This window comes from Saccopteryx bilineata, unplaced genomic scaffold, assembly GCF_036850765.1.
Source record: "Saccopteryx bilineata isolate mSacBil1 unplaced genomic scaffold, mSacBil1_pri_phased_curated manual_scaffold_14, whole genome shotgun sequence".
NCBI classification, from domain to species: domain Eukaryota; kingdom Metazoa; phylum Chordata; class Mammalia; order Chiroptera; family Emballonuridae; genus Saccopteryx; species Saccopteryx bilineata.
Genome location: NW_027095440.1, coordinates 5627979 through 5700067, shown reverse-complemented (window position 1 = coordinate 5700067; position 72089 = coordinate 5627979). Strand labels below are relative to the sequence as shown.

Below are 72089 nucleotides of genomic sequence, written 5' to 3'. Positions count from 1 at the left end.
GCAGCATACAGTTGGATTTTCTTTTTTAATCCATTCTGCTACTCTGTGCCTTTTTTTTGGTGAGTTTAATCCATTTACATTTAGTGTAATTATTGATACTTGTGAGTTCCCTATTGCCATTTTATATCTTGCTTTCTGTTAGTTTTGTGTCTTGTTTGATCCTTCTCTTTCGTTTTTCTATCTTTTGTTTTTATTTGGTTGTATTCCATACATCTTTCCTCTATTGTTATCTTTTTTATCTCATGTACTTCTGTGGTGGTTTTTTCAATGGTGGTTACCTTTGAGTAATGAAAAGGGTCCCTACCCTGTTCATTGTAGCAAACTATTTTGTGAGTACTTTTGCACTCCATCGTCCTTTGCTACTGTTAATCTCCATCTTCTCCCCCTCTTTCTTTCTGTTGTTGTCACAGTTTAAATTTGGTTTTATTGTGTTCTTCTTGGAGCTTTTACTTGTGGCTCTGTTTTTTTTTTCTGTGTATCTGATTGGAGAACCCCTTTAGTAATTCCTGGAGTGGGGGTTTTCTGATGATAAATTCCCTCATCTTTTCTGTATCTGTGAATGTTTTTATTTCTCCTTCATATTTGAAGGATAGCTTCGATGGGTATAGTATTCATGGCTGAAAGTTTCTCTCTTTCAGGAATTTAAATATTGGGGTCCACTCTCTTCTGGCTTGTAGAGTTTCTGCTGAGAAATCTGATGATAATCTAATGGGCCTTCCTTTATATGTTGTATTCTTCTTTTCCCTGGCTGACTTGAGATTTTTTTCTTTGCTGTTGTTTTGTGTCAATTTCATTATGATATGCCTTGGAGTAGGTTTGTTGGGGTTAAGAAAACTCGGAGTTCTGTTTGCTTCTTGAACTTGAGGCTTTAGTTCTTTCCACAGGCTTAGGAAGTTCTCATCTATTATTTGTTTGAGTATGTTCTCCATTCCATTTTCTCTCTCTTCTCCCTCTGATATACCTATTATTCTTATGTTATTCTTTTTGATAGAGTCAGATAATTCTTGTAGGGCTATCTCATTTTTTTTAATTTTTGAGTCTCTTTCTTCTCTCTGTTGTGCCTCAAGTTGCTTCTCTTCTATTTCACTAATCCTCTCTTCTATCTGACCTGTTCTATTAGCTAAGCTTGTTTCTTCGTTTTTCAGCTCGTGAATTGAGTTTTTCATCTCTGTTTGATTTGTTTTTATAGTTTCAATTTCCTTGGACATATATTCTTTGTGTTCATTGAGTTGTTTTCTGAGCTCCCTAAATTGCCTTTCTGTGTTTTCTTGTATATCTCGGAGGATTTTTAGGATTTCTATCTTGAATTCTCTGTCATTTAGCTCCAAGGTTTCCAATATATTAAATTTTTTCTCCATAAATTTTTCCTCATCTAGCTGTGTTACCTCTCTTTCTTTTGTATCCATGATATTTGATTTTCTCTTCCTTAATGGCATCTGAGGGTGGTTTTGTTGATAGTATTAATGAGATTTAATAAAGAATAAAAAGTTAAAAAAATAATAAAAAATAAAAAATCGAAGAGTTGTTTTTTTTAAAAAAATAATAATTAAATAAAGAAAAATAAAATAAAATAAAAAATTTTAAAAAAAGGAATTTATTCCCCTTCTTTTTTTTCCTCTCCTCTCCTCTCCCCTCTTTCTTGAGAAAATATTTTGGTGGACTGTGAATTATAACAAACAATGCCTGTGATGGAGGGCCTGAATTGGGAAAAAGTAATAAAGGGGCAAAAAAAAAAAAAAAAAAAAGAGAAAAAAAAGAGCGTATGGACCCACAAAAAGCAAATAAGGAAAAAATTTTGGTCAAGAATAAAATGATTTGCTTTTAGGTGTTGGTTGTCTAAGAGTTATGATGAGAGGAATAATAGGAAAACGGAAAAAATGGGGGGACAAATTAAAAAATTACTATTGTATTTAGTGGAAAAGAACTAGATAATATGCAGAGCCAGGGATGGGAGCACTGCTAGTGAGTTAAAAAGGTGAAGTAAAAAACCCCCAAAATGCCACAAACATAAGTTTGACTCCCAGATAAGATAATTTGTTTGTTATTGAGGTTTGAATGAGAGGAGATGTAAAGGAGAAAGGAATAAACTAATATAGAGGGAGAAAAGAAAGAGAGAGAGAGAAAAGAAGAGGGAACCACTAAAAGAAGAATAAAGAAAGGAGAGAGAGATAGTTAAGGGTTTTGGAGTGCAACCCTCATATAGAGAAAGGAAGAGAAGAGAAAATATAATGGGAGATGTAACACTTATGGGTAGTGTAGTTCAAGGAGAGGAGAGAGTAAGACCGGTAGAGAGTTAATCAGCCAAATTGGAGGAGGAAAAAAAGTATCAAGAATGAAGATAAGAGAAACAAACAAACAAATATAATAAAATGAGATAGGTTATAAAGTCTGCAGATTATTCTTGATTTTGAGAGGTTATCTTCTTGCTTTTTCTTTTCTCTTTCTCTTACTGGTTGGTGACTCTGTACTCCGGGTTCTGCCCCTTTGGCACGCTCACGTAGAGGTTTGCAGTTGATAAGTCTCTATGGCAATGTCATGTATTGTGCTTTAGTCTCGTTGGCAGTCGAAGCTCATTAGCACTTATAGTCTCTGACAGTGAGAGAGTCCGTGTTCCTGGAGCCTTTCTCCTAGTCTTTCCTTCCTCAATTAGTAGCCTGATAATCCAGCTATGGGGTTGCTGCTGCCTCTGCCTGGATAGTAAGAGGCTCAAAGAGCTGGCAACTCCCCATTCTATTTCCACTCAGCACAGGGTTCTAGGTAAAGCTCAGTCAGTCAGAGCTGCTCGCATAATCAGGTGGGCTTTCCGCCCACTCAAAGACCTCTGGCTCTGCCACTCTTTCCGGTAACACAAGCAGGCGCCCACTTTCAGGGCGCTTGTAGGAAACTCTCACTCACTTCTGTGACCAGGATATCCGGCCAGCAGTCTCACGCTCTGAGTGAAACCCCCAACCGCATGGAAAAGTTGCAGCGTTGGAATTGAGTCTCGCTCTGTCCCCATGCGAGGCTTTTGCAAGGCGCTGGGGCGGCCTGAGATTCCGCTTTGGCCCACACAAAGGCCCCTGACTCTGTCCCTCTGTGTGATAACATGGGTACGCACTGCTGAGGCACTCGGAGGAATCGCTCACTTCTAATCTGTGTGCGCAAACCAGGATATGAGGCCGGCTGCGTTTCCCTCTGAGTGAAACACCCTCCAGCACGGAAAATCTCCACCATTGGAATTAGTTCTCACTCACTCCCGTGCGTGGCTTTTCCAGGGCACTGGGGCTGCCCAGAAACTTTGCCCTCTGCCCACAGAAAGTCCTCTGACCCTGCCTCTTTTTGGGGCAACACGGGCACCCACTCTCAGGGCCTAGGAAGAATTTCTCGCCCACTAACTGCACACCGACCAGGAGGCCGGGTAAAATGGCCGCTCCACTTGTCTTTCTTTGTTCAGGTTTGGCGCAACTGTTAGCTTGTATTGCCCGGGTTGCCACAGGATCAGATTTTCCTCGGCTTGGATCTTTGTGCCACAGCCTGGTTCGGCCATTTGTGTCACAGCCTGGATCTATTCACCCCCTTTGCCTGCCTCAGTTTCTATATTCACAGTTACCAGAGAAAGCCGCCCTGTTTAGGTTAGTGAGGAAGGCAGAGCATTTCTTACTCCCTATTTCCTTCGTGGTTTGGTTATATATTTAGCCAATTTTTCACTCAATCATACCTTTGGGTGTATTGCGAAGCATTCTGGAAGCTCCAAGTATAGGTTTTTCTGTTTCTGGTTGAAGATCTTGTTGAGTTTTGGGGGAGATTTATCGGTATCGCTTCCTACCCCACCATTACTCTGACGTCATCCAATATTAAATTCTTTATTAAGTACTTCTTGCATCGGGGCTAGAAACTAATAATATTTTATAAATATTATTGGGGCTATAATAGTGCATGTATGACAATTTTAATTTTAGAAGCATAACTTTCCAGAAAATTTTGTCAAGTGGAAAAAATATAGATACCTTTTGGTGGTAGTGTAGTAAATGTGTTATATACATTTAAATAAATATGAATTTTTATTATACGTTTACTCTATATCACATTGAATATATTTTAACACATATTTTAATATTAGTTTTTAATTGATCTTATTTTTATTATAGCCCATAGTAAAATGAGTGGTGCAAGCTAGAAAAAAACTCGTCAATATTTGGAGGAATATTTAAAATTCGGGTTCATACAGACTGTTCACAATGAGTGGATTCCTTTTTGTCTTTTTTGCCAGCAATGCTTGACCAACAAATCAATGAAATGAGGTCATCTTGAGGCACATTTGAAGGCAAAACATAGTGCTCATATTAATTCAGATTTGAGTTACTTTAAAATTTTAAAGAAAAAATTTAAAAAAAGAACAACATTAAAGTCTCTATTTACTGCTCCTACTTCAACTAATAATTGTGTTCTTGAGGCTAGTTATCAAATTTCTTTATTCATCGCTAAATCTGGAGAAAATCACACTACAGGAGAGAATTTAATAAAACCATCAATATCAGCATTTCTTTTTTTTTTTTGTATTTTTCTGAAGCTAGAAATGGGGAGAGACAGTCAGACAACTCCCGCATGCACCCGACTGGGATCCACCCGGCACACCCACCAGGGGCATTGCTCTTCCCACCAGGGTGCAATGCTCTGCCCTCCGGGGCATCGCTCTGCCATGACCAGAGCCACTCTAGTGCCTGGGGCAGAGGCCAAGCAGCCATCCCCAGCACCTGGGACATCTCTACTCCAATGGAGCCTTGGCTGTGGGAGGGGAAGAGAGAGACAGAGAGGAATGAGGGGGGGTGGACAAGCAAATGCACACTTCTCCTATGTGCCCTGGCCAGGAATCGAATGCAGGTCCCCTGCACACAAGGTTGACGCTCTACCGCTGAGCCAACTGGCCAGGGCCTCAGCATTTCTTAAAACAATTCTTAAAAAAGATGACAAAAATGTAAAAGCTATGGCACTCAGTAACAATTCTGTTAATAGAAGAATAGATGAAATGAGTGAGGATATTGAAAAACAACTTATTGAAAAGCTGAAAATAAGAAAATGCTCCTTGCAAGTGAATGAATCAACTTTGAGAGACAGTGAGGCAGTATTGATAACTTATGTAAGATATATTGATAAAGGACATTTTGCTGAAGAAATGTTGTTCTGTAAAAGATTAGAAAGCACCACTACCTCCAAAGATATATATATAATAAGCTAAAAAAACTACTTAGATGTCAATGATATACCAATGAAAAATATAACACCTTGTGCTGCAGATGGTGCTCTCAATATGATGGGCAAGAAAAATGGCTGCTTAAAATTGATGAAAGATGCAAATCCAGAAATTATTCTTGTGCATTGTATTATTCATAGGGAAAACTTGGTAGCTTAAAACATCTCGCCTGTTCTGAATGAAGTATTACATACAGTAATAAAGTATGTTAATGCTATTAAAGCTAGTGCCAAATGTGAGCGTCTTTTCAAGCTATTTTGTGAAGAACAAAATGAAGACCATGTGAGACTTTTATTTCATCCTGAAGTAAGATGGCTATCTAAAGGAAACTGTTTGAAAAGATTTATGGAACTGTTTGATACTCTTAGTGATTTTTTAAGTGACAAACCTGAAATGAAGTATCTGTTAACAATAGATGGTAAAGCATTTGTGAGTTATTTAGAAGATATCTTTGAAAAACTAAATATATTAAATAATCAACTTCAAGGAACAAATAAATCTCTTGTCGATGTAAAAGCAAAGATATTTGGTTTTATTACCAATATTGAGTTATGTCAGGAACATATTAACAACAAAAACTTCAAACAATTTCATCGGCTCCAAAAATGTGAAGTAACTGATACCGCTTTACTTGTTATTGTCAATCATTTGAATATTCTATCGGCTGATTTAAAATAAAGATTTTCTGATATAAAACAAATTGATTTCCCAACATGGATGATGCAGCCAATGTTAGTGGATTTGTCTGATATATCAAATATGCAGTATCAAGAAGAACTTGCAGAATTGCAAAATGATGAGTCAGTTAAAGCTTTACTTCATATCAAAGGAGCGATGGCATGGCTTTGTGAGAAAACATAAATCAAATACCCAAATTCAACCAAATGTGGAAGAAAACTTTTGCTACCATTTCCATCTTTATTTTTAGCTGAATGTGGATTTAGTGCTTTAAATGATTTACTGGTAAAAAAAAGAAATTGGTTGGATATAACACAACGTGGAGACTTGAGACTAAAGCTAACCAAACTGGAAGTTAATATGAAATCTCTGTGCAGCAAGCATCAAGTGCAAGGTTCACACTAAATTAACAAAAGAAATTAATATAGAAAAATGTGTATTAAAATTATTTGGAATTTAAGTTTCTGTTTTTCATTATATGTTTTGAAATTTTACTTACTGTGTTTTGGTAACAATTTTATAATTATTTCTTCCTAAAACCTATAATTTATGTTTATTAAGTGAACAAATCAACTTTTTAATGTTAAAAATTATGTATGTTACATAAAGGGGGCCATAAAAATTTTAGAAAGGTTAAGGTGGGGAATGGCACAAAAAAGGTAGGGAAACACTGGTATACACCCTCCAACTGTCTCTGTGAACAGTTCTTTTTTTTCTTCTTTTACAGAGACAGGGAGAGAGTCAGACAGAAGAATATATTGGGACAGACATACAGAAATGGAGAAATTTTTTTATTATTAGCCAGGTCACAAATCAATCATCAGTTTTTTGTTGTGACACCTTAGGTGTTCATTGACTGCTGTCTCATATGTGCCTTGAACAGGGGGCTACAGCTAATTGAGTGACTGCTTGCTCAAGCCAGCCACCTTGGGCTCGAGCTGAAGAGCTTTGCTCAAACGACCTGAATCGACTCTCAAGCTGGCACCCTGGGGATCTCAAACCTGGGTCCTTTGCAATCCAGTCAAATGCTCTAACCACTGCGCATTGGCTGCTCAAGCTGTGAACATTTTTTTCTTTAACTGTCTCTGGATTTTATTTACTATCCTGGTTCTTAGTATGGGAAGAAAAGCTGTGTATTTTAAGGTTTTATTGCCCTAAAATATATTCATCACTGCATTTTTTCATTGGTTTCCTTATGTAGTTTTTATTTCCATTTATTGTAAGATATTTTGAAACTTGAACTGTGATTTTGAGAAGGGGGTCATTTAGGAGTGAATTTCCTTACCTGAAAAAAAGGGGATTTTTAGTTAATTTCTTTTTTTTTTATTTTTTTTATTTATTCATTTTTTTTTAGAGAGGAGAGAGAGAGAGGGAGAGAGAGAAACAGAGAGAGAGAAGGGGGAAGAGCTGGAAGCATCAACTTCCATATGTGCCTTGACCAGGCAAGCCCAGCATTTCGAACCAGCGACCTCAGCATTTCCAGGTCGACGCTTTACCCACTGTGCCACCACAGATCAGGCCAGTTAATTTCTATTACTGTTTACTATATTAAGTGTAATGACACCAAGAAACATGATCTATATCAATTCTAGGGTAAGAGGTAGTTGAAAAGTGCTTGAAAGAACATACAGGATTATCTGTGACAAATGTTTCCCAAGTGTGCTTCTCTGCTGCCACCTCGTTTTCACCTTGTGAATAGCAGCTCAGAGCAGTTTACCTTGAAAAATACAGAGGTTGGGTGATGTGCGTAATCTATCCATGTTGAAACCAAGGCTATCTAAAAGAAACTTTTATAACTTGCAAATAGAAGGAATTTCTGGTTACTGCTTGCTATTACTTTAAATGATAACTGTAGTGAAAACAAGAGATATATTTGGTATCATTTCAATTCTCTGAATTTGGCTGGAACTTCCTCCACAATACATAAAATAATTCTTTCTGTTACATGTGCTTCTTTACTGAAACCTTGTGTACATTTTTGGAACCACGCCTCAGTTCAGGTTTAAAGGAATAGTTTGGTAGAGAACATTGTCTATAAATATTGATTTCAATTTGCCATTTCTGTAAAAATTTTATGTATCCTTAGTGGATTGTTTTCTTAAAATGTCTCGGTTCATCCCATTTTTCTTCTTTGTTTCCAGCCATGCTTTCATAGAGCATTTGAAAGTGCCCATCATATACCAGGCACTGTGCAGGGAACTCATGTCCCTGCACTCAATGTCTTCCCATTCCACTTTTTTAAATACTGTCATTTTATTTCCATTAATATAAAAGTACTTCGTGTATTGTAAAATAGGATGTGCTTTAATTTGAAAGGTATGTTGAATTTTAACAGCTTTTCTATTATAAAAAATGTATTCTTATTGCAGAAGTGCAAGAAAAATGATCTCAAATACAACAACAACAGATTTTTATACAGATATATCTACTGTTCATATTAGGACATTTTCTTTCCGAATTCTTTGTGTTCTTGTTATATTTCTCTTTGTGTATATACTCAGGTTCTCTGGGTGTGTATACATCTGTGTGCATAGATGTGCATTGCACATGAGCATATCTCTCTGGGTCCACAGTGTCTGTCATTTGTGGATATCTGTGTACATATGCAAATGAATATTTATTCATTCATTCAGGAAACACTTATTGTATTTCTATTATATGCCAGGCACTGTGCTTGACACTGGCAGCCTATAGTGAATGAGATAGACTTACTTTCTGTCTTTATGAATACGACACTGACCTTGGTTAGACAGAAAAATGTATATACATAAATAAAAGAATCATAAGTTGAAAGAAGCACTGTAATTGGTAGTGCAATATCTTTGGTGTCAGTTATGATTTATTATGGCAAGGTTCAGTATATCAGTTTCTTAGAAGACAGAGCTGAGACATATGGCTGGGTTTTTCAGCAATGTGTGTTCTCAGGTATAAAACTGAAAATATATAGAAGTTATGAATCAAAGACACTGGGGGTGTTCTGTGAGCAAAAGAACCTAGCTTGGCCCTGGATGTTTGGCTCAGTGATAGAGCCTCGTCCTAGCATGTGGAGGACCAGGGTTCTATTCCCAGCCAAGGCACACAGGAGAAGCACCCATCTGCTTCTCCACCCCTCCGCTGCACTTTACTCTCTGTCTCTCTCTTCCCCTCCCATCAGCCTAGGCTCCATTTTAGCAAAGATGGCAAGGGCGCTGGGGATGGCTCTGTGGCTTCCGCCTCAGGCGCTAGAGTGGCTATGGTCACAACATGGTGACACCCAGGATGGGCAGAGCATCGCCCCCTGGTGGGCAGAGCATCACCCCTGGTTGGCGTGCCGGATAGTTACGGTCGGGTGCATGCTGGAGTCTGTCTAACTGTCTCTTTCTGTTTCCAGCTTCAGAAAAATGAAAAAAAAGGAACCTAGCTTTTATGTTGTGAACAATGCTCAGATAAATTCTGATGTCCAAGATTAGGAGGTCTCTCAGTCTGGACTGCTGCCATGGCACAAGAGAAAGTGCATGTTAGGAAAGGGGTCACTTTCTGCTAAACAATTAGAAATAGTGTTTATGCCCCTGAAATTTAAGAGCAAAGAAATGTCTTCTCGTGTTGTTGCCACAGAAGACTAAATTATAATTTTATTTTTTAATTACCTCTGGTATTCTCTAGTCAATTTTTCCCCCAAAAGACAAAAACTTGCTCTCACCAGAGAGCTCAGTAGTTAAAACTTCACACCTATACGCTAATGACATAGGTTTGCTCCTGTGTCAAGGCACATACCGAAACAGATTGATTTTCTGACTATCAGTCTGTCTTTTTCACCCTCTATCCTGTCTCTCACATTAATAAATAAATAAAAGAAAAAAATGACAGTGGCTTTTTTGTTGTTGTTTTTCAGCTTAAATTGCATAGAAGAATGAATTCTGTTTTTCTAAATCTCACCCCAAGACGAAATCAATGGTAAGTTTGTAACGTACCATCTTTCCCCATGTATATGAAGCTTCCTTGTATAAGATGCATCTTAATTTGGGGGCACAAAGTTTGAGAAAATGATAACAAATGCGAATGAATGGGAAATGCTAGTAAAAAATTCTATAACCACTGTGTAAGAGGAACTCATATTTTTCAAAAATGATGAGTCTTACTCATGGGGAAATATGGTATACACCCTCCAAATGTCTCTGTGAACAGGTCTTTTTCCTTTTCTTTTTTTACAGACACAGGGAGAGAGTCAGAGAGATTGATATATAGGGACAGACAGACTTAAATTGAGAGATTTTTTGTTACGTGCCAGGTCACAGTTCTATCATCAGTTTTTCCTTGTGATACCTTACATGTTCATTGACTCCAGCTCATAAGTGCCTTCAACAGGGAGCTAAACCTGATCGAGTGACCGCTTGCTCGAGCCAGCGACCTTGGGCTCAAGCTTGTGAGCTTTGCTCAAACGACATGAGCCCACGCTCATGCTGGCGCCCTTGGGACCTGAACCTTTGGTCCTTTGCATTCCAGTGTAATGCTCTAACCACTGCGCCATTGCCTGCTCAAGCTGTGAACATTTTTTTCTTTTACTTTCTCTAGATTTTATTTAGTATCCTGGTTCTTAGTATGTGTGGAAAGACTGTGTATTTTAAGGATTTCTCGCCCTAAAATATATGCATCACTGCATTTTTCCATTGGTTTTTTTTTTGTAGCTTTTATTTCCATTAATTTTAAGGTATTTTGTAACTTGAACTTTATTATGAGAAGGGAGTCCTTTAGGAATGAATTTCCTTAACTTAAAAAAAGGGATTTTTAGTTAATTTCTATTACTGTTTACTATATGAAGTGTAATTACACCAAGAAACATGATTGACATCAATTCTAATGTTAAATGTAGTTAAAACTTGCTTGAAAGAACATACAGAATTATCTGTGGTAACTGTTTCCCAAGTGTGCTACTCTGCTGCCACCTCGTTTTCACCTTGTGAATAACAGCTCAGAGCAGTTTACCTTGAAAAATACATCAGTTCGGTGCAGTGCAATATCCATCAATGTTGAATCCAAGGCTATCTAGAAGAAACTTTTATAACTTGCAAATAGAAGGCATTTCTGGTTACTGCTTGCGACTACTTTCAACATTAATTGTAATGAAAACAAGAGATATACTTGGTATAATTTCAATCCTCTGAATTTGGCTGGAACTTGCTCCATAGCACATTCAATAATGGTCTCTGTTACATGTGCTTCTCTGCAGCCACCTCATGTCCATCTTGGGATTCAAGCCTCAGTTCAGGTTCAAAGAAATAATTTGGTAGGGAACATTGCCTATAAACATTAATTTCAATTTGCCGTTTCTGTAAAGTTTTTGTTATCCTTAGTAGATTGTTTTCTTAAAATCTCTCGGTTCATCCCCTTTTTTTTCTTTGTTTCCAGCCATGCTTTCATAAAGCCTTTGAAAGAGCCCATCATATAGCAGGCACTGTGCAGGGAATTCATGTCCCTGCAGTCGAAGACTTCCTATTCTACTCTTCTAACTTTTGTCTTTTTAATTCCTTTTATATAAAAATACTTCATGTATTGGAAAATTGGATGTGCTTTGATTTGACAGGTATGTTGAATTTTAACAGCTTTTCTATTATAAAAAATGTATTCTTATTGCAGAAGTGCAAGAAAAATGATCTCAAAAATGACAACAGGAGATTTTCATAGAGATATATCTACTGTTTATATTAGGACATTTTATTTCCGTATTCTTTGTGTACATATTATATTTTTCTTTGTATATATACTCAGGTTAACTGGGTGTGTGTACATCTGTGTGCTTAGATATGCATTGCACATGGGCATATCTCTCTGTGTCCACAGTGTCTGTCATTTGTGGATATCTGTGTACATATGCAAATGACTATTTATTCATTCATTCAGGAAACACTTATTGTATTTCTGTTATGTGCCAGCCACTCTGCTTGACACGGGATGCCTATAGTGAATGAGATAGACTTACTTTCTGTCTTTATGAATGTGACACTGTCCTGGGCTAGACAGAAAAATGTATATACATAAATAAAAGAATCGTAAGTTGAAAGAAGCAATGTAATTGGTAGGGCAATATCTTTGGTGTCAGTTATGATTTCTTATTGGGAGTTTCAGTATATCAGTTTCTCAGAAGGTAGAGCTGAGACATAAGTCTCAGTTTTTAAGCAATGCGTGTTCTCAGGTACAAAACTGAAAAAATATAGAAGTTATGAATCAAAGACCCTGGGGGATGTTCTGTGAGCAAAAGAACCTAGCTTGGCCCTGGCCAGTTGGCTCAGCGTTAGAACATCGTCCTAGTGTGTGGAGGACTCAGGTTCGATTCCCAGCCAAGGCACACAGGAGAAGCACCCATATGTTTCTCCACCCATCTGCTGTGCTTTCCTCTCTGTCTCTCTCTTCTTCTTCCATCAGCCAAGGCTCCATTTTAGCAATGATTACATGGGCACTGGGGATGCCTCTGTGGCCTCTGCGTCAGGTGCTAGAGGGGCTCTGGTTGCAACATGGCAATGCCCAGAATGGGCAGAGCATCGCCCCCTGGTGGGCAGAGTGTCACCTCTGGTTGGAGAGCTGGGTAATTCTGGTCAGGTGCATGCAGGAGTCTGTCTGACTATCTCTCCCTGTTTCCAGCTTCAGAAAAATGAAAAAAAAAAAAAGGAACCTAGCTTGTATTTTGTTAAAAATGTTCAGATAAATTCTTATGTCCAAAATTCAGAGGACTCTCAGTCTGGACTGCTGCCACAGCACAAGGGAAAGTGTATGTTATGAAAGGGGTCACTTTCTGCTAAACAATCAGATATTGTGTTTATGCCCCTGAATTATAACGGCAAAGAAAAGTCTTCTTGTGTTGTTGCCACAGAAGACTAAATTATTATTTTATTTTTTAATTACCTCTGGTATTCTCTAGTCAATTTTCCCCCAAAAGACAAAAACTTGCTCTCACCAGAGAGCTCAGTAGTTAAAACTTCACACCTATACGCTAATGACATAGGTTTGCTCCTGTGTCAAGGCACATACCGAAACAGATTGATTTTCTGACTATTGGTCTGTCTTTTTCACCCTCTATCCTGCCTCTCACATTAATAAATAAATAAAAGAAAAAATGACAGTGGCTTTTTTGTTGTTGTTTTTCAGCTTAAATTGCATAGAAGAATGAATTTTGTTTTTCTAAATCTCACCCCTCGAGGAAATCAATGGTAAGTTTGTAACGTACCCTATATCCCCATGTATAAGAAGCCTCCCTGTGTAAGACACACCTGAATTTGGGGGCACAAAGTTCGAGAAAATGATAACAAATGCGAATGAATGAAAAATGCAAGTAAAAAATTCTACAACCGCTGTATAAGAGGCACACAGTTTTCTAACCCCATATTTTTCAAAAATGATAAATCTTACTCATGGGGAAATATGGTATACACCCTCCAAATGTCTCTGTGAACAGGTCTTTTTCCTTTTTTTTTTACAGACACAGGGAGAGAGTCAGAGAGATTGATATATAGGGACAGACAGACAGAAATTGAGAGATTTTTTTATTAAGTGCCAGGTCACAGTTCAATTATCAGTTTTTCCTTGTGTCACCTTACATGTTCATTGACTTATTTCTCATATGTGCCTTCAAAAGGGGGCTAAAGCTGAATGAGTGACCACTTGATCAAGCCAGCGACCTTGAGTTCAAGCTGGTGAGCTTTGCTCAAAGGACATGGGTCGACGCTCATGCTGGCACCCTTGGAATCTAAACCTTGGGTCCTTTGCATTGCAGTGTAATGCCCTAACCACTGCATCATTGCCTGCTCAAGTTGGGAATATTTTTTTCTTTTACTTTCTCTAGATTGTATTTAGTATCCTGGTTCTTAGTATGTGTGGAAAGACTGTGTATTTTAAGGTTTTCTTGCCCTAAAATATATGCATCAGTGTATTTTTCCATTGGATTCCTTTTGTAGTTTTTATTTCCATTAATTTTAAGGTATTTTGTAACTTGAACTTTATTTAGAGAAGGGGGTTATTTAGGAGTAAATTTCCTTACCTTAAAAAAAAAGGGATTTTTATTTAATTTCTATTAATGTTTACTATATTAAGTGTAATTACACCAAGAAACATAATTGATATCAATTCTAAGGTTAGAGGTAGTTAAAACTTGCTTGAAAGAACATACAGAATTATCTGTGGTAACTGTTTCCCAAGTGTGTTTCTCTGCTGCCACCTTATTTTCACCTTGTGAATAACAGCTCAGAGTAGTTTACCTTGAATAACATATCAGTTCGGTGTTGTGAGATATCTATCAATGTTGAATCCAAGGCTATCTAGAAGAAACTTTTATAACTTACAAATAGAAGGCATTACTGGTTACTGCTTGTAACTACTTTCAACATTAACTGTAGTGAGAACAAGAGATATATTGGTATCATTTCAATCCTCTCAATTTGGGTAGAACTTGCTCCATAGCACATTCAATAATGGTCATTGTTACATGACCTTCTCTGTTGCCACCTCGTATCCATATTGGGAATCAAGCTTCAGTTCTGGTTCAAAGGAATAATTTGGTAGGGAACATTGTCTATAAACGTTGATTCTAAATTGCCGTTTCTGTAAAGTTTTTATGTATCCTTCATCGATTGTTTTCTTAAAATCTCTCAGTTCATCCCCTTTTTCTTCTATGTTTCTAACCATGCTTTCATAAAGCCTTTGAAAGTGCCCCTCATATACAAGGCACTGTGCAGGAAATTCATGTCCCTGCACTCAAAGTCATCCTATTCTACTCTTTTATCTTCTGTCACTTTAATTTTTTATATAAAACTACTTCATGTATTGTAGAATAGGATGTGCTTTAATTTGACAGGTATGTTGAATTTTAACAGCTTTTTTTTATTATAAAATATGTATTTTTATTGCAGAAGTGCAAGAAAAATGATCTCAAAAATGAAAACAAGATATTTTCATACAGATATATCTACTGTTCATATTAGGACATTTTCTTTCCTTATTCTTCGTATACCTATTATATTTCTCTTTGTGTATATACTGAGGTTCACTGGGTGTGTGTACATCTGTGTGCATAGATGTGCATTGCACATGAGCATATCTCTCTGTGTCCACAGTGTCTGTCATTTGTGGATATCTGTGTACATATGCAAATGACTATTTTTTCATTCATTCAGGAAACACTTATTGTATTTCTATTATGTGCCAGGCATTGTGCTCAACACTGCTTCCCTATAGTGAATGAGATAGACTTACTTTCTGTCAGTATGAATACTACACTGTCCTGGGGTAGACAGAAGAAAAAAGTATACATAAATAAATAATCCTAATGGAAACAAGCACTGTATTTGGTAGTGCAATATCTTTGGTGTCAATTAAATTTATTATGGTGAGGTTCAGTATTTCAGTTTCTCAGAAGGCAGAGCTGAGACCTGAGACTTGGTTATTCAGCAATGTGTTTTCTCAGGTATAAAGCCAAGAAAATATAGAAGTTATGAATTAAGCACCCTGGGATATGTTCTGTGAGCAAAAGAACCAGCTTGTATGTTGTGAACAATGCTCAGATAAATTCTGGTGTCCAAGATCAGAAAGTCTCTCAGTCTGGACTGCTGCTATGGCACACGGGAAAGTGCAAGATAGGAAAAAGGTCACTTTCTTCTAAACAACTAGAAATAGTGTTTATGCCCCTGAATTTCAAGAGCAAAGAAAAGTCTTCTTGTGTTGTCCCCACAGAAGACTAAATTATCATTTTATTTTTTAATTACCTCTGGTTTTCTCTAGTAAATTTTTCCCCAAAAGACAATGGCTTGCTCTCACCAGAGAGCTCAGTAGTTAAAGCATCACTCCTATGCACTAATATCATCAGTTTGCTCCTGGGTCACGGCACATACCGAAACAGATTGATGTCTCTGACTATCTGTCTGTCTTTTTCCCCCTGTATCCTGCCTCTAATATTAATAAATAAATAAAATATAAAATGACAGTGGCTTTTTTGTTGTTGTTTTTGCTGCTTAAAATGCATAGAAGTGTGAATTATGTTTTTTTCAATCTCACCCAAGAGAAAATCAATGGTAAGTTTGTAAAATACCATATTTCCCCATGTATAAGAAGTCTCCCTGTATAAGACACATCTTAATTTTGGGGCACAAAGTCAGAATATGATAACAAATGTGAATAAATGGGAAACACAAGTAAAAAAATACTACAACCACTGTATAAGAGGCAAGCAGTTTTCTAACCCCATATTTTTAAAAATGATGACTCTTACTCATGGGGAAATATGGTGTACACCCTCCAAATGTCTCTGTGAACTGTTCTTTTTTCTTTTCTTTTTTTAACAGAGACAAAGAGAGGGTCAGAGAGAGGGATATAAGGTGACAGACAGACAGAAATGGAGAGATTTTTTTATTATTTGCCAGGTCACAGATCAGTTATCATTTTCCATTGTGACACCTTACATGTTCATTGACTCCTGTCTCATGTGTGCCTTGAACAGGGGCTACAGCTGATCAAGTGACCGCTTGCTCGAGCCAGCGAGCTTGGGCTCAAGCTGGTGAGCTTTTCCAAATGACATGAGCTGACTCTCAAGCTGGCGCCTCTGGAAACTCAAACCTGGGTCCTTTGCATTCCAGTCAAATGCTCCTACCACACAGTCATCACCTGCTCAAGCTGTGAACATTTTTTTATTTTACTTTCTCTGAATTTTATTTAGTATCCTTGTTCTTAGTATGTGTGGACAGATGTGTATTTTAAGGTTTTCTTGCCCTAAAATATATTCATCACTGCATTTTTCATAGGTTTTCTTATATAGTTTTTATTTCCTTTAATTGTAAGATTTTGTAACTTGAACTGTGATTTTCAGAAGGGGGTTATTTAGGAGTGAATTTTCTTACCTTAAAAAGGGATTTTTAGTTAATTTCTATTACTGTTTACTATATTAAGTGTAATGACACCAAGAAACATGATTTATATCAATTCTAAGGTTAGAGGTAGTTGAAATTTTCTTGTAAGTACATACAGGATTATGTGTGTTAAATGTTTCCCAAGTGTGCTTCTCCACTACCACCTCATTTTCACCATGCAAATAACAGCTCAGAGCAATTTACCTTGCATAATACAGCAGTTGATTGTTGTTAGTTATCTCTCAATGTTGAATCCAAGGCTATCTAAAAGAAACTTTTATAACTTGCAAATAGAAGACATTTCTGTTTACTGCATGCTAGTACTTTCAACTTTAACTGTAGTGAAAACAAGAGATATATTTGGTATCATTTCTATCCTCTGAATGTGGCTGGAACTTGCTCCATAGCAGATAAAATAATGGTCTCTGTTACATGTGCTTTTCTGCTGCCACTTTGTCTGCATCCTAGGAATCAAACCTCATTACAGTTTCAAAGGAATAATTTGCCAGGCAACATTGTCTATAAACATTGATTCCAATTTGCCATTTCTGTAAAGATTTTATGTATGCTTAGTGGTTTGTTTTCTTAAAATCTCTCAGTTCATCCCCTTTTTCTTCTTTGTTTCCAGTCATGCTTTCATAAAGCCTTTGAAAGTGCCCATCATATACCAGGCACTGTGCGAGGATCTCATGTCCCTGCACTCAAAGACTTCCTATTCTACTCTTTTAACTTCTGTCTTTTTAATTCCCTTTATATAAAAGTACTTCGTGTATTGTAAAATAGGTTGTGCTTTGATTTGACAGGTATGCTGAATTTTAACAGCTTTTCTATTATAAAAAAATGTATTCTTATTGCAGAAGTGCAAGAAAAATGATCTCAAAAATGGCAACAAGAGATTTTCATACAGATATATCTACTGTTTATACTAGGACATTTTCTTTCCATATTCTTTGTGTACCTATTATATTTCTTTATGTGTATATACTCAGGTTCACTGGGTGTGTGTACATCTGTGTGCATAGATGTGCATTGCACATGAGCATATCTCTCTGTGTCCACAGTGTCTGTAATTTGAAGATATCTGTGTACATATGCAAATGACTATTTATTCATTCATTCAGGAAACACTTATTGTATTTCTATTATGTGCCAGGCACTTTGCTTGACAGTGGATGCCTATAGTGAATGAGATAGACTTCCATTTTGTCATTATGAATACTACACTGTTCTGGGGTAGACAGAAGAAAAAAGTATACATAAATAAACTAATCATAATTGAAACAAGCACTGTATTTGGTAGTGTAATATCTTTGGTGTCAATTCTGTTTTATTATGGCGAGGTTTAGTATATCAGTTTTTCAGAAGGCAGAGCTGAGACATGAGACTTGGTTATTCAGAAATGCGTGTTCTCAGGTATAAAGCCAAGAAAATATAGAAGTTATGAATCAAAAACCCTGGGAGGTATTCCGTGAGCAAAAGAACCTAGCTTGTATACTGTGACCAATTCTCAGATAAATTCTGATGTCCAAGTTGAGGAGGTCTCTCAATCCAAAATGCTGCCATGGCACACGGGAAAGAGCATGATAGGAAAGGGGTCATTTTCTGCTAAAGAAATAGAAATAGTGTTTATGGCACTGAATTTTAAGTCAAAGAAAAGTCTTCTAGTGTTTTTGCCAGAGGAGACTAAATTATCATTTTATTTTATAATTACCTCTGGTTTTCTCTAGTAAATTTTTCCTCCAAAAGACAAGAACTTGCTCTCGCCAGAGAGTTCAGTAGTTAAACCATTACACCTATGTGCTAATTTCATAGGTTTTATTCTCTGTCAAGGCACATACTGAAACAGATTGATGATTCTGACTATCTGTCTGTCTTATCCCCCTCTATCATGCCTGTAACATTAATAAATAAATAAAAGAAAAAACAACAGTGGCTTTTCTGTCTTTTTCTTTTTGGTGCTTAAATTGCATAGAAGAATGAATAATGTTTTTTTAAATCTCATGCAAGGGGAAATCAATGTTAAGTTTGTAATGAACCATATTTCCTCATGTATAAAAAGCCTCCCTGTATAAGACGCACCTTAATTTTGGGGCTCAAAGTTTGAGAAAATGATAACAAATGCGAATAAATGGGAAATGCAAGTAAAAAAATACTACAACCACTGTATAAGAGGCACACAGTTTTCTAACCCCATATTTTTCAAAAATGATCAGTCTTACTCATGAAGAAATATGGTATACACACTCCAAATGTCTCTGTGAATGGTTTCTTTTTCTTTTCTTTTTTTACAGAGACAGGGAGAGAGTCAGAGAGATGGATATATAAGGACAGACAGACATAATTGGAGAGATTTTTTTATTATTTGACAGATCACACATCAATCATCAGTTTTTTATTGTGACACCTTTTGTGTTCATTGACTCCTGTCTCATATGTGCCTTGAACAGTGGACTACAGCTGATCGAGTGACCGCTTGTTCAAGCCAGCGACCTTGGGCTCAAGCTGGTGAGCTTCGCTCAATCGACATGTGCCGACGCTCAAGCTGGCGCCCCTGGAATCTCAAACCTGGGTCCTTAGCATTTCAGTCAAATGCTCTAACTACTGGACCATCACCTGCTCAAGTTGTGAACATTTTTTTCTTTTATTTTCTCTGGATTTTATTTAGTATCCTGATTCTTAGTATGTGTAGAAAGACTGTATTTTAAGGTTTTCTTGCTCTAAAATATATTCATCTCTGCATTTTTTCCATAGGTTTTCTTATGTAGTTTTTATTTCCATTAATTTTAAGGTATTTGTAATTTGAACTGTGATTTTGAGAAGGGGGTCATTTAGGTGTGAATTTTCTTACCTTAAAAAAGGGCTTTTTAGTTAATTTATATTACTGTTTACAATATTAATTGTAATGACACCAAGAAATATGATTTATATCAATTCTGAGGTTAGAGGTTGTTGAAACTTGCTTGACAGAACATACAGGATTATGTGTGGTAAATGTTTCCCAAGTGTGATTCTCTGCTGCCACCTCATTATCACCATGTGTATAACAGCTCAGAGCAATTTACCTTGCAAAATAGAGCAGTTGTTTGTTGTGTGTTGTCTATCAATGTTGAATCAAAGGCAATTTAAAAGAAACTTATATAACTTGCAAATAGAAGGAATTTCTGTTTACTGCTTGCTACTACTTTCAACGTTAACTGTAGTGAAAACAAGAGATATATTTTGTATCATTTCAATCCTCTGAGTTTGGCTGGAACTTGCTCCATAGCACATAAATTAATGGTATCTGTAACATGTGCTTCTCTGCTGCCACATCATGTGTATCTTCGGAATCACACCTCAGTACAGATTCAAAGGAATAGTTTGGTAGAGAACATTATCTATAACCGGTGATTCCAATTTGCCTTTTCTGTAAAGTTTTTGTGTATCCTTAGTGGTTTATTCTCTTAAAACCTCTCAGTTCATCACATTTTTCTTCTTTGTTTCCAGCCATGCTTTCATAAAGCCTTTGAAAGTGCCCATCACATACCAGGCACTGTGCAGGGAACTCATGTCCCTGCACTCAAAGACTTCCTATTCTACTCTTTTAACTTCTGTCTTTTTAATTCCTTTTATATAAAACTACTTCGTGTATTATAAAATAGGACGTGCTTTGATTTGACAGTTATCTTGAATTTTAACAGCTTTTCTATTATAAAATATATTTTTTTATTGAAGAAGTGCAAGAAAAATGATCTCAAAAACAGCAACAACAGATTTTCCTGGAGATATATCTACTGTTCATATTAGGACATTTTCTTTCTGTATTCATTGTGTACCTATTATATTTCTCTTTGTGTATATACTTAGGTTCACTGGTTGTGTGTACATCTGTGTCCATAGATGTGCATTGCACATGAGCTTATCTCTCTGGGTCCACAGTGTCTGTCATTTTTGGATATCTGTGTATGTATGCAAATGATTATTTATTCATTAATTCAGGAAACACATATTGTATTTCTATTATGTGCCAGGCACTGTGCTCGACTTTGGATGCCTAAAGTGAATGAGATAGACTTACTTTCTCTCTTTATGAATACTACACTGATTTGGAGTAGACAGAAGAAAAAATATACATAAGTAAGATAATTGTAAGTTGAAACAGGCACTATGTTTGGTAGGGCAATATCTTTGGTGTCAGTTATGATTTCTTATTCGGAGGTTCAGTTTCTCAGAAGGCAGAGCTGAGACATGAGACTTGGTTATTCAGAAATGCGTGTTCTCAGGTATAAAGCCAAGAAAATATAGAAGTTATGAATCAAAAACCCTAGGAGGTGTTCTGTGAGCAAAAGAACCCAGCTTGTATGTTGTGACCAATTCTCAGATAAATTCTGATGTCCAAGTTGAGGAGGTCTCTCAGTCTTCAATGCTGCCATGGCTCATGGAAAAGTGCATGATAGAAAAGGGGTCACTTTCTGCAAAACAACTAGAAATAGTGTTTATGCCCCTGAATTTTAAGAGCAAAGAAAAGTCTTCTTGTGTTGTTGCCACATAAGACTATTTATCATTTTATTTTGTAATTACTTCCAGTTTTTTCTAGTAAAATTTTTCCCCAAAAGACAATGGCTTGCTCTCACCAGAGAGCTCAGTAGTTAAAGCATTACACCTGTACAGTAATATCATATGTTTGCTTCTGGGTCAAGGCACATACCGAAACAGATTGATGATTCTGACTATGTGTCTGTCTTTTCCCCCTTCTATCGTGCCTCTAACATTAATGAATAAATAAAAGATAAAATGACAGTGGCTTTTTTTTGTTGTTTTTGCAGCTTAAATTGCAAAGAAAAATGAATTATGTTTTTCTAAATCTCACCCAAGAGAAAATCAATGGTAAGTTTGTAAAATACCATATTTCCCCATGTATAAGAAGCCTCCCTGTATAATACCCACCTTAATTTTCAGGCACAAAGTTTGAGAATATGATAACAAATGCGAATAAATGGGAAATGCAAGTAAAAAATACTACAACCACTGTATAAGATGCACACAGTTTTATAAACCGATATTTTTCAAAAATCATAGGTGGGACATAAAAGTGAAATTAAGAGACATTGATAAGAGTGTGGTGGTTACGGGGGATAAGGGGAAAAGGGAGAGGGAAAGGGGGAGGAGGAGGGGCACAAAGAAAACTATATAGATGGTGACAGAGGACAATCTGACTTTGGGTGATGGGTATGCAACATAATTGAATGACAAGATAACCTGGACTTATTATTTTTGAATATATGTATCCTGATTTATTGATGTTATCCAATTAAAAAAATAAAATTATTTAAAAAAATAAAAAAAATATTGAGTCTTACTCATGGAAAAATATGGTGTACACCCTGCAAATGTCTCTGTGAACAGTTTGTTTTTTTCTTTTCTTTTTTTTACAGAGACAGGGAGAGAGTCAGAGAGAGGGATATATAGTGACAGACAGACAGAAATGGAGAGATTTTTTTATTATTTGCCAGGTCACAGATCAATCATCAGTTTTCATTGTGACACCTTATGTGTTCATTGAATCCTGTCTCATATGTGCCTTGAAGAGGGGGCTACAGCTGGTCGGGTGACCGCTTCCTCCAGCCAACAACCTTGGGCTCAAGCTGGTGAGCTTTGCTCAAATGACATGAGCCAACTCTCAAGCTGGCACCCCTGGAATCTCAAACCTGGATTTTTTGCATTCCAGTCAAATGCTCTAACCACTGCGACATTGCCTGCTCAGGGTCTGAACATATTTTTCTTTTACTTTCTCTGGATTTTATTTAGTATCCTGGTTCTTAGTATGGGTGGAAAGACTGTGTATTTTAAGGTTTTCTCGCCCTAAAATGTATTCATCACTACATTTTTCCATTGGTTTCCTTATGTAGTTTTTATTTCCATTAATTTTGAGGTATTTTGTAACTTGAACTTTATTTTGTGAAGGGGGTCATTTAGGAGTAAATTTCCTTACCTTAAAAAAAGGGATTTTTAGTTAATTTCTATTACTCTTTATTATATTAAGTGTAATGACACCAAGAAACATGATTTATATCAATTCTAAGGTTAGAGGTAGTTGAAACTTGCTTGAAAGAACATACAGGATTATCTGTGGTAACTGTTTCCCAAGTGTGCATCTCTGCTGCCACCTCGTTTTCACCTTGTGAATAACAGCTTAGAGCAGTTTACCTTGAATAATACATCAGGTCGGTTTTGTGTGATATCCATCAATGTTGAATCCAAGGCTATCTAGAAGAAACTTTTATAACTTGCAAATAGAAGGCATTTCTGCTTACTGCTTGTGACTACTTTCAACATTAACTGTAGTGAAAACAAGAGATATACTTGTTATCATTTCAGTTCTCTGAATTTGGCTGTAATTTGCTCCATAGCACATTTATAATGGTCTCTGTTACATGTGCTTCTCTGCTGCCACCTCGTGTCCATCTTGGGAATCACGCCTCAGTACAGGTTCAAAGGAATGATTTGGTAGAGAGCATTGTCTATAAACGTTGATTCCAATTTGCCGTTTCTGTAAAGTTTTTATGTAACCTTAGTGGATTGTTTTCTTAAAATCTTTCATTTCCTCCCCTTTTTCTTCTTTGATTCCAGTCATACTTCAATAAAGCCTTTGAAAGTGCCCATCATATACCAGGCACTCCACAGGGAATGCATGTCCCTGCACTCAAAGACTTCCTATTCTACTGTTTTAACTTCTGCTTTTTAATTCCTTTTTTATAAAACTACTTCGTGTATTGTAAAATTGGATGTGCTTTGATTTGACAGGTATGTTGAATTTTAACAGCTTTTTTTATTATAAAATATGTATTCTTATTGCAGAAGTGCAAGAAAAATGATCTCAAAAACAACAACAAAAGATTTTCATACAGATATATCTACTGTTCATATTAGAACATTTTCTTTCTGTATTCTTTGTGTACCTATTATATTTCTCTTTGTGAATATAATCATGTTCACTGGGTGTGTTTACATCTGTGTGCATAGATGTGCATTGCACATGAGCATATCTCTCAGGGTCCACAGTGTCTGTCATTTGAGGATATCTGTGTACATATGCAAATGACTATTTATTCATTCATTCAGGAAACACTTATTGTATTTCAATTATGTGCCAGGCACTGTGCTCAACACTGGATGTCTATAGTGAATTAGATAGACTTACTTTCTCTCATTATGAATACTACATTGTCCTGGGGTAGACAGAAGAAAAAAATATACATAAATAAAATAATCTTAATTGAAACAAGCACTGTATTTGCTAATGCAATATCTTTGGTGTCAGTTATAATTTATTATGGCGAGGTTCATTATATCAGTTTCTCTAAAGGCAGAGCGGAGACATGAGACTTGGTTATTCTGCAATGCGTGTTCTCAGGTATAATACTAAAAAAATATAGAATTTATGAATCAAGGACCCTGGGAGGTGTTCTCTGAGCAAAAGAACCTAGCTTGCATGTTGTGAACAATGCTCAGATATATTCTGATTTCCAAGATCAGAAGGTCTCTTCGTCTGGACTGCTGCCACGGTACATGGGAATTTGCATAATAGGAAAGGGGTGACTTTCTGCTAAGCACCTAGAAATTGTGTTTATGCCCTGAATTTCAAGAGCAAAGAATAGTCCTCTTGTGTTGTCCACACAGAAGACTAAATTATCATTTTATTTTTTAATTACCTCTGGTTTCCTCTAGTAAATTTTTTCCCCAAAAGACAATGGCTTGCTCTCACCAGAGAGCTCAGTATTTAAAGCATCATGCCCATATGCTAATGTCATAGGTTTGCTCCTGGGTCAAGGCACACACAGAAACAGATTGATGTTTCTGACTATGTGTCTGTCTTTTTCCCCCTTTATCGTGCCTCTAACATTAATAAATAAATAAAAGATAAAATTGACAATGGTTTTTTGTTGTTGTTTTTGCAGCTTAAATTGCATAAAAGAATGAATTATGTTTTTCTAAATCTCACCCAAAAGGAAATCAATGGTAAGTTTGTAAAGTACCATATTTCCCCATGTATAAGAAGCCTCCCTGAATAAGACGCACCTTAATTTTTGGGCACAAAGTTTGAGAATATGATAACAAATGCGAATAAACGGGAAATGCAAGTAAAAAAAATACTACAACCACTATATATGAGGCACTCAGTTTTAAACCCCCATATTTTTTAAAATTGATGAGTCTTACTCATACTGAAATATGGTATAAACCCTGTCAATGTCTCTTGCACAGGTCTTTTTTATTTATTTCTTTAACAGAGACAGGGAGAGAGAGAGATTGATATATAGGGACAGACTGACAGAAATGGAGAGATTTCTTTCATTATTTGCCAGGTCACGGATCAATCATCAGCTTTTCGTTGTGATACCTTACATGTTCATTGACTCCTGTCTCATATGTGCCTTGAACAGGGGCTACAGCTGATCGAGTGACCACTTGCTCGAGCCTGCGACCTTGGGTCAAGCTGGTGAGCTTTTCTCAAATGACATGAGCCGACGCTCAAGCTGGTGCCCTTTGGATCTCAAACCTGGGACCTTTGCATTCCAATCAGATGCTCAAACCACTGCACGGTCACCTGCTCAAGCTGTGAACATTTTTTTCTTTTAAATTTTCTGAATTTTATTTAGTATGCTGGTTCTTAGTATGTGTGGAAAGACTGTGTATTTTAAGGTTTTTTTGCTCTAAAATATATTCATCACTGAATTTTTTCATAGGTTTTCATATGTAGTTTTTATTTCTTTTAATTGTAAAGCATTTTGTAACTTGAACTGTGATTGTGAGAAGAGGGTCATTTGGGAGTGAATTTCCTTACGTTAAACACAGGGATTTTCAGTTAATTTCTATTACTGTTTCCTATATTAATTGTAATGACACCAAGAAACATGATTGATATCAATTCTAAGATTAGAGGTAGTTGAAACTTGCTTGAAAGAACATACAGGACTATCTGTGGTAAATGTATTCCAAGTGTGCTTCTCCACTACCACCTCATTTTGACCTTGTGAATAACAGCTCAGAGCAGTTTACCTTGCAAAATACAGCAGTTGTGTGTTGTGCATTATCTATCAATGTTGAATCCAAGTCTATCTTAAAGAAACTTTAATAACTTGCAAATAGAAGGCATTTCTGGTTACTGCTTGCTAGTACTTTCAAAGTTACCTGTAGTGAAAACAAGAGATATACTTTGTATCATTTCAATCCTCTGAATGTGGCTGGAACTTGCACTATAGCAGAGACAATAATGGTCTCTGTTATATGTGCTTCTCTGCTGCCAACTCGTGTGCATCTTCAGAATCACGCCTCAGTACAGGTTCAAAGGAATAATTTGGTAGAGGACATTGTCTATAAACGTTGATTCCAATTTGCCATTTCTGTAAAGTTTTTGTGTATCCTTAGTTGTTTGTTTTCTTAAAATGTCTCGGTTCATCCCCTTTTTCTTCTTTGTTTCCAGCCATGCTTTCATAAAGTCTTTCAAAGTGCCCATCATATACCAGGCACTGTGCAGGGAATTCATGTCCCTGCACTCAAAGACTTCCTATTCTACTCTTTTAAATACTGTCTATTTAATTCCTTTTATATAAAACTACTTCTTGTATTGTAAAATTGGATGTGCTTTGATTTGAAAGGTATGTTGAATTTTAACAGCTTTTCTATTATAAAAAATATATTCTTATTGCAGAAGTGCAAGAAAAATGATCTCAAAAACGACAGCAAGAGATTTTCATACAGATATATCTACTGTTCATATTAGGACATTTTCTTTTTGTATTCTTTGTGTACCTATTATATTTCTCTTTGTGTATATACTCAGGTTCACTGGGTGTGTGTACATCTGTGTGCATAGATGTGCATTGCACATGAGCATATCTCTCTGGGTCCACAGTGTCTGTCATTTGAAAATATCTGTGTATGTATGCAAATGACTATTTATTCATTCATTCAGGAAACATTTATTTTATTTCTATTATGTGCTAGGCACTGTGTTCAACACTGGATGCCTATAGTGAATGAGATAGACTTACTTTCTGTCATTATGAATACTACACAGTCCTGCAGAAGACAGAAGAAAAAAATACACATAAATAAAATAATCATAATTGAAATAGCACTGTATTTGGTAGTGCAACATCTTTGGTGTCAGTTCTAATTTATTATGGCGAGGTTCAGTATATCAGTTTCTCCCAAGGCAGAGCTGAGTCATGAGACTCTGTTTTTTAGCAATGCATGTTCTCAGGTATAAAACTGAGAAAATATAGAAGTTATGTATCAAAGACTCTGGGAGGAGTTCTGTGAGCAAAAGAGCCTAGCTTGTATGTTGTGACCAATGCTCAGATAAATTCTGATGTCCAAGTTGAGAAGGTCTCTCAGTCTGAACTGTTGCCACGGCACATGGGAAAGTGCATGATAGGAAAGGGGTCACTTTCTTCTAAACAAGTAGAAATAGTGTTATGCCACTGAATTTTAAGACAAAGAAAATTCTTCTGGTGTTGTCACCACAATAGACTGAATTATCATTTTACTTTTTAATTACCTCTGCTTTCCTCTAGTAAATTTTTTCCCTAAAAGACAGGGACTTGCTCTCACCAGCGAGCTCAGTGGTTAAAACATTACACTATGTGCTAATGTCATAGGTTTGCTTCTGTGTCAAGGCACATACTGAAACAGATTGATGATTCTGACTATCTGTCTGTCATTTCCCCCTTTATCGTGCCTCTAACATTAATAAATAAATAAAAGAAAAAATGACAGTGGCTTTTTTGTTTTTGTTTTTGCAGCTTAAATTGCATAGAAGAATGAATAATAATTTTTTAAATCTCACACAAGAGGAAATCAATGGTAAGTTTGTAAAGAACCATATTTCCCCATGTATAAGAAGTTCATCTGTATAAAATTCACCTTAATTTTGGGGCACAAAGTTTGAGAAAATGATAATAAATGTGAATAAATGGAAAATACAAGTAAAATATACTACAACCACTATATAAGAAGCACCCAGTTTTCTAACTCCACATTTTTCAAAACAGATGAGTCTTACTCATGGGAAAATATGGTATACACACTCCAAATGTCTCTGTGAACAGTTCTTTTTTCTTTTCTTTTTTTACATAGACAGGGAGAGAATCAGAGAGATTGATATAAAGGGAAAGACAGACAGAAATTGAGAGATATTTTTATTATGTGCCAGGTCACAGTTCAATCATCAGTTTTTCCTTGTGACACCTTATATATTCATTGACTCTTGTCTCATATGTGCCTTCAACAGGGGACTACAGCTGATTGACTGACCGCTTGCTCGAGCCATCGACCTTGAGCTCAAGCTGGTGAGCTTTGCTCAAACGACATGAGCCAACGCTCATGCTGGCGCCCTTGGGATCTAAACCTTGGGTCCCTTGCATTTCAGTGTAATGCTCTAACCACTGCATCATCGCCTGCTCAAGCTGTGAATATATTTTTCTTTTACTTTCTCTAGATTTTATTTAGTATCCTGGTTCTTAATATGTGTGGAAAGACTGTGTATTTCAAGGTTTTCTCACCTAAAACATATTCATCACAACATTTTTCCATTGGTTTTCTCATGTAGTTTTTATTTTCATTAATTTTAAGGTATCTCATAAGTTGAACTTTATTTAGAGAAGGGGGTTATTTAGGATGAATTTCCTTACCTTAAAAAATTGATTTTTAGTTAATTTCTCTTACTGTTTACTATATTAAGTGTAATGACACCAAGAAACATGATTTATATCAATTCTAAGGTTAGAGGTAGTTGAAACTTGCTTGAAAGAACATACAGGATTATCTGTGGTCAATGTTTCCCAAGTGTGCGTCTCTGCTGCCACCTCATTTTCACCTTGTGAATAACAGCTCAGAGCAGTTTACCTTGAATAATACATCAGGTCGGTTTTGTGTGATATCCATCAATGTTGAATCCAAGGCTATCTAGAAGAAACTTTTATAACTTGCAAATAGAAGGCATTTCTGCTTACTGCTTGTGACTACTTTCAACATTAACTGTAGTGAAAACAAGAGATATACTTGTTATTATTTCAATTTTCTGAATTTGGCTGGAACTTGCTCCATAGCACATTAAATAATGGTCTTTGTTACATGTGCTTCTCTGCTGCCACCTTGTATCCATCTTGAAAATCACACCTCAGTTCTGGTTCAAAGGATTAGTTTGGTAGAGAACATTCTCTACAAACATTAATTCCAATTTGTCTTTTCTGTAAAGTGTTTATGTATACTTAGTGGTTTGTTTTCTTAAAATATCTCAGTTCATCCCCTTTTTCTTCTTTGTTTCGAGCCATGCTTTCATAAAGCCTTTGAAAGTGCCCATCATATACGAGGCACTGTGCAGGGAACTCATGTCCCTACACTCAATGACTTCCTATTCTACTCTTTTAAATTCTGTCTTTTGAAATCCTTCTATATAAAACTACTTCGTGTATTGTAAAATAGGTTGTGCTTTGATTTGACAGGTATGTTGAATTTTAACAGCTTTTCTATTATAAAAAATATATTCTTATTGCAGAAGTGCAAGAAAAATGATCTCAAAAATGACAGCAAGAGATTTTCATACAGATATATCTACTGTTCATATTAGGACATATTCTTTTCATATTTTTTGTGTACCTATTATATTTCTCTTTGTGTATATACTCAGGTTCACTGGGTGTGTGTACATCTGTGTGCATAAATGTGCATTGCACATGAGCATATCTCTCTGGGTCCACAGTGTCTGTCATTTGTGGATGTCTGTGTACGTATGCGAATGACTATTTATTCATTCATTCAGGATACCCTTATTTTATTTCCATTATGTGCCAGAAACTGTGTTCAAAACTGGATGCCTATAGTGAATGAGATAGACTTACTTTCTGTAATTATGAATACTACACAGACCTGCAGAAGACAGAAGAAAAAAATAAACATAAATAAAATAATCGTAATTGAAAAAGCACTGTATTTGGTAGTGCAACATCTTTGGTGTCAGTTCTGATTTATTATGGCGAGGTTCAGTATATCAGTTTCTCAGAAGGCAGAGCTGAAACATGAGACTTGGTTACTCAGCAATATGTGTTCTCAGGTATAAAACTGAGAAAATATAGAAGTTATGAATCAAGGACCCTGGGAGATGTTCTGTGAGCAAAAGAACCTAGCTGTATGTTGTGAACAATGCTCAGATAAATTCTGGTGTCCAAGGTCAGAAGGTCTCTCAGTCTGGACTGCTGTCATGGCACACGGGAAAGTGCATGATAGGAAAGGGTTCACTTTCTGCTAAACAACTAGAAATAGTGTTAATGCCCCTGAGTTTTAAGAGAAAAGTATTCTTGTGTTGTCGCCACAGAAGACTAAATTATCATTTTATTTTTAAATTACCTCTGGCTTTCTCTAGTAAATTTTTTGCCCATAAGACAATGGCTTGCTCTCACCAGAGAGCTCAGTATTTAAAGCATTACACCTATATGCTAATGTCATTGGTTTCCTCCTGTGTCAAGGCACATACCAAAACAGATTGATGATTCTGACTATGTGTCTGTCTTTTTCCCCCCTATCGTGCCTTAAACATTAATAAATAAATAGAAGAAAAAATGACAGTGGCTTTTTTGTTGTTGTTTTTGCACCTAAAATTGCATAGAAGAATGAATTGTGTTTTTTTAAATCTCTTTCAAGAGGAAATCAATGGTAAGTTTTTAAAGTACCATATTTCCCCATGTATAAGAAGCCTCCCTGTATAAGACGCACATTAATTTTGGGGCACAAAGTCTGTGAATATGATAACAAATGTGAATAAATGGGAAATGAAGTAAAAATTACTACAACCACTGTGGAAGAGGCATGCAGTTTTCTAACCCCATATTTTTCAAAAATGATGAGTCTTACTCATGGGGAAATATGGTATACACCCTACAAATGTCTCTGTGAACAGTTCTTTTTTCTTTTTTTTTTTTTTTACATAGACAGGGAGAGAGTCAGAGAGAGAAATATATAGGGACAGACAGACAGAAATGGAGAGATTTTTTTATTATTTGCCAGGTCACAGATCAATCATCAGTTTTTCATTGTGATACCTTACGTGTTCATTGACTCCTGTCTCATATGTGCCTTGACCAGGGGGCTACAGCTGATCGAGTGACCGCTTGCTCGAGCCAGCGACCTTGGTCTCAAGCTGGTGAGCTTTGCTCAAACGACATAATTCCACACTCAAGGTGGTGAACTTAGGTTCTCAAACCTGGGTCCTTTGCATTCCAGTCAAATGCTCTAACCACTGCACCATCACCTGCTCAAGCTGTGAAAATTTTTTTCTTTTACATTCTCTGGATTTTATTTTCTATCTTGATTTTTAGTATGTGTGGAAAGACTGTGGATTTTAAGGTATTCTTGCCCTATAATATATTCATCACTGCATTTTTCCATAGCTCTCCTTATGTAGTTTTTATTTCTATTAATTGTAAGGTATTTTGTAACTTGAACTGTGATTTTGAGAAGGGGGTCATTTAGGAGTAAATTTCCTTACCTTAAATAAAAGGGATTTTTAGTTAATTTCTATTACTGTTTACTATATTAAGTGTAATGACACCAAAAAACATGATTTATATCAATTCTAAGGTTAGAGGTAATTGAAACTTGCTTGAAAGAACATACAGGATTATCTGTGGTAAATGTTTCCCAAGTGTGCTTCTCTGCTGCCACCTCATTTTCACCTTGTGAATAACAGCTCAGAGCAGTTTACGTTCAAATATACAGCAGTTGGGTGTTGTGCATTATCTATCAATGTTGAATCCAAGACTCTCTAAAAGAAACTTTTATAACTTGCAAAAGAAGAAATTTCTGGTTACTGCTTGCTACTACTTTCAACGTTAACTGTAGTGAAAACAAGATATGTACTTGGTATCATTTCAATCCTCTGAATTTGGCTGGAACTTGCTCCATAGCACATACAATAATTGTCTCTGTTACATGTGCTTCTCTGCTGCCAACTCGTGTGCATCTTTGGAATCATGCCTCAGTACAGGTTCAAAGGAATAATTTGGTAGAGAACATTGTCTATAAATGTTGATTCCAATTTGCAATTTCTGTAAAGTTTTTGTGTATCCTTAGTGGTTTGTTTTCTTAAAATCTCTCGGTTCATCCACTTTTTCTTGTTTGTTTCCAGCCTTGTTTTCATAAAGCCATTGAAAATGTCCATCATATACCAGGCACTGTGTAGGGAACTCATGTCCCTGCACTCAATGACTTCCCATTCTACTCTTTTAATTTCTGTCATTTTATATCCTTTTATATAAAACTACTTTGTGTATTGTAAAATAGGATGTGCTTTGATTTGACACGTATGTTGAATTTTAACAGACTTTCTATTTAAAAAATGTATTCTTGTTGCTGATATACTCCATCTGTCTAGAAACCTGCCTAGAAATTCCAGATTATTGCTGTGCCAGTGTTCTTACAAATCCTATAGCTACCATTAGTTCTAGAAGGTCACAGACGTGGATGGATATTTGAAAATGTTATTTAAAGAATTATAGGCAGTGTTCATTTCTAATTCTCCTGGAATGGATATATTGTAACTTGTTTTTTGCTGGTTTTCCTTAAGTATGTTCCTTTAATAATTATTAATTTTTCAGTTTCATATGAACATTGTTTTCTTATATGTCTGTGATAGGGATGCTCCATGTATATGTTGATGTGGATTGTGTCTTTTCTTCTTTTCTATTTGTAGTTCTTCTCAAGGGCAGGAATTATGCAAGGTAATAGATCGAATCGAGTTGTCTGTCCTTTGCCTTTGGGAAGTTGGTGGTCTCCTTGAACATATTGTCAGATGTTGGATATGTGACTATTTTCTGTTTTTTTTCCGGGGTCCTTCTCCATCTGTCAGAATGTCTGTGTGGGATGTCAGTAAGGCATTGAGGTCAACTGCCTCTGTCTAACATGGGAGTAGTTGTTGTGTGAGTAGAGTTGACCGCTTTGGGAAGTGTGACTTTTGACTCTCCAGTGTTCTGTGTAGTGGAGGTGTGGATGATTCACATTCCAGGCTGGTGCAGTTGCTAAAATAGTACTTTGAAATAGTATTTACTGTGACTACCTCATGCTCCTCTGGCTCTTCACTCTCTAACCCATAAAATATTTTCAATAACCACTCTTCTTCATTTCTGTGTTGCTCCTTTTTCTTGTGTCATTACATGTAACACCAGCTTTTTCTCTCAGGTTAGAGAGTAAGGGAGAGAGGAGACACAGGGCTGGGTCTGGGTCTAGGGCTGGGGCTGGGGTTAGGGGCAAGGGTTAGGGGTTAGGGCAGGGGTCCCCAAACTTTTTACACAGGGAGCCAGTTCTCTGTCCCTCAGACTGTTGGAGGGCCGGACTATAAAAAAAAACTATAAACAAATCCCTATGCACACTGCACATATTTTATTTTAAAGTAAGAATACAAAACGGTAACAAATACAATATTTAAAATAAAGAACAAGTAAATTTAAATCAACAAACTGACCAGTATTTCAATGGGAACTATGGGCCTGCTTTTGGCTAATGAGATGGTCAATATGCTCCTCTCACTGACCACCAATGAAAGGGGTGCCCCTTCCGGAAGTGCAGCGGGGGCTGGATGAATGGCCTCACGGGGCCGTATGCGGCTCGTGGGCCATAGTTTGGGGACCCCTGGGTTAGGGTTAGGGTGTCAGATTAGGGTTAGGGTTAGGGTTAAGTTGTCAGGTTAGGGTTAGGATTAGGGTCAAGGTCAGGGTCAGGGTGTCAGGTTAGAGTTAGCTTCTTAACCACTTTGTAATGTGTAGTGTAGTGACAATAAGTGTACTCACATTGCTGTGAATCAACCACTATCCCTCCCTCTTCAGAACTCCATCTTCCCACATGGAAACTCAGCGCCCACAAAACATGAATGCCCATTTCCCCTCTCTTGGCCCCCAGCACCCACAAGCCTATGCTCTGTTTCTGTGAATGTGGCCACCCCGGTCACCTCCCAGAACTGCAGCCACACAGGACGTTTCCTTGTCATCATTTCCTCGAGGTTCCTCCGTGTGTCAGAATGTCCTTCCCTCTTGAGGTTGAATGACACTCCCCTGTGTATGTGGACTACTCATCTGTATATTTTGTCCACTCATCTGTCGATGGACACTTGGTTTGTGTCCACCATTGGCCACTGTGAGTAACACTGCTATGCACATGGGTGTCCAAATATCTGTCCGAGTCCCCACCTTTTTACTTCTTTTGGGTATAAAAGCTATTTTTTTGTATTTTTCTGAAGCTGGGAACAGGGAAAGTCAGACAGACTCCCGCATGTGCCCAACCGGGATCCATCCGTCATGCCCACCATGGGGCAATGTTCTGCCCCTCTGGGGCATCGCTATGTTGCGACCAGCATCATTCTAGCGCCTGCAGCAGAGGCCACAGAGCCATCCCCAGTGCCCGGGCCATCTTTGCTCCAATGGAGCCTTGGCTGCAGGAGGGGAAGAGAGAGACAGAGAGGAAGGAGAGGGGGAGGGATGGAGAAGCAGATTTGCACTTCTCCTGTGTGCCCTGGCCGAAAATTGAACCCAGGACTTCCACACGCCAGGCTGACACTCTACCACTGAGCCAACCAGCCGGGGCTAAATAATGCAGCTTTGAACACCCATGTAACATGTTATGTGAACATATGTCTATCACTCTCTTAGGTGTGTACCTAGGAGTAGAATTGCTGAGCTATATGGTGTTTCTCTGTTTGACTCTTTGAGAATATTCTATAAAAATGTTTTCCACAGTGGCCAGAACTGTTTGCATTCCTACCAGCAATAATTGTGGATGTTACCTTCACAATATCCCCATCAACACTTGTTCTGTTCCCATTTTTTGTTACTGTAGCCATCCTCCTGGGTATGAAGCCCTATGTCTCTGTGGCTGTGGTCTGCATTTCCCGATGACTAATGATGTGGAATGTCTCTCCTTGTGTTTATTAGACATAAGTCTTCTTTGGAGAAACATCTATTCAAGCCTTTGGCCCATTTTAACATTGGCTTGTTTGTTCATATTTAATTTTAAAAGTTCTTTAAATAATCTGGACACTAGGTCATTATCAGAAAAGTGATTTGCACATTATTTTCTCTCATTCTGTGGGTTTAATGGAAGGGGTACTGTCTAGAGTGGCCCCAGACTAAGCCCTGAACAGGCTGGTGTCCATTGTGTCCCATGTCCATCCTGGGTGCGGTTGGAAGCTGGATCTTTGGCTGGTTGAGATAGGAATGGAATAAACACCTTCTGGTAGTTTCTAGCTCTGACCTGTGACTTGTCAGAATCCGGGGCCTGGGATGCAGTCTTTAGCATTGTTGGGGAGGACACACATTCCTGCAGCAGTTTCTGAGGTGGGGTCATTTGTGCAGACTTCACTTTGCAGAGAGCTGATTATCCTGAGGTTGTCTCTGCAGTGACAGAGTAGACAGGTGGCTTCCCCTGTGGATACTACAGGCCCTCTGTGTTTGTGATGAGGACAGCTCCTCTCGTTAAGTTGCATGCTCAGCACCTCCGGGCATTAGGGCTTCCCCCTGAACACAGATGGAGCCTGCTTGGTCTGGCAGATTTAGGGGTGGGGAGTGAAGAAAGAGTGAGAGCTGTCTTGGATCCAGTCTGCAGTGTCAATCGGGGAAGGTGACACTGGATGACCAGGATGACTCCTGCTCCAGGGAGCTGGACTTGGAGGGAGGAAGCCTGGTAGCCCTGCCCTGCCATTGGGTCAGTGCTGAGGGCTGACTGATCCCACTGTCAGGGTGCTTCAGTGCTGGGGTGGCTCAGAAAACACACACACACACACACGCATGTGTGCGCACACACACACTGCCTCCAGAAAGAGCTGCCTGGTCCCACTTCCCAATTCTCTGTGCAGCACTGAGCCCCACTGGGCCAGGGGCTGCAAGCCTGTGGTTCATTCCACCTCCCTCGGGTCTTGGCAGCTTAATTGCTTTTGAAAAGAAAAGCCAGCTCTGTGCCAACAGTGAGCTGAGTAAAATACTTTAAAATCTCAGATAAGACCTGGGGTTTATTATGTAATTAAAGCAGCTGAATGATTTGCTAGTTCAAATCCTACTCATCTCTATCAGACTAAACTTGGTTTATGTCATCAATTTTAAAACTTTAAAAGAACAAAAAAACTGAATGGTCCATGGGTCATCTTTTTTTTTTCTTAGAGGGAGAGAGAAGAGAGAAGAGAAACATCAATTCTTCATTGTGGCACCTTAGTTGTTCATTGACTGTGTTCTCATATGTGCCTAGACTGGGGAGCTCCAGCAGAGCAAGTATCCCCTTGCTGAAGCCAATGATCTTGGGTTCAAGCCAGCAACTTTGAACTTAAAGCCAGCAAACTTGGGGCTCAAGCCAACAACCTTGGGCTTCAAGCCAGCGACCTTTGGGCTCAAGCCAGTTACCATGGGGTCATGTCTATGATCCCATGCTCAAACCAGTGACCCCAAGCTCAAGCTGGTGAGCCCACACTTGGGATAAATGAGCCCTTTCTCAACCCGGCAACCTTGAGGGTTTTAACCTGAGTCCAGCATTCCAGGCTGATGCTCTATCCACTGTGCCACCCCCTGGTCAAACCCATGGGTCACCCACCTACTTTCCTCTTCAGTCCCTGGGCTGAGGACCATCTGGCATAGGAACAGGGTAGGAATAAAACTGTGTACAAATTCTGCTGCACAGATGTCACATTTGCAAGTGGCTTTTTTTTAATTTTTATTTTTTATTTTTTTAGAGAGGAGAGGGAGAGACAGGGAGAGATAGGAGAGACAGAGAGAGAAGGGGGGGAGGAGGAGGTGGAAGCATCAACTCCCATATGTTCCTTGACCAGGCAAGCCCAGGGTTTTGAACTGGCGACCTCAGCATTTCTAGGTCAATGCTTTATCCACTGTGCCACCACAGGAGAGGCCCAAGTGGCTTTTTAGCTGGCATAGTGACAGTCAAATAGGCAGGGCACTATGTTGAGGAACATCAGTCTACTTTAAGGGAAGTGCATTCAATCTATGACCCAGGGTCCATCCTTACAATGGCCCTGACCCCCAACTCTTTATCTCATTGGAACCATCCATGTCTGAGAAGAGCTTTGGTCCAAATGGTTATGTCCTATGTCATTAGTTTCTTTCTTCATTTCCAAGGTGAATTAAGAGGAGTGAAGGTCTAGTTGCCATTGGTTCAACCACTTATTTAATAAGCTACACTATTTTTCTGACTCAATATTGCTGATCAGTAAACGGTTATCACCGAATCCTCAATAGGCTAAAAAGGCAATTTTCCAGGGGAGGAAATTAAAAAAAGAGTATTTGGTATTAAAAAATTCCAACACACAGGCAGACACCTTATTAGACATCTCTAACTTCTCAACCCAATAGTTAGATGATCACAAACAGAGTCTTATGTTGTGTTGTAGCTGTAATATATAAAGAGTGCTTACAAATTACTAAGAAATATAAAAGCACCCCACCAGAAAAATAGGCAAAAAACCTGAAAAGGCAATTCATAGAGAAAAAGTATAACCTATAAAGAAAAAAAATTTCATCTTTGTAGTAATCAAAGAAAATATGAGTTAAAACAAGGGAAATATGGTAGCAAGACAGCAAGCAGATGTTCTAGGGGCTGCACAGCCAATTTCAGGCTGTAGATGGTGGTCTGCACTTGAGACCACCATGTGATCTGGGGGAAGAGCAGGGATGTGGATGTAGGAGGGCCTGGCTCCCAGGACTGTCTCCCCCATTACTGTCTGGGGACCTTGTGAGGAAAGTTTCCCTCACTGTTCTGAGCACTTGATGGGAGGGAGTGAACACCTCTGGTGCTGCGAGGCACAGAGTAGTTGTCATGGAAGTTCAGGTTTTCTTTCTTTCCTCTTCTAACCAGTCTGCTGCAAGTGTAGGTTCTCACCACAGTCTTAGGAAGTGGTCCATTTGCCCTCTGGGAAAGTTCCAGCCCAGAGTAACTGGTGGAGACCTGCCTCTGGGTCTTTAAGAAAGTTGTAAGTGGCTGAGGCTCTGGAGCACCCAGAACTTGAAAACAGTAGAGTCCAGGGTTACACTTGGGCTGGCAAGAGTGCCTGCTATTCAATGGACAGAAATGAAAACTCTCCTGAGTCTTGACCTCCACTGGTACATTTCCATTCTTCCTTCTTCTCAACAACATTCTCTTCCAATCCAAAGAAACCAGTACTCGCTAACCACCACCTAGGTTTTGCGATACCCTGAGATGCATTGGCTTTTCTGTGGCTCCCATGTGTGTGCAGGTGTGTTCTTGGGGTCACAGCCATTTATGTTTTCACACATCTTAGCTTTCTCTGGAGCTTGGCCCAGCACATCTGACTCTACCTGCCCACTTTCGTGGAATCCCACCTGAGGGTCTCCTTCCCACAAACCTGAAAGTGGAAGCCAGGACAAGTTCAGAGAGGTCCAGGCAGAAGGTAGTGCATTTGCCAAAACTTTTGGAGTAAACTCTGGGGGCTCAGGTTAGTTCTGGAGGTCAGACCTGACCCACATGCCACATTACCTGGACTGGGAAAAGGACATTTCTCTGTGAAGCTGGGTGGTGGGAGGAAGACCAGGTGACCACATGTATTGCAGTTGGCACAAAGGACTTATGACCTGGGGACCCTGTTCTGGGAGAGCCCAGGGCAGTGTCTTAGAGCTGGGATCTGAGTTCCAATGGGGCCCCTCCTGCCTGGTCAGGGAACCTCTTTCTCAGTCTCTGTTTCTGCCCATGAACAATGGGAGAAATAGCATCTGCTCCAGAGGTTTGGATGAGGTTCATGTGCAGGAAGTTTTTATATGAACAAATCCTTTATGAGGATGTTTAAAGGTTTCAGGATTCTGATCGGTATCTGACCATGGTGCCTAAAATGTCAACACTGCCAACAAATAATTCTTGACGTTCAGCGTCTTGGAACCCCATCCCATGTGACGTCTATACACCGAATTCTATTAACCCTTTGAGCAGTATGAACATTAATTTCATCCTCACTCAAAGGGTTATCAAAAATTCACTACTCAAAGGGTACAATGGTCTCACAAAGGTGCTCCACTTGCTTGAATGGAAGACTTAAAAAAAAGAACTCAGGAAATTAGTATTTTTTCAAACATTGCTCAGGATAGTTCAGAGAGTTAACACTATCGACCTCCAAGTACAAGCACTAATTATGTTTTACTCCATGAATGTGACACTCTATTCCATCTGTGTCTCCCAAATTGGACTCTGCCCCCTTCACTTAAGTCTGGCCTGTTCCCACACAGGTAGGAGCTGCAGTGGCCCTAGGGGTCAGCAGTACTTGGGAGCCTGTGGCTTCACTCCCCACAGGCTGCCCTGCATTTACCTGTTGGCAGGGGAAGGTAACGTAACCCAGAGTGCACCTGAGGCTTGCAGTGATTGACAGGAGGTGAAGCTCACACCCTTTCTGACGAGGCCTGTTTGGAAGATGTTCCCTGGCCCAGCACCTACTGTTCTGTTTGAACGTTTTGGCTAGCTTGATGGTTGTTCCCCCTCTTTCCCTACCTGAGCCCTTCCTCCTGCTTTGGTTGTCCTGGGACAGCCCCTCCTGGGCAGCCTCTGAGTGTGGGCTTTGCCTGAGACCGTTGTTGTCCAGGAGACCTAGATAGCACCTGTATTCTAGTGGCAGGACAGGGGTTTTAGTGACCTCTGTGTGACATTGGAGAGTGATAGGTAGTCACAGGCTCCTGTTCAGAACTGGTCTGGTGTGGCTTTGCTGGGGATAGGCAGCTGGCCTCTGTGGTGCAGGACTATTCCTGCTTCTCTGCCGGGGGCTCAGCACCTCAAACATGGAGAAGGGCAGTACTAGGCTGATGGGACGAATGAATGTGTGAGTGTGCCACCATGAACCTCGTTAAATCAAAAGCATATAATTTAAGTCAACTCTGTTTTCTGTTGTGTGTCCTTAGCAGAATGTTGAATAATTGGTTAAAAGCAGGAGAAAGTCTCCCCTACATGAACAAGTAGTGTCACAGTGCATAGAGCATCAGGCTGGGATGTGGAGGACCCAGGTTTGAAACCCTGAGGTTGCAGGCTTGAGCATGAGATCACCAGCTTGAGTGCAGGGTCACTGGCTTAAGCAAGAGGTCACTCGCTCTGCTGTAAGTCCCCGGTCAAGGCACATATGAGAAAGCAATCAGTGAACAACTAAGGAGTAGCAATGAAGAATTGATGCTTCTCATCTCTCTCCTTTTCTGTCCCTCTCTCTGTCTCTGTCAAAAAAAGTCTCCCTGGGGGATGACTTTTTCCCTTCTTTCATCATGCAAAGTTCCATGCTTTCTTGATTTCTCCTAGTGGCTCTTTCACACATTCCTTCTTCCTAAGAGCAGCCTGTCCTCATCGTATTGTTACTTTTATTGACCTCTGTGGTGCTGATATCTTGTTTCCAGTAAAAGCTGAAGTTTTGCAGCTACATTTGGTGGCTCCATCTGTCTCATTCTGGTACCTGGGAAGTCAGATTTGAGTTTGTTACTTCTGTGATGGCTTTCCTTTGTGTCACTCACTCTCGTTTCTGGAGAATGTGAACCTGGAAACGGAACTGAAGGGCTGGGTGGGGTCCCCATCACCTCACACGTGGCCATCAAGATGTTCTGTTCAGTTTGTTCCATCATCATCAGTCCGTGTTTGCTTCGGCTGCTCTTCACCTCCCTCTGCTTTCTCATGGGACCATGTCAGTGACATTGCTCCGGCATCCCCTCATCCAAGAGAGGTCACTGTCCCCACCTCCTTTGGTCCAAGTACAGCCTCGCCACCACTGAGCACCTGGGGGCATCACAATGTGTTCAGTCGGTTCTGTGTCTCTTGATCATGAATGTAACAAAACACTAAACTAAAATAAAAATTGTTGATGAAAATTAAAAATAAGAGGATATGGAAAGAGGAAGAACTCTCCTGAAACCCCTTCTCATTTTTATTGCTTCCACCCAAAGCTCTGCATTAAGCTTGGTAAACTTCATAGCGCAGGCTCCCTGGACCTCAGAAGGAAAAAGTTTCCACCACCGTGTTAGACTGACTCAGATTTCTTGATTTTTCTAGGCCTCTCTCTCTTTAATGTTTTGAATAAAGAATTCTCCCTGCATGTTTTAAATATGGTAAAATATTAATAAATATGGTTAATAACTTCCCTTATAGCTAAAGAAAACCCAGGCTTTCAAAAGTAATAAATGAGAGATTTTTAAAATTCTGTTAAGATTTGAGATATACATATATATATATATATATATAGAGAGAGAGAGAGAGAGAGAGAGAGAACATCAATTTGTTGTTCCACTTCTTCATGCATTCATTGCTTGACTCTTGTGTGTGCCCTCACTAGAGATTGAACCCACAACCTTGTCATATGAGGACAGCATCTCTCACCAACTGAGCTTCCCAGCCAGGGCCTTAGATGAGAGGTTTTAATCTAACAGATCCACTTTTACCTTTCCTCTCCATTTTAAATTATCCTTGCCAGAATTTTTACTGCTTAATTCAAAATGCCCAGGTCCTGACTGGGTAGCTCAGTTAGTTAGAGCATCATCCTGATACACCAAGGTTGTGGGTTTGATTTCTGGTCAGGGCACATGCAAGCAGCAACCAGTGAATGCATAAGTAGGTGGAACAACAGGTCAGTATTTCTCTCTCTCTCCCTCCCTCTCTCTCTCTAAAAAAATCAATCAATAAACATTTTTTATTAAGATGCCAGGAAATGAAGCACGTCCTTGCTGGTGGTACTTTCCTATTGGCAAATTTATCCTTAATTCTGTCCTTTCTTTGAATAATAAGAAGAATCCTGCTTGCTCATTACAAACTCAGTTCATCCAGGGGAGACACCACACTAAGACGGAGGATGATGAGAAAACCGTTCTTGGCGGCTCTGCAGGCCTCCCGAGGATGGTCCCCTGCCTGTCACAACCACAGTCGCTGGGCTTTGCTGGTGACTTGAGCAGAGTCTTGTGGTGCCATCCCCAAGTGTGTAAGCAGAGGATTTGCTGTACTTTCTTGTGCAGTCTCAGGAATTTGAGGAGAGAAGCCAAAGAATTTGGATTTAAATCCCTTTTAAGACCTCTTCCCCCTGGAAAATAAGGAAAGAAGATTACTAGTTGGGTTTTCATAGGGAGACATGAGCAGGCATGCCACCCATGTGTCTTGACCAGAAAACAAGTTACTCTTGTTAAACACTAGGCTTCAAGCAGACTGGCATTCTGAAGGTCACCAGCCCCTGACAGTGGCTCTGCAGAGTGAACCGGGGTCTCGAGGGGGTCGGGGCAGCCGGCGAGGTGCTCCCCACTGCCTCTCTCTGGTTTTCCACTCAGTGTCTCAGCTCCCCGGACTGAGTGTGGGCACTGGGGCTGGTGGGAGAGGAGTGCGCTGGCTGGGGGTCTGGTCCCTGAGTGTGCTGGGCATTCCTGGTGACAGGGGCAGTGGCTGGGCAGGAGGAGACCTCCCCCCAAGATCAGAGCACAGTGGTGTCCTGTTCCTGGGCCTCCACTTCCATCTGTGCCGCGACTCTGTGGTGACTGATCTTTCTGTTTCAGTGGGGGCTGTGAGCTGGGGAAGGTATGAAATGATATGCTTGTTAGATTTTATTTCACACTAGATAACCGCTCCTGCATGGCGGTCACCGCACAAAGTGCTTAGCCGTCTTTAAATCACTTCATCCCCGAACCACACTCTGGTGTAAAGGGTGTTGTGGTCATCCCCACTGCCCAGACGAGGGAGCTGAGGCACAGAGAGAGTAAGTGTCCCCTGGGGGACAGAGCCAGGACTCCAGCGCTGACCTTGACCATGTCCCTGCAGGGAGGGCTCAGCCCTGCTCACCTCTCTGGCCCCAGCTGCTGTAATCACAGGCTCAGCACACTGTAATGGCTCATGTTTGCAGACACCCCACACACCCACCAGTCGGGGATGGCGAGGGAACCGCGCCTGCTGTAATGCAGGGATGGAAGGTCACTGACGTGCGTTGTGTTCCTCAGTCTCACTAGTGATTACAGAAATGTCATCTTTTTCAAAACAACTTATTGGGGTAACGCTGATTATACAGGTTTCAGGCGCCCAAGTCTGCAGCACATTTCTGTACACTACGTTGTGTGCTCACCCGCAAGTCAAGGCTTCATACATTACCATTCGTCCCCCCCACAGTCCTCCACCCCTAGAAATCACCATGCTGTTGTCTGTGTCTATGAGGGGATTTTTGTCTTTTTTGCTCTTTCCCTCCACCTCCCTCACTCAAGCCCCCCTCACAGCTGTCAGCTCTCTATGTATGAGTCAATCTGTCTCTATTTTACTTGTTAGTTTATTTTGTTCATTAGATTCCACATATAAGTGAGATGTCTTTCCCTGAAGGGCTTATCTCACTTAATATAATGCTCTCCAGGTCCATTCATGCTTCTGCAAAAAGTGACTTCCTTTTCTTCTTCATGACTGCATAGTATTCCATTGTATAAATGTCCAAGATGCATGGTTAATTGTAAAAACGGGGTGCAGGATACCAGGTCTCTGAATAAAGGGGACAGGGCTGGGTGTATGTTCATTTTTGCTTGGATAAGAATTTACCTCTGGAAGGATTCATGACAGGTCACTCGGTTGCCTGTGGGGAGAGAGACGGTGGCCAGGCTGGGGCTGGCGGTCGACGACCACTGTGCTCCATGCAGGCAGGGATTTTGTATTATTGTGTATTCAGAGCTATGAAGCCAAAGCTCTGAGTATTACAGCTTTTTAATGTTTTTGTTTCTTGACCATACAACCTCTTTGTTTATAGCTTTTTGAAATTAAACTTTTATTTTCTAAAAAATTTATGCTCCTGAAAAGAAATATATACCGTGGGGTTTTTTTAAACAAAAATTAAATCTGTCTTCTACTCCTGCAGCTTCGCCTCCCCTCCAGCCCCTTCTCTCCTCCTGGTCTCTTGACATTCAGCTTCCCTGTTTTTTTTTTGTTTGTGTGTTTGTTTTGTACCTTTCTGAAGTTGGAAACGGGGAGGCAGTCAGGCAGACTCCTGCATGCACCCGACCGGGATCCACTTGGCATGCTTACCAGGGGGCGATGCTCTGCCCATCTTGGGGCATCACTCTGTCTCAATCAGAGCCATTCTAGCACCTGAGGCAGAGGCCACAGGGCCATCCTCAGCGTCTGGGCAAACTTTGCTCCAATGGAGCCTCGACTTCAGGAGGGGAAGAGAGAGAGAGGAAAGAGGGGAGGAGGGGGGAGAAGCAGATGGGTGATTCTCCTGTTTGCCCTGGCCGGGAGTCAAACCCGGGACTTCTGCATGCCAGGCCGATGCTCTACCACTGAGCCAACTGGCCAGGGCCAGCTTCCTTCATTTTACTGAGAGGTGACTGGCATAGGGCGCTAACTGTGGGTAAGGTGCACAGTGTGATATCTTATGTGTCCTGTGGGTTGATCAGCACAGTGGCTTAGCTGCATCCATCATCTCTGATAGACACACACAGAGAAAAAGAAAAAATCCCCCTTGTGTGGAGAACGCTTAGGAGCTGCAGTTTCAGTTTCTTGGGGTTCTTTCCTCCTTCTCCCTCCACACGGCTGCGTGGTGACCCTGGGCCCAGAGCTGCCCCTCTGGCTTGCCCACCAGAAATGCTTCTGAAAGTAAGAGTCTAGTCTCAGTGCCCAGGTCCCTGCTGGGGGTGTCCGGCGACATCACGCAGGTCTGAAATAAGTCCCGATGCAGACCATCACTGCAGAGCCCTTGGTCCTGCCGTGCAGTCCCTGTGGCCCCGTTCTAATGACAACAGTCACTCAGGGCCTCAGATGCCCGGATCCGGTGCTAGGGTTGAATGTGGGTCTGCCGCATCTGGGGGTTGAAGACGTCCAGCTTGCCAGGGCCTGTGTCTGCACCGAGCCCCTGACCTGCTGCTGGTGTTGCCCTTCCTACTCACGTGGGGACATGTTGGGGAAATGGCCACCGAGTGTCTGAGTGGCTGTATCCTAGGAGCTAGCTAGCTTAGGAGTGGTGCTTCAAAGTGAGGGACACACGTCCCCCAGAGCTGGCCTGGCTGGGAGAGACCTGGGGGGTTGCTGCAGGCTTTTGGGGCCTGGCTCTTGGGTTGGCCAGGGCGATAGCTCAAAGGAAGGAACACTGCTCAGGGCCATGTGCCCCAGGATTGCCCACCGAGTCAGGTACTCTGGGAGAGAAGGGAGGCTGTTGTCCTTAATGATGGGGTGGGGCCGTTGGGGAGGCTGCGGGAAGACCCTGGGGCAGAGAGCATGGGCAGCAGGCACATCCCTGGCCCTGGTGGCTCGGAAGTGAAGGAGGGGCCACAGAGCCCTACTATGTACAGGCCGGGGTCTTAGGAGCTGGAGCTGGGCAGCAGCTGGCACCTCCATGAGGGGCCGGAGTTCGAGAGCTTCCCCAGGGAGGGCTCTTGACTCTGGGTTGGTGCCTTCCAGGGAAGCTGAAGGAGTGGAGCCTCACCCTGTATGCAGGGTGGAGCACCCATACACCACCTTCAGCTCCCACCAGTCCCGCTCCCGGATGCAGGAGCTCTCCACCCTGGAGCTGGAGCTGCCCAGGGCCACTCTGTCACCATCCCTGGCCGAGGTTCCTGAGGACGAAGAGTACTACACAGGTAATGAGCCCGGTTCCTGAGGACACGGCAGCCTCCGAGAGGTCTGGTTCTGCGCTGTGGCCCTGACTGTGTGGGCTGCTCCCGGCTGAGGTGGGCTTAGGGTGGTGTGTCTCCTCTCGGTGCTGGATGTTGTAATAATGTTGCTAATTTGTACTCACACAGCTCCCTCCTCCCACGGCTCTCCTAGTACCTTACAGACCAGTAAGTACACTTCAGAGCACTAAGTACCTCCCCTCCCAGGCCAGACAGTGAGGTTCTGTATGCCCAACCAGAAATGGGGCTCCTCCAGGCTCCCATCTCACAGCAGCTCCCAACTTGCTCTCACGCCCGCTCACGCCGGTCCTTCTCAGCAGGATGTGGGAAGGACCAGGGTCCTAAGGAGGACAGCACAGCTAGGTGGAATGAGCCCAGCCAGGGACAGAGCAGATGTGCAGGTCCTGCCTGGCCCCACGGGCTGCGACGGAGACCCAGGGCTGGGTCTCCAGACCTCATGTGAGTAGATTCTAACACTACACAAAGTGGCTCGGACTCTGCCAGGCAGTAAAGATGCTCAGTGAAGTCATGACTAGTGACCTGGCTCTTGCCGCAGAGCCAGCAGCAGGGGAGGGTCTCAGACGCTGCCCACCCCCGATGAGCACTGGGTGGGGGAAGTTGTTCTTCCCCTCAGAGACTCCCAGGGCAAGTAGGATTGAGAGACGGGGCATTTCTGGTTGGGCCTCTCTTCCCTGGCTGACTGTGCCAGCTCGTGCTGAGTGGTGGGTGGTCTCTGAGACTGCGGGTGCCTGCGCTGCCACATGCTGCCTGATGAGTGGTGGGCGGTCTCTGAGACTGCGGGTGCCCGCGCTGCCACGTGCTCTGTGCTGAGTGGTGGGCGGTCTCTGAGATACCGGTGCCCGCACTGCCACGTGCTGTCTCACAGCTCAGGAGCAGGTGGCACAGGGGAGCATTTCACCCATGCATATCAGGCATAAATTATGGTTGATTCTGTTTTAAATTTCTTCTGCCTTTGCTTTAAAATGGACTGTTGAATTATATATGAACTAATCTGCTGTTTCCCTGCTGTGATTTAAAAGCCTTGGCGAGATTCCATAATTGTTAATAAATGACTGATTTTTTTTTTTAATGGTAAAATCTGCCGGTGATGCTGAGCTGACCTGTCCTGGAATCCCCGTATGAGATGGGTCTGCAGCCAAGACCCTGAGCCTCTCCTGAGTGGCCCCTGTGGATAGAGGGGGGGCTCTGTGGTGTTCAGATGGGTCCTGAGGCTCAGGGTGTCCCCTGCATTCTCAGGGCAAGTGGGACAGGTGATCCAGTACCAGGAAGAAGAGCCAGAGAGGATGGTGTGGATGGAGGGAACGGGGGAGAAGGCTTTGAGGAAGAAGGGGGTAATCAGGGAGAAGGAAGCAGCCAGGTAGATCCAATGCCCAGTAAGAAGAATGCAGGATGTGGTGTCTCTGGTGGCCCTTGCCCCTGGCCGTCTCAGACAAGCCCAGGGAAAGAAGGGTCAAGGGTCATTGTGAAGTGGGCTGATGATGACTGACAATGTGTGCAGAGCTCAGCACAGAGATGGAGTGGGCCACGGGGAGGTTTCTGGAACATGCGGAGAGCTGGTCCCTGGCGGTGAGGGGCTTAACCCCAAGTCCAGCAGCAGGGCACCTGGTGAGAGGGGAGCCCAGGCACTGTGAGGGTAACAGCCCCAGACGGTGGTGGGCATGACTCTGATAAGAGAATCAGGGCCTCTGTGGGCATGTCAGGTGTCCCTGGTGGCAGGACAGCTGCGCTGGGAAGGGGCCGCCGTTGGGAACCGGGCACAGGAGGTGGAAAGCCGAGGTCTTTGTAGAGTCTGGCGTTCTGGAAGTAAATGGGGGTGTTGATATCCAACTTCTAGGGTGCTGCTAAGGGATGGGAGGACCTGGGGGTCCAGCAGGGAAGATGGGCAGTGGCCGCAGCGGGCCGGCTGAGATGCTGAGAACCCTCAGTGGCCTCATGGTAGTCTGTGTACTTTTCCTGAATGGCATGAAGGGCGAGGAAACCCAGCGATAATTACAAACCATGTTTCTGAAGAGATTGTTCTGAGCAGTGGTGGCCAAGCCCCCGAGACCCCAGTTGCTTTGTAACCCTCATCCTGGGTCGTTCATCCTGGGTTGGCCCCTCCGATGATCTCAGGGAGCATTTTCAAATCTGCCTGTCGAGGGAAGTCAGCAGTCAGCCCTCAGGTTCAGCACATGGCCCGGGTCCCTTGTGTGTGGGGCCTCAGGCAGTGAGCCAGGGGGCTGTGGGTCTCTGGAAACATCCCTCCAGTGGGAGAGGGGAAGGGAGATGTAAGGACCATGCCGCAGGGTGACCTGTGCTCACCCAAGGATGGGGCACAGCAAAGCACAGGTGTTCCCGACGCCAAGAGGGGTGGATGAGGACAGCCAGCCAGGCGGGTTTAATTCCAAATGCTTCCCAAAGAATTGAATCTTGATCTTGGGCTTTTGGAGATAATTCAAGTAGAGATCCACATGAGAGAGGGTGCTCACAGGTGTCAGCTAAACATCCCTGCCCGGGCAGAGGCTCACTGACCTTTTCAGGGGACTGGACACAGCCGGTCACCTGGACGCCTTGTCAGTGCTCTGCTGGCCATGCTGTTGAATGGACCCGGGCTTGCCTGGCCCCTCTGTGTCACTGATGCACCTCTCCCCTGCAGAGAGGCCCCAGGGGAAGGGAGAGGAGTCAGCACGTGGGGACCAGCAGCTGGAAACACTGCTCCAGGACCTTCCCCAGGGCCATCCTGGGCTGGGACGTTCTAGAATATTCAGCGAGCGTGCGTAGGAAGGACACCTACATTTTCCCAGTTTCAGTCCACTGTTGTGACTGTTCTAGACCAGATCTTGCCCACATGATGTTTCCTTCTGGGCCAAGAAAGAGTGAGAAAATGGTTTCTCCCCACCCTGACCCCCCAGGTCGCCTTAAGATTGAGGCCGATAACTTTATCAAGTGAGACTGAAGTGTTACTCTCTGGGCTCAGTGAGAGGTCACTTCAGAAGGAGGCCATGCATCTGCAAGGCCACAGCTGGCTGGCAGGCTGAGAAGCCCAGAGCCTGGTAGCCAAGTTCTTATATTTTCAGCCCAAACAGTGCAAGGGGGCAGGATTCCTGAGGCGAACCCCATGAATGAAATGGGCTGACGTGGACAAGAATCAAATCAAATGGGATCTGTCTTCAAACATCAAACAGCTGGGAGCCAGGGCCAGGCCGGGTTGGGAGCAGGGCTCAGTGACGTGTATTGAGCTTTGGGCCCCTGGTGGGCTGAGTACCAGGCAACGCCACTCCATTCCCACCCACACCAAAAGGTGCAGTCCAGCTCGTCCCCAGGGATGAACTCCACTTAAAAAAAGGTTTACACCCCGAATAGCCAAAGCAATCCTAAAGAAAAAGAATGAAGCTGGGGGCATTACAATACCTGACTTCAAACTCTATTATAGGGCCACGACAATCAAAACAGCATGGTATTGGCAGAAAAATAGACACTCAGACCAATGGAACAGATAGAAAGTCCAGAAATAAAACCACATATATATAGTCAAATAATTTTTGATAAAGGGGCCAAGAACATACAATGGAGAAAAGAAAGCCTCTTCAATAAATGGTGCTGGGAAAACTGGAAAGCCACATGCAAAAGAATGAAACTGGACTACAGTCTCTCCCCCTGTACTAAAATTAACTCAAAATGGATCAAAGATCTAAACATAAGACCTGAAACAATAAAGTACATAGAAGAAGACATAGGTACTAAACTCATGGACCTGGGTTTTAAAGAGCATTTTATGAATTTGACTCCAATGGCAAGAAAAGTGAAGGCAAAAATTAATAAATGGGACTACATCAGACTAAGAAGTTTTTTGCTCAGCAAGAGAAACTGATAACAAAATAAATAGAAAGCCAACTAAATGGGAAATGATTTTTTCAAACAACAGCTCAGATAAGGGCCTAATATCCAAAATATACAAAGAACTCATAAAACTCAACAACAAACAAACAAACAATCCAATAAAAAAATGGGAAGAGGACATGAACAGACACTTCCCCCAGGAGGAAGTACAAATGGCCAACAGATATATGAAAAGATGCTCATCTTCTTTAGTTATTAGAGAAATGCAAATCAAAACGGCAAAGAGATACCACCTCACACCTGTTAGATTAGCTATTATTAGCAAGACAGGTAATAGCAAATGTTGGAGAGGCTGTGGAGAAAAAGGAACCCTCATACACTGTTGGTGTGGGAATGTAAAGTAGTACAACCATTATGGAAGAAAGTATGGTGGTTCCTGAAAAAACTGAAAATAGAACTACCTTATGACCCAGCAATCCCTCTACTGGGTATATACCCCAAAAACTCAGAAACATTGATACGTACAGATACATGCAGCCCCATGTTCATTGCAGCATTGTTCTACAGTGGCCAGGACATGGAAACAACCAAAAAGCCCGTCAATAGATGACTGGATAAAGAAGATGTGGCACATATACACTATGGAATACTAGTCAGCCATAAGAAATGATGACATCGGATCATTTACAGCAAAATTTTGGGATCTTGATAACATTATACGAAGTGAAATAAGTAAATCAGAAAAAAACAGGAACTGCATTATTCCATACGTAGGTGGGACATAAAAGTGAAACTAGCCTGACCTGTGGTGGCGCAGTGGGATAAAGTGTCGACCTGGAACACTAAGGTCACCGGTTCAAAACCTTGGGCTTGCCTGGTCAAGGCACATACGGGAGTTGATGCTTCCTGCTCCTCCCCCTTCTCTCTCTGTCTGTCTCTCTCTCTCACTCCTCTCTCTCTAAAAAAATCAATAAATAAAATATTTTTTTAAAAAAAGTGAAACTAAGGGACATTGATAAGAGTGTGGTGGTTACAGGGGGAGGGGGAAAAAGGAGAGGGAAAGGGGGAGGGGGAGGGGCACAAAGAAAACTAGATAGAAGGTGACAGAGGACAATCTGACTTTGGGTGATGGGTATGCAACATAATTGAAAGACAAGATAACCTGGACTTGTTGATCTTTGAATATATGTAACCTGATTTATTAATGTCACCCCATTAAAAAATAAAATTATAATTAAAAAAAATAAAAGGGGTTTACAGTGGGAAAAAATTAGAAATACCAACAACAGCAAATGTTCAGGGAGGGAAGCAAAATAAACCGGCTTGACACTGGGAAAGGCTGGAGGCCGTGCAGAGGCAGGAAGAGGGCTTTATGTAGCTCAGCAGAGACCATTGTGGGCACAGAGAAGGGGGACTTTTGCCTTGCCTTCTGACCTGTGCAGGGCCAGTGGCCAGCAGATCACCTCCTCGTTGCTCTGAACTTACTCCCACCTCCCCCATGACTAAAACCTGATGGAAGTTTCTTTTGTTCTTTCTAAAGTGTCAAAAGCCTTCAGAATGGCCCACGGGGCCCTCCCAGCTGGCAGGCTTTCCTGAGCCTTGTCCTGGAGGAGGGGGAAGAGGGATGGTGGGTGGGGCAGCCTCTCCCCCACTGTGCCAGCCTCGGCATGCCGTCACATGTGTCAGGCCAGGGGGAAGAGGACACATCTGGATATGCCTCTGGTGACTGGTGCTCATACTGGGCTCTCCCTGTGACATGAGAGGGAAGCCCCCAGAGGGTGAGGCTGCTAGTGTCCAGTGAGCTCCTGCTGTGTTCCCGTCACTTTACAGCAATGCCTGGCCCCAGAGTTAACCAGAGAAAGACAGGGAGGGCTACAGGGAGGACGGTTGAAAGGGGCCCACCACACCCTCAATTGTGGGCACGTGGACATCCAGCCTGGCCCTCCGCCCGTCTTTCCCGCTGTTTCCTGTGGGGTCAGCAGTGCTCCTGGCAGCGGCCCAAACACCCTCAACACCCCCGTGATGTTGCTTTGTCTTCCGGATGCAGATGTGACGGCTGGCTGGTCCAGCATCGTGGAACGCAGCCTCACCTGCCCCCACCAGCCTCTCTTCTGGCCTCGCACAGCATTCTTCTCACCACAGATCTGGGTTCCCACCTGCCACTGCTGTTCTACCTAGAGGGTCAGACTCTCAGACACAGACCCTGAGCTGAGGCCTCCATTCCCCTGTGGTAGTTCAGACCCCAGGCCCACCACTGTCTAGAGAACTTCTTCTGACCCCGATGCAGGGTCTTTGGGGACTGCACTGGACTCAGAAAGTGTCTCTAGAGCTGAAAGGAAGCACTTGTTTCTTTAAGGTGTGTGCCACCCAGAGTGTGGGGACAAGGGCTGTGATGGCCCCAATGCAGACCAGTGCTTGAACTGTGTCCACTTCAGCCTGGGCAGCATCAAGACCAGCAGGTATGGGCTGGGCCCTGTATGCATGTCGGGAGCCTGCAGGGCAGGCACCACACAGGGGCCTGTGTAGAGCTGTTCTCTCCCCCACAACTGGCACCTGCTAGGAATTCATGCAGTGCCCCAGAAAGGGAATCCTAGTGAGCTTCACCACTCTGAAATTTCATCAGTTTTAGTAGCTGGTTTGTCCTCATCACACAAGCAGTTTGTGTCCATGACAGGAACCAGGAGCTGTGTCATGGTGACCTTGGTGGTCATAAACTTTTCTATTTTGTTCCACTATAATGGATCATATTCAGCATGGTAAGGCTGACCACTGGGGAGCTGCAGACAGATGTCCTTTTAGGGCCAGAACTGCTCTAAATATTAGGGGGCTCCTGTGCCCGAGTGCCCAGGAAGAGGTGTGGGCATGCAGGGGGGCACACTCCCACCAGGGTGTAGGCAGAGGGGTATGGGCAGGTATGGGGGGGCACACTCCCACCCGGGTGTAGGCAGGGTGTGGGCATGCAAGGGGGCACACTCCCACAAGGGTGTAGGCAGAGGTGTGGGCATGCATGGGGGCATACTCCCATCCGGGTGTAGGCAGAGGGGTGTGGGCATGCATGGGGGGCACACTCCCACCAGGGTGTAGGCAGAGGGGTGTGGGCATGCATGGGGGCACACTCCCACCCGGGTGTAGGCAGAGGGGTGTGGGCATGCATGGGGGCACACTCCCACTAGGGTGTAGGCAGAGAGGTGTGGGCATGCATGGGGGCACACTCCCACCAGGGTGTAGGCAGAGGGGTGTGGGCATGCATGGGGGCACACTCCCACCCGGGTGTAGGCAGAGGGGTGTGGGCATGCATGGGGGGCACACTCCCACTAGGGTGTAGGCAGGGAGGTGTGGGCATGCATGGGGGGCACACTCCCACCAGGGTGTAGGCAGAGGGGTGTGGGCATGCATGGGGGCACACTCCCAACAGGGTGTAGGCAGAGGGGTGTGGGCATGCATGGGGGGCACACTCCCACCCAGGTGTAGGCAGAGGGGTGTGGGCATGCATGGGAGGCACACTCCCACCAGGGTATAGGCAGAGGGGTGTGGGCATGTATGGGTGGCACACTCCCACCAGGGTGTAGGCAGGATGTGGGCATGCATGGGGGGCACACTCCCACCTGGGTGTAGGCAGAGGGGTGTGGGCATATATGGGGGGCACACTCCCACCAGGATGTAGGCAGGGGTGTGGGCATGCATGGGGGGCACACTGCCACCAGGATGTAGGCAGGGTGTGGGCATGCATGGGGGGCACGCTCCCACCCGGGTGTAGGCAGAGGTGCGGGCATGCATGGGGGCACACTCCCACCAGGGTGTAGGCAAGGGTGTGGCAGGTGCGGGCATGACTTCACCCCATCCTTGAGGTCACACAGCTGCTCCCACTGTGCTGGCCAGAGGCAGTCATGCTGCAGACTGCTCACTGGCCAGGAGACCCCAGGCCAAAGGCAGGGGGGAGGGTTTGCTGGAGCTGAATCTTCTGAAATTCGAAATTTGCAGTCTTCACAGTAGCTCCACAGTCACATGGTGCTTCCCTAGGGCAATGTGTAAAGGGCAGGGTTCCCAGCCTCTGCCTTCCCAGGGATGGCTTTACCTTCGACCTTTGACCCCTACCCCCCACCCCGGGCCTCTGTGTTCTGGGAGGGAGGGGCAGACAGGACAGCTACGGTCCCCTGCAGCCTTCTGTTCTTCCCTGGCTGGGCTCAATTGGCTGTGGCATTTGTGCTGCTGGGGTTGGGGAAGGGGGTGAACGACGTGTTGGCAGAGTGTTGCAAAGGCCCTCTCTGCTCCTGGTCCTCCAGGAAGTGCGTGAGCACATGCCCCTTGGGCTACTTCGGGGACACAGCAGCTAGACGCTGTCGCCGGTGCCACAGGGGATGTGAGATGTGCTCGGGCAGGGGTCCAACCCAGTGCCTGTCTTGCTGCCGCCGGTTCTACCACCATCAGGAGATGAACACCTGCGTGACCCTCTGTCCTGCTGGGTCTTATGCTCATGAAGGTAAATGCATGTTGCTGGGCATTGAAATGACGAGTCTACCCTTCCCTGGGCTGCGGTTCCCTCCCCGGTGGGACTTTCCTGCCCTCTGCTCCCTGTGCACCCGTCCCTCTGAGAAAGAACTCTGACCACGGGAGGGAGGGCACAATGGTGACTCTATAGAGCCTTCAGACCGGGCGCTCCTGGCCAGTCTCACACAGACGTGGTCAGAGCAGGTGCACTAATGCTGACATGAACCTGCTGGTTTGTGGAATCTCACTTCTGAAAGTCAACTTCTGTTACTGAGGACAGGCAGAGAGACAGCTCAGGCCAGCGACTCTCGGGTCAGTGGGACCTCAGACATCAAAACAGGAAGGCCTCCGGGGTGCCCTGCCACCTGCCCTGCACTGTCTCCCCCTGCAGCCCTGGGTGTGTTGGCAGAGTGCTTGCACAGGCAGGTGGGGGTGGTGGATGGTTCGTCGGCTCCCACTTGTGGACTTAATGGTTGAAACTGGGTGAAGGGCCCTCTTAGGAAGACTTCCTGGGCTGCAGTGGGTGTGAGTGAAGACAGACAGTTTGCAGCCCCCCAGAAATGCAGTGCCACCTTCTGGCTAAAGAGGCTAGTGTTTGTGGTGCACTCGGCACACAGTGACCACACCCCTCAGAGGGGCCATGAGGGGACATTGCTGAGAGGTGACAAAAAGCCCATGACTAATGATGACACAGGTGGGTCTTGAACTCAGAGCAGGGAAGCCAGGTGGGTAGCTCTGCCAGTCTCAGGAAGTGGGCAGAGGTGGGGGACTCGGGCCCAGGAGGACATCACTCCATGTTTCATCAACTCAGTTCCCTGGGAAGAGACAGAGTGTCTGGGTCAAGTGGATGGAGCGTCATTCCTAAACAAGGTGAAAGAAGCCACCGTTCTGCTGTGGTGATTATGCATGTCTATGTCAATGGTCACTGAGTGTTCAGTAAAGACCCTGGAGGATGCTGGTGGGGGGCTCAGGGGCACCCTCAGGCTCCACCCTGTCATGGGTGCAATGGCCCTGAGTCATCTCTGCTCAGTCAGCCAGGAACTGGCTTCTGTCCTGTTGAAGTTAGCAGAACCGAGCTTGTGTCCTCTGGCCAGGGCCCCCCACGTTGTCTGTGGACTTTGGTTTATTGCAGAAAAAAGAGCTAAGACCCCTGACATCTGACACAGGGCTTGTGGTCCTAACGTGGCTGCCTGATTCCTGCATCATTTGTCCTGGAGCTGACGCCCGGTGACGGCTGCTCGGTCAGCCCCGCTGGGGACAGGAGCCCCGTGGGCCAGGTCTGATGTGCCGGCATTCTCCCACTTCCCTTCTCATCTCTTCCTTCAGGTCAGAAAAAATGCCTGAAGTGCCACGCAAGCTGTAAGAGGTGCATGGGTGACGCGAAGAAGTGTACTGTCTGCCAGGAGGGGTTCAGGTGAGACACGGAGTTCTGCTCCTTCCCGTTTCTGTCACCTCTCTCTCTCGTTTCCACTCAGCGATTTGCTGTGTTTTTGCAAATTCTCACAGAAAGCCAAATTTTCAGAAGCCTTTCAGGGTAAAGATGAAGAGTCTGTCCAAATCAGACTTGTTGTTGTCTCTCTTCTATCAAGCGCAACACACATCCTCTTTAAAAGCATTGTACTGGGGTCACGATTTTTATCAGAATACTTTGAAATGTTTGTTTAGCCCATTCAATGCAGCCAAACTGCATTTACTGCAACCAAATGCTCATTACCTGTTCCTCCAAGTAACCGTTTGGAATGACGCCATGGACCCTCCCGCAGTCTGGAAACAGGCTCTGCGAGTTAAAGAAGGGAAGTGTCCACCTGCTGTCCACACACCTCCAGGAAAGTCTCTTGAAATCACATCTTTGTTTCCTCTGGTAAAACGGGGGTGTGGAGCCACCCTTCCTTGGGAAGATGAGATGAGATGAGCTGTGTTGGGCCATAAATGATTTGCCGCAGGGTCAGCCTTCCATGGCAGCCTGTCTGGGACTCAGGGCCTGGTGTGTGTGGGGATGGGCAGCTGTGGATGTGGCAGGGGCAGCTTGGAGGGAGGCACTGGGGACAGACTGGGAAGGAAGCTCAGAAGAACTAACTGGGGTCACACAAAGGATACAAGAGTTGGGGAGAAGGTTGATGAGAACAGTGCTTCTCACCCCATGGAGTGCCCCTGAGTCACCAAGGCTGTTGTGAAAATGCAGATTCTGACCAGGCATCTCTGATTGGAGCCCGGGACTCTGCATTTCTGGCAGGCCCCCAGAAAGGAGGAGGATGCTGTGCCAGGCCCAGGCCCTCCCTGCGGCCTCCCTGTCATCCAGGCCAAGGGCACCGACAGAGGGGTTTCTTGGTGGAGGGTGTGAGGAGGAGCTGCACACCCATATCTGGTTTCCACAGCGCCTCTGACGTGAGCATCAACATCACTCATATTTCTGCCGGGAGAAGAAGTTGACCCGGGGAGCATGTAGCTGCTGCAGCAGCATTCATGGGCCTGACCCTCTTTTCTGACCTGGTTGAGGGCAGGAGAGAAGCAGGCCCCCAGGGCCATGTGCATATCTGCTGTCCTCTAACCCTGTTAGGTGCATGAGGCAGGGTTGCGGCAGTGACAGGATGCACTGAAGAACCAGTTCCCCAGGAGACAGAGGGGACACTGAGGTGGCTGCAGCAGGGGGCCCGGGAGCTGCAGCTGTGATGTCTCCTCTGGCCAGGGCTCCTCGACCCCAGGCTGGAAGCTGAAGGTATCAGGGAGGCTCCATTGTTCCAAGTTGGTGGGACACACCCCCACTGGGGAAGTGCTGCAGGGTCCCAGGGGCTCCTCTCTGTGCCCCTGGGTTCTGGAGGAGAGGACGTCAGCCGCTCCCGGATGAACAGTGTTGCAGGGAGAAAACACAGCCACTCAGATGGAAGCAGGGGTTTTATTGTGGACTGTAACCCACAGGAAGCTCCCTTTTATTGCCCAGCGTCCTCGTGAGCCGAGGATCCAAGTCATTGCTGCCCCATTAGAGCTGCGTCTCCTGCCACCCAGCTCTGAGGGCTGACGTGCAGGAAGAATGTGCGTTTAAGGACTGGATGGAACTGCCAGTCACAGCGGCCCTGGCTCTGTGAGCAAGAAGGGCCTGGGTGTCTGCTGTCCATGGTTACCCCCACCATATCCCTCATGCAGGATTCCGTGTGTCTGACGCACCCAAGACACCAGTCCCACGTGTCGAGTGTCAGGTGCACTCAAAGCATGTGCATCGAGCACAGTGTGCTCTTGGGAGTGAAGAAGCAGAGTGTCTGGTGTGTATTCACACTGCCCGGTGCCAGACTCTTACCAACATCTTATGAGTATTTGCTCATTTAGCCCCCAAAACAGCACTGCTGTGCAGGAGCTATGATTATCCCAACAAAGAGGAGAGGACATGGGGACTCGGAGAGGTCAGTGGACTTTTCTGGGGTCTGGGTCTGGTTGCACAGCTAGGACATGGCGGGGAAAGGACCTGGAATGGACGGCCCAGTGATAGTCTCTTCCATAAGCCTTGACCGTGGACATGCGAGAGGAGAACGGGAGCCGTAGAGGCAGGTCCTGCCAGGTCCCGGGAGGGGATTTGAGTTCAAGTTTATGGTGAAGGACAGAGGCCCATCCGGGTTTTGTAAGTGTTGTTAAGATTGCAGAGGGTTTGGAGACAGTGAGACTGCCCACCTGTCACCAGGGGTGGCCCTCACACGCTCAAGTCCTCCTCTTGGGTCAGGTTCAGGTTTGGTTAGTGCCAGTGAGGAGAAGCCATTACAGACCAGGAGAGAGTGGGAGGACCTGGCTGTCTGCACCAGGACCTGGGTCCCGGGGCTTCGGAGATGGACCCGGGTCCCACCAACCACCTGCTGGCAATGGTCCTGCTCTCGGGCCCAGGACAACCCTCCCAGCCGGACCACCACCAGAATCAGAACCGCTTTTCCACTTATGTCGGCTCAGAACCTTTGTCAACTCAGAGAGCTGGGCTTCAGCGACTTGCATTTTCTCTCATGAAAGACCTTGAGGGCAAATCTTCATTTAATTAGAATTTGGAAGGGATGTCAAAATCTGCCTTTTTTTCTCCCTCCAACAGCCTTGCATGGGGCAGCTGTGTCCCTGACTGTGAGCCGGGCACCTACTTCGATTCTGAGCTGGTCAAGTGTGGGGACTGCCACCACACCTGCCGCACCTGTGTGGGTGAGTTCACGGCCGGTGGCGCAGGCCTGGGTTTCGCTGTGCCGCACCATCCCGTGGTACCTGGGTGACGCAGGGGGGTGGCCGAACCCTCTTCAAACCAAGAAGGCCTTAGGATTCCTCAGTAGGCCAGGGGTTTGTAGCAGTAAAGTCACAGAGGCCCTGGCAGGGGCAGGAGGGAGGGGGGATTGGTTACCATTTACAGGTGTGAAGTTTGAGTTTGGTAAGATGAAAATGTCTGTCTGGGGATGACGAATGGATGGATGGTGGTGATGGTTGCACAACATGTGAATGTACCTAATACCACTGAGCTGTACAATTAAAAAGATTTTATGTTACCGACAGTATTACAATTTTACAAGCTAAAAAGAAAAGTCAGAATGTCATACTTTAAAAAAATTTTTGTATCCCAGGCTGGGTCGCTAGGTTGGTTAGAACATTGTCCCAAAGTACAGAGGTTGCCGGTTTGGTTCCCGGTCAGGGCAGAGATAGGACCAGATCGATGTTCCTGCTCTTTCTCTCTCCCTTCCTCTCCTTCTAAAATTGATAAAAAGAATTAAAGAATTTGCTTTCATTGAATTGAGAGGGGTGGAGGGAGTGGGAAGTGGGGGAGAGAGAGAAAAGTCAACTGATTTTACTTAGTTAGATTTTAGTTGTGTGATCATTGGTTGCTTATAGGTGTTCTGACTGGAGATTGAACCTGTGACCTTTGGCATGCCGGATTGACCTTCTATCCAGCCAGGGCCACTAGGGTGCTCTTAGAATGATCAGCCTGGGTTTCCCAGCTGAGCAGGCTGCGGACTGCTCATGAGTGGGCCTGTCTGCAGCTCCGTGCTTGCACAAGAAGGCACAGTCCTGGACACGATACTGTAGACTCAGAGATGAGGGTGGTTCAGGTGCTGAAGGGAAGGAGGCTTTAAAACAGTGCCCTCGTTCTGTGTACCTGTCTTTGCTTACTGTGAGCACTTTAGTCACAGAGAAAACTACTTTCATAGGAAAGTTTATGTCTTAAAATTCCCCACCGAGATGACAGCACAGATGTCTCCCAGGCACCGTGTTTATGTAGAACAGTGAGAATGCCTTTGCTTTATTAGGCTTCATGCTGCGAGTCATTTGCACTCAGGTGTGGGAACGTGTCCAGAGTCTGTGGGCTCAGATGTGTTCCCAGCTGTCTTCTCCCGAGTCTCCTTCTTCACCCAGCACTGTCGTCCTTGTTCTGAAAATTGCCCATTAAGTGGAGCTTGTTGCTGCTGTCATCATCAAGAATCAGGTGTCTGCTAGGTCACAGTTGCCATAGCTCAGGACCTGGGAGATGGGGCATTATGGGTGCCTCTCCTGCTGTGGACATGTGACCCCACATGGCTGTAGGCTGTGCTCTTTAGCAGTGGGCACCCTGGAACCCTTGCAGCCAGGAGGAGATGTCCCTTCCCCTTCTGGGCCCCCCTGGAAGCCCCACAGAGCTGGACCCAGCACAAGGAGCACAGTGGCTGCTCCCAGCTGTTTACCCTGCGGCCTTTATTATTATTATTATTATTATTTTTGTATTTTTTTGAAATGAGAAGCGGGGAGGCAGAGAGAGACTCCCACATATGCCTGACCAGGATCTACCTGGCATGCCCACCAGGGGGTGATGCTCTGCCCATCTGGGGCATTGCTCTGTTGCAACTGGAGCCATTCTAGCACCTGAGGTGGAGGCCATGGAGCCATCCTCAGCACCCGGGCCAACTTTGCTCCAATGGAGCCTTGGCTGCGGGTGGGGAAGAGAGAGAAAGAAAGAGAGGGGTAAGGGTGGAGAAGCAGATGGGCACTTCTCTTGTGTGCACTGACCAGAAATCGAACTTGGGACTTCCACATGCCAGGCTGTTGCTCTACCACTGAGCCAACTGGCCAGGGCTGCCTGTGGCCTTTTTGTCTCTTTCTTATTCTTTGTTTCTCAGACGTGGTGGGTGCCTGGCCCAGGTTGACTGAATAGCATTGCTGACGTCACTCAGTCAAATGTCACAGACATTTGAATCTGTAAGCCTCAGACCTGTGGTGTGCTAATGCTTTTGCCATCAGTATTTCCACTCACTGTTCTTTTCCTGTGGCTCCGGATGGCTGGTGGCTGACAGTGTCCAGCCTCTGCTGGCTCTCCCTCACTGCAGCCCCTCTGTCACCACAGGGTTTGTACCCAGCAGACCTATGGTGTCTGGATGTCTGCCCTCCTTCCTGTGCCCGCCTGCCCGGGTTCTTTTCAAGATCCTGGGACGTGTGTATCTACCCACAGCAGCCTTGGGGACAGGGACCCCATTTCCGTGCTTCGTGTCCGGTGTGTGCTGTGTCAGATTCACCTGTCCTCGGCCACCACGCCCTCCCTGAGAGCCCCACTCGTTTCTTCTCTGTCCCTGTCATCTGCACCAAACACCTGTCCACACCTTTCCCACCAGATGTCATCTTTCCATCTCTCTGTCATGTACACAGTTCTGTCCAACAGAAATAGGGTTCATTGTGAGTTTTCTAGAAAAGCAGGGGAAAATCATGCTAATATAATATCATAATTAACCGTTCGTATCTGAAATACTGTTATTTGAATATATCATCAATGTAAAAAAACAACTATCTCTTCTGCTGAGGCTCTGAAATCCAGTCTGTGTGTGTATCGTGGGCTCACAGCACATGTCCATTTGGTGTGGCCACGTGTCCAGTCATGGAGCCACATGTGGCCTGGTCTGGTGGGAAAGGAAGGCTGTGGAATCATGGCTACCAGCATGAGTCAGATTGGGGGGACGTGGGGCTCAGGCCTCTGTGTCCCCAGCTGTGAGGGGTGGGCTGACCTCCCAGGAGAAAGTGAGGAGAGCCAAGTGCAGACACACAGCGGGCACCTGAAGTCCAGCTGTGGTGGTGGCCAGGGGACAGATGAGCAACAGTCGCTCTCAAAGACCCTCCAGCAGGCCTGGGACACAAGGTGGGCAGGCAGTCCCTGATAGCTGCTGCTTTTCCCACAGGACCCAGCAGATAAGAGTATATTCACTGTGCCACAGACTTCCACTTCCAGGACTGGAAGTGTGTGCAGGCCTGTGGTGAGGGTTACTACCCAGAGGAGATGCCGGGTCTGCCCCACAAAGTGTGCCGAAGGTACATGCCCGTCAACACTCTTCCCAGTCAGACCCAGACCTCCGGGAATGGTGGTGCCTGTGCCCACTGAGGGGTGGTGAGAGAGCTGAGGTGCACAGTCCCCTTGCCCAGGAGCTGGGGGACTGCTGTGCAGCATCTTGCCCCTGAGGTGGGCAAGCAGAAACTGTTCTCAGAGCAGGGAACGCCTGCAGGCAAGGTGCACCTCCTGTGTGCCAGGAACCATGTAGCTGGGACAGGGCAGGAAGCAGACCCAGGTACCTTCTTCGAGGTGCTCACACCCCAGTAGCAGAGCCCTGGGCCCCCAGCTGTGCCACGGTTAGGATGCATCCACACAGTAGGACAGGAAGCAGGCAGTGGACCTGTGTGCTGGGGAGACCAGTTCCCGGGAGCTCAGCTCAGAAAAGGCATCAGGTGGAGCCCTGGCCCAGATGTGACCCCAGAGCAGGACATCCCCCCTCACCCCTGCTCCCACTCCAGACAAAAGGCCACAGCACCACTCAGGAAGTTCAGTCTGGTATGTAGCAGCAGTCCCCAGGCCAGCTCCAGAATCAGCTTTGTCACATACATGGAGGGGCGTCGTCCAAAGCCCGCAAGTACATAGGGATGTCCAGGTGACAGAGATGGAGCCTTGGAGGCCAGGGCCTGTCAGCCTTGGGCATGCTCTGCTCTGTGGACAAACTGTCCTCACCGGCCCGGGGAAGAGAGTGTTCAGGAGGAAGGGTATGCAGACACTTGGCCAGGGTGTGAGCCCATCTCAGGAGACATGGCCACAGCGAGGGGCAGGGGTCTGGAGGGCAGGGGCCTGGAGAGGGTGGGCCTCCTCTCTGTTTGGCAGCAGGAACATGTGTCCCCGCACAGGTGTGATGAGAACTGCCTGAGCTGTGAGGGCTCCAGCAGAAACTGTAGCTGATGTAAGCAGGGCTTCACATGGCTGGGGACCTCGTGCATCACCAACCACACCTGTAGCAACGATGAGCTCTCGCGAGTGACAGGTGCACCCTGCCCCACGTTACCTGCGGGATTGCCCTCAGAGGAGTAAGCCCGACAGCTTCAGGTCACAAGGGGTCAGAAAAGAACACATGGAAAAGGCAGCCCTCTGAGCAGACATGCTTCCCCTCCTTTGCCCTCCTGCCCCCACCCCAGGCCTCCTCTAGTCTCCCTCCCTCCCCTTCAGGCCACTCAGGTTGACCAGACACACTCCTGCCGCAACCCAGCTACTGGTGATTGGTTTGTTGAATGCCTTTTAGAAATGATTTTGTCCTTGTACCATTCCACCCTCATGCCTTCCACTCTCAACCCCAAGGGGCCTGCAATGTGGTGACTTCCATTCGGAGAGGCCTGACCTTGGAGGTCAAGTCAGGAGGCCTGAGGATCTGTGCCTGACTGGAGCTCACACTCGAGGGTCAAGGGAGGAGCCACCTCAGTGGCGTGGGAGAGCCCTCGTTCTCTCAGTAGATGGGGAGACCAGGGTGGTCTGTGAAAGCAGGAACTCAGGGAGACCTGAAATCCTTTTGGAGAAAATTTTTCAAAGGCCAGGAAGTTCCCTGTGTAGAAAGTCACGTGCTCAGGTAGGACAATGAGGTGCTCACAAGAGGGTCTCGAAAGCCAAGAGCAGGGCCAGCTGGTCTGCATGGCCCTCCTCTGCCTGCCCCTTCTAGGCTGTCCCCTGCCTCCCCGGTCTCCCTCCTGAGCCCCCCACCCTTAGCACAGGCATCTGGACAGAGGTTCACATGGCACTGAGGTCCCACTGGCATAGCCCAGAAGTTCTCCTGGCCCCCAACCCCCCAGCCTCCCTGAATCCTTGTCTCCCAGACTCAGCAGGAGCCCCTTCGTGTCATGTGCCACCCCTGCCATGCCTGGAGAGTCACAGGTCACAGGGATGGCCATGAGGGCAGACCTGGCTGCTGCTCTCCCTCCTCCTGTGACCCCTTGGCCTGGAACATCACTGGGGCCAGCACTGTGGGGTGGTCAGAACAACCAAACAGGTCCCCAGGTCTGACACGTGCCCTTTCTTTCTTGGAGGCCCCAGCCGATGAGACGTTCTGCGAGATGGTGAAGTCCAACGGCTCTGTGAGCAAAAGCTCTTCATTCAGTTCTGCTGCCGCACGTGCCTCCTGGCCAGGTAGGGACCCTGCAACCCACAGAGGGACAGGCCGCTCCCATCCATCCCATCCACCTGCCTCCAGACTGGGTCAGAGCCCATTTCCAGGGAGCCCCCTGACCTGCCAGCTCTGCCCTGCCGGGAGCAAGTCCTTCAGCAGTGTCTCGGGGCACTCAGACTGGGAGGGGGGCCTTCAGGAGGTGTTCCAGGAGCAGCGATGTCCTCAGCTACACAGCGTTCTCTGACAAACCCAGCGTGTCCTGGGACTCCACAGCACCAGCTCAGGGCAGCCTTGGGACCAACAGTTTACTGAACCTTCAAGACCAAAGTGGAAAGTCAAGACACAGCCTCTCTCCCCAGGCTTTAGAGCAGCAACCGGAATCTCAGCCACCAGGTCCCACCCACAGAACCTGGCTGTGCCAGGCGGGAGGAAGGGGGAGCCCCACACCTGCTCCTCTAGCTGCCACAGAGCTGTGTGGGGAACAGTTTGGCCAGACCGTAAAAGAGATAGATCTGGGGGCATCAAGTGTCTGACCACTGGGGACAGAGCTTTTTCTACCTAGTCAGTGGCTTCTGAAATCGCTGTGGGGGCTCAGACAGCCAGATTCCAGACCCCAAGGGGGAAATTCTCTCTTTCCCGGAGCCTTCTCCTTTGAGTGAGCCCAGCGTCCCTATCACCACCTTCTGTCTGTGTCTCTAGGGCTCTCATGGCCCAAATGCCCACCTCCAGCTGACCCAGAGCTTCCTGAGAAAGGTCCCCAGGAGGCATCGAGGACAAGCAAAGGTGCCCCAGGTCCAGCGATTCCTCTCGCCCAGAATTGTTCACCTGACACGTCCCAGGTTGCGGAACTGCTACCAAAGCCGATATGGCCGCTGCTTCTGCAGAGACTTGCTCTCCAGGTGACTGTCCCTGTGTCCGACTGTCCCAGGAGCCTGGCAGTGCACTTGGGTCTCTTTCTGCCAAACCTGTGTAGGCATTTTATAAGCTATGTGTTCTGATTTTTACCGATGTTAATTATTTTGACAAATATTTCATATATTTTCATTGAAATGCACAAATCTGCTTGATCGACTCCCTGTGACAGGGGAGTAACGATTTCCTTAAATTTTTTCGAGCTTGTACATCTCCATTTGGTTCTGCTGCCCCTTTGTACACATCTGACTTGTCCCTGTGAGCTGGGGAAACCAGCAGGTGTTGACTGAACCCACAACTCTGAAGAGGAAACCCACAGAGCAAATACAGTGTTCACTTTAAATTAATAAAAGAGTTAACGTCCCACCACTGAGGAGCCTGTGTTTATTTGTGAGGCACAATGATCGACATGGGTGTTGACTGGTGTGTGCAGTGGCTTTTATTTGGGGTTTCTGGATCTCTCCATTGTCATTCTGGGGGGGGTGTCCTGGAGCTTTAGGGACGTCACTGTAACAGAGGCATGGGAGGAAGTCTGGAGATGTGAGAGCTTGTGGGGCAGAGTCTCAGCACACTGGCCGCTCCTCACTGAGAGCTGCCAAGGGGGTAGAGTTGGGTTTCTGCACAGACTGAAGTCCCCCACCCACAGGTTCCATGCTGCACGCATTCTCACCGCGGCCTCGTGACAGGGCCAGGCACTTGGGCTCGCTGGGAACCCTTGGGCTGCAGATGACAGAAATGCCCCAAATAGAACTGATACAGGAAGAAAGAAAAGTGGGTAAAGGTCACTGTTTTGGAATTTCAGGGCTGACCCAGAATTTGAGGGAAGGGCACAGCTGGGCCTGGGGAACTTGGGACCAGCACTCATGTTCCCTGGACCCTCTTTGCATGGTAGCAGTGTCCTCCTCTCCAGTGGACGGGACAAACGACAGAAATATGCACTTCTTCCAGGTGAAATTGGGACAACCTCCAACCCCCCAAACAGCCTTTCTGTATCTGCTTCTCACCTGTGGTTGCTCCACCCTGCACCCGGGCTCCCTTGTCCCATCAGCCATGGCCGCAGGGACAGGCATGCAGCAGAGCCCGGCTGCAGGGAGTTCCCCCAGGGACAGCTCTCAGAAAGCACAGCTCACACGAGCGTGAATTGACCAGAGTTGTCAACTGGAGGAGTGAAGAAATGAGTGTGTTTGGGGGACTGTAGACAGGACCAGGCTGAATATTGATAAAGGATTCGACCTTGCCTGACCGGTGGTGGCACAGTGGACCTGGGACGCTGAGGACCCAAGTTCGAAACCCTGAGGTCACTGGCTTGAGTGCAGGATGATCAAGATTAGCTCAAGGTTGCTGGCTTGTGCAGAGGTTCACTGGCTTGGTCTGCGCCCCCTGTCAAAGCACATGAGAAAGTAATCAATGAACAACTGAAGTGTCGCAACTATGACTTAATGCTTCTCATCTCTCCCTTCAGTTCTCTCTCTCACTCAAAAAAAAAAAAAAAGATTTAGAACCAATAGGGCTAAATAATTAGAAAAAAAACATTTTATTCCCCACTGACTGACACGAGACTAGGATGGGTAAGCAAAAGAAAGGCTTAGGTGTTACTACAACAGTCAGGGGTCCCCAGACTTTTTACACAGGGGGCCAGTTAACTGTCCCTCAGACCTTTGGAGGGCTGCCACATACAGTGCTCCTCTCACTGACCACCAATGAAAGAGATGCCCCTTCCGGAAGTGCAGTGGGGGGCCAGATAAATGGCCTCAGGGGGCTGCATGCTGCCCACAGGCCTTAGTTTGGGGACACCTGTATTACTATTTTAAAATTATGTTTCTGCTAGTACATTTTATTCCAAAATGTAAATGGTTTTTCTTTTTTGCAGATTAATAACAAAAATTTAAGTTATTCCAAAAAGGTGTAAACTACTATTTTAAGTATATACCCTTCTACACAATTCTACATACACATTTTCTTTTTTCTATTTTTGGTGAATTTAATTTACTATTTTCGGTTTTTAAGGACACAAATCTTGAGAACTTCCAGCTTCTTTCTCTAATATTTGAATTTAAGAATGCACATTTGCCCATCATTTTTGGTTAGTTGTATTTTTATTATTCAGTTGAAATTATTTTGTAACTGTTATGGCTATATATTTTGGGGGTTATTTATACTTTATATAATTTTAATCCATTGAAGTTCCTTGATACTTGCTTTAGAATAACAATATGGTTACTTTAAAAAACGTTCTAAGTGTGTGTTTTTGCTGCCACCTCGTGTGCTCTTGGGAATAACAGCTTAGTGTGCATCAGGAAATTTAGCTGTAGTGGATTATCTATGAATGTTGAATGCAATTTTATGTGGATGTGTATTTCATAACTTTTAAACATAAGGACTTTCTAGGTGCCTTTTGTTACTGATTTCCACATTAACTGACATTAGATCAAAAAACATACTTTAATTTAAAATTTTTAAATTGCTCAAAACTTGCTGTTTAGTATGCTATGGTCAGTTTTTAAAATATCCCAAGTGGCCTGACCTGTGGTGGCACAGTGGATAAAGTGTCAACCTGGAAATGCTGATGTCGCTGGTTCAAAACCCTGGGCTTGCCTGGTCAAGGCACATATGGGAGTTAATGCTTCCAGGTCCTCCCCCCTGTCTATCTCTCTCCCTCTCTCTCTCCTCTCTAAAATGAATGAATGAATAAATAAATAAATAAATAAATAAAATATCCCAAGTGAGTTTCTCTGCTGTCATCTCTTGGTGTGCATTTTGGGAGAAACAGTTTAGTGCTGTTTAACAGGGAGAGTTGTTGAGTATAGTGGATGATCTGAGTATTGAATCCAATTTGATGCTCATGTAGTTTTTTATACCCATACTGATTTTTGGGGGGATGTGTGTGTGGAAGATCTGTGGGCTCTGAAAGATGTGTGCTCTGTAGCTGTGTTCTATAGGCATTTAATTTACATTACTAAGTGTGTGTGAACTAGAAACTTTCTGGTATATTGAACTTACCACTATGAAGTGCTCTCCTTTATTTCTAGTAGTGCTTTTGCATATGAGTCTATTGTATGTTATTACATAATTTTCATTTGGTTGATTTTTGCATAATATATCTTTTTCCATACTTCTCCTGTTAAGCTCTGTAATCTGCTGTTTTAGGTGGCTCCCAGTGTTTTATCTGAGTTATGAATGGTTATTAAAATGAATTGGTTTTGGTGGAGGACATGATGTCATTGTGCAGTATTTTCCCCATTCAGTGGTCCCAATGCCACTTATTCTATAATATATAATACATATTTTCCCATTGATGCAAGAGACATCTTTACCACAGAAAAATTTCATATGAATTTGAGTCTCTTACTTTACATTTTATTCTATTCCATCAACTCATTTATTTATAACATTTCCCCCCACTGTTTTAATTAATGTGGCTCCATAATACAATACATTTTTGCATCTTGTTGTGCTAGCTTCTATTCATTTTCTAGGATTTTGTTTTCAATTTTTTAACAAGTGAACTTAAAATGAGCTTATTTTAGTTTAAAAAAACCTACCTGCTATTGTAATTCACATCATAATATATTTATAGACAACTTTGGAAAATGTATATTCTTATATATTTTTTGTATCCAAGAATGGGATGTGAATTTTTACTTGTTCACATATCTTTTATTGGGTAGTATGTTAAAATCTCATTCATGCAAATTGTGCACATTAGATCTTCAATTTACTGTTTGTACACAAAAAGAATATTTATTTCAGCAGTTATTCCCACCTCAGTTTAATAAATTCTATGATTCGTAATAATTTTTAAGTCGATCCTCATGTGTTATCGAGGAAAATTAGCTATTGTGCACTAATAAAATTACTTTGCTTTAGCTGTATAAAAACATAAAAATAGTAAAAACATCATGAATAAATGAGGTATTGTGAGGAATCAGAAAAATTATTTTTGTTATACATTTATTAAGGATTATGCACAATAGTAACAAGATTGTTAGCATTTTTAAATGAGTTCAAGTCCTGGAACCATGGTGTTCTAAAAATGAGAAGTACTTTATAATTGAAAAGTGCAATGGCAGAGAAAGTTTGCAGGCTAGTGCAAACTTCTGCCTGAAGGGCAATTTGCATGTGAAGCACCTATACATGAAACACTTTAGGCTGCTGTTTTAAATTTGAATCTAGACCCTGGCCAGATGGCTCAGTAGATAGAGCATCATTCTTACACACCGAGTCACAGGTTTGATCCCTAAATCAGTGAATGCACAACTCTATGGAACAACTAAGTAGAACAATGACTTGATGCTTCTCTATCTCTCTGAAATCAATGGGGAAAAAATTGACCCTAGTTAACTGCCAGCAGCCCTTCTTTGTAGGTGTCTTTTTTCTTAATATCCACCTATGTGTCAAATGGTGTGTGAGTTGCACGGGGTCCCCTGGGAAGAGGGGATAGAAAAGGCATGGAGGAGAATTTTTCAGCCCAGCTCCAGTCAGCTATTGAGTAGAGGGGGTGCCTGGGGAAGTAGGTGTCCTAGTGACCTCAGGACAAAATCTCCAGCCTGACTCGAGTTCAGTGTGCCAGGAACAAACAGAGTGGGGCCCCCAGGAAAGTAGCCAGGACAGACCGCGAAATCTCCACCCGTGCTCCAGTGAGCATGTTAGGGGCTGTGGGGGTGCCCGGGGAAGGAGGTAGTGGAGACCTGGGAGCAAAATTCAGCATGTGTTCTGGTCAGGGGTGAAGAATTGAGGTGTGAGTCAGACCCAGACTTGAGAGGAACAGCGGTGTGGGTGTGAGAAGAGGGTCGGAGCCCGGCCTCAGGTGCGCCTCTGGATCAGACAGCCTGGAGGTGGGCTGGGAGACCAGTAGCGCCCAACAGAGGAGCAAAGACTCACACACACACACACACACACACACACACACACACACACACTCGCAGCGCTACACACAGAGTTGGGGACAAGTAGCACCCAACAGAGGAGGAAAGACACACACACACACACACAACACACACACACACACTCGCAGAGCCGCACATGGAGTCGGGGACAAGTAGCACCCAACAGAGGAGGAAAGACACACACACACACACACTCGCAGCGCCACACACGGAGTCGGGGACAAGTAGCACCCAACAGAGGAGGAAAGACACACACACACAACACACACACACACACACACTCGCAGCGCCGCACACGGAGTCGGGGACAAGTAGCACCCAACAGAGGAGGAAAGACAGACAGACAGACACACACACACTCGCAGAGCCGCACACGGAGTCGGGGACAAGCAGCGACAAACACTCCCCAAAGCCGGCCGGCCATCTTCGCAGTCAGAAGACCGCTGAGGCGGGGGTGGGGGTGTGGGGGGTCCTTTCCGCCTGCTAGACCCCGCCCCGGCCGCCTGGACTCGGAGGTCCGAGGAGCGCGCAGAGCCCGGGCTGCGGCTTCCGCAGGCGCCAGGACGGGGAGGGGCACGGACTGCGAGGGGCGGGGCAGCCGCGCGGGACAGACAGCGGGCTCTCTCTCTCTCTCTCTCTCTCTCTCTCTCTCTCTCTGTCTCTCTCTGGCGAGGGCAGGACGTCTCCCTGTGGGAGGGTCAGTCCCTGGAAAGGAGCTCCATCCTCGCCTTAGACAGGAGCTTTCTCCCCGGAGAGGGGATAACTCCTGGAGAAGGTCTCCCTACTAGGATTTGGTGACCTTGCCAGTGAGGGGCCCTTCGTCTGTAGAGTGGCTCTCCTTCCAGGGAGGGGCGGACCATCCCAGGAGATGTTTCTCTAGAGGGACAGCCTCTCTAGTGAGGGGAGGGAGACTTTCCCCATCCCCCAAGGTTTCTCTTGTCAACTTAAGTAACGTCAAAACCTGTAGAATTTTTATGAGTTTATTTGAGCTAAACTGTCGACGATTGCTGGTAGTCAAAGTATCAGCAGATTGATAAAATTATCTGGAAAATGGCATTTTTTCCTGTTTTTTTTTTTTCCCTATATTTTGTACATCAGAATCAAAGCAGAAGACAAGGGGGTTACATGAAATTGATTAGTGACAGATTAGGGAGACCAAGAATGAGAACGCAAAGCAGTGGGAGTGGTTAAAAGTAAAAATGTATATAATTAAATTTCTTTTATGTGGGCAGTAATAAGAGTGCTAACAATGACCGTGGTAACAACAATGGGGGTGGTTGGCTTCTGCTCTGGTGATATGCTTGTTTTGAGGAGTGCAGGAAATAGTTACCCTTACATTTCAAAGGCATGCTATTGTTAGGTAGGATAACAGACACCATGGCAGGAAAAGGGGAGGGGGAACAAAGGGGTTTTATCTCACCCACTGAAGGAGGGAGTCAGCATACAGTCTGCCAGGACAAAATCACCAGATGTCCAAATGGCTTTGAAACACTACATTGGTCAGAGTATCAGTAAAAGGGAACCTTGGAAGTTAGTTAAAAAGTATATGACTTCCAGGACCCCAACAGGTAGTGGTGCTCAGATTAGCTGAGTTGCCCACTTGTGCCTTGTGCCAAGTGTAAGGTTGGTGGATAATGGGGGATGGTCACATGGGGAACCCAGACCTGCGAACTTTGGCTAGGACCGCCCACAGCCAAGCACACCAAAAGAAGCTTCACAGGAACCCTTTGGAAAAAAAACGACTGTCTGCCAGCCAGTGAGATTTCACCACATCATATTAACTTGACTTCCCTAGAGGGACCCTTTAAATATCTCCCACGTGGCTTAATCCTTACGACTTCCCTGGCCTCCATCTCCTCCATCTTTCTTTCTTTGAGGCCAGGGAACCTCGCAGGGCGGGATGCGCTGTACTCAATAGAGCCTTTTGTTATTTCACACTTGGTGGCTCTGACCCCTTTCTTCCTTCTCGGTGGGGAGAAATACCTTACACCAAGTACACAGCTTTGCTTAATAAACTGCTTGCTTTGCTTGAACACTGCATCCTGTCTCTTGCCTGAATTCTTTCTTACCTGAGAAGCTACCTTGGACCTGAGTTTTCTTTGGTGCCATTATCAGGTACCTTATTGTAGATGCAAAAGACAACAGATAGGCTCAATTTAAGTAAGCCTTTGACATTTGTTAGAGAAAAATACCTCCCTAGGACATGACTACTCACCATGGACTGTTTTAGTTAGAAAGTTTTAGCCTGAGCAGGCAGTGGTACAGTGGATAGAACTTCAGACTTGGACTCAGAGGACCCAGGTTCAAGACCCCAAGGTCTCCAGCTTGAGTGCGGGCTCATCTGGTTTGAGCAAGGCTCACCAACTTGAGCCCAAGGTCGCTGGCTTGAGCAAGGGGTCACTCAGTCTGCTGTAGCCCACTCCCCACCCCATCAAGGCACCTATGAGGAAGCAATCAATGAATGACTAAGGAGCCACAATGAAAAATTGATACTTCTCATCTCTCTCCTTTCCTGTCTGTCTGACTCTCTCTGTCTCTGTTGCAAAAAAAAAGAAAAAGTTGTAATTTCAGACCATCCTGTGTGGTTATTTTAGGTCTCTGAATTATTAAGGCCACCATGCAAGCCCCCCTGAGCTTTTCAGGTTCAGCATGTGGCCCCTTTTTTGTCCACACACTCCTCAGAGAGATGAGGCTTCCTAGTGCTCCCCTGTCTCAGTAGAGCCCAAGCTTTATGTTGATCATGTGTTGTGGACCGTTAATGGCAGGAAGCCATTATAGATTCAAGGCTTAGCAAAAGGCTAAGTTCTCCCCCCTCCATCTCCATATTTGGCTTTGATGCTGAGTGTTTGAACCCACTCCACTTCTTTCCTTGGGTTGCAGGAAGCAATATACATACCCTTCCTCTGACTCTGTTTCAGATGTTTGTAAATTTCACTAATGTATCCTGTTTTTGCCTTGGGAGAGTTCCTGTCTTAGCCTTTGATGTGCAACTTTGTATCAGGGTCCTTGATTTGCATAGGTCCATATAATAAAGTGAACTGGGGCTATGAGGCACTCAGATGCTGCCAGGCAGTTTGAGGAGTCCTCCTGGTCCCATCGGTTTTGTTCTGACAAAGTGTGTTTCCTTAATTCCGCACCATTATTTGGAAGCTGCGCTGGTCCATGGCAATCAGGCGTCCCAGATTCAACTTCCTCATGCA

The 72089-nt window shown here is 44.2% G+C and overlaps 1 protein-coding gene across 1 annotated transcript; it reads left to right on the top strand.

Annotated features, from left to right (window-relative positions):
* The first annotated feature begins 45106 nt into the window (after positions 1–45106).
* Positions 45107–61960, top strand: LOC136318218 (proprotein convertase subtilisin/kexin type 6-like). The gene is made up of 8 exons (XM_066250622.1): positions 45107–45350; positions 45513–45551; positions 51580–51682; positions 53507–53703; positions 55038–55125; positions 57775–57878; positions 60860–60989; positions 61848–61960. Exons 1-7 carry the CDS (start codon positions 45107–45109, stop codon positions 60871–60873), a joined length of 789 nt encoding a protein of 262 aa, XP_066106719.1. The 3' UTR covers positions 60874–60989; positions 61848–61960.
* Positions 61961–72089: the final 10129 nt, after the last annotated feature.

Coding starts and splice junctions, on each gene's coding strand:
- LOC136318218 (XM_066250622.1), top strand. CDS start 45,107: ATGAGGGGCCGGAGTTCGAGAGCTTCCCCAGGGAGGGCTCTTGACTCT. Junction 51,683..53,506: donor GGCAGCATCAAGACCAGCAG/GTATGGGCTGGG, acceptor CTGGTCCTCCAG/GAAGTGCGTGAGCACATGCC. Junction 55,126..57,774: donor GTCTGCCAGGAGGGGTTCAG/GTGAGACACGGA, acceptor TCCCTCCAACAG/CCTTGCATGGGGCAGCTGTG.